The sequence below is a fragment of the Brachionichthys hirsutus genome, chromosome 6, assembly GCF_040956055.1.
Source record: "Brachionichthys hirsutus isolate HB-005 chromosome 6, CSIRO-AGI_Bhir_v1, whole genome shotgun sequence".
In the NCBI taxonomy this organism is placed as follows: domain Eukaryota; kingdom Metazoa; phylum Chordata; class Actinopteri; order Lophiiformes; family Brachionichthyidae; genus Brachionichthys; species Brachionichthys hirsutus.
In genome coordinates, this window is record NC_090902.1 from 870,112 (window position 1) to 929,800 (window position 59,689).

Sequence of the window (59,689 nt, forward strand, 5' to 3'; positions counted from 1 at the left end):
ATCAATAATGTACAGATTAATAATCAATAATGTACAGCAGTTGTTGTTCCGTTGATACTTGGAAGCACCGGAAACAGAATCAGCGATGAGAAGCTGGAACACGCGGTGTCGGGGTGTGGCCGCTAGGCGGCAGCAGAGGACGGCGGGTGCGCGTTCACCGCGTTATGACAAGAAATCAGAACCATCCGCGAGATGTGAGGCGATCGATCACCTGTGGGGGGCGCTGTGTCCCCCCAGGAGTCTTCATGGAGGCTTTGGCTCTGTTTTGTTACCGTTAGAATAATCCTACCTGGCTGAGGTTAGTGGATCCGGATCAATAATCACATCAATAATCACATTTATGTATTTATTTCTTCTTTCACCCCCAAAAGCTGCGAACAGGTTTAAACGAAGCTTTTACCTGACACAGGTAAGTTCAATGAAAAGACGTTGCTTTCATGTCCCGGGGCTCAAGCCACGCCCCTTATACAGGTGTTAGCATTTGGCTTCAGAGGCGTCACTGTGGCGCTCCGGAAGTCCAACCTTCCTTCTGATGAGGTAAACAGAGAATGTGTGCGTGTGTGCGTGCGTGTGTGTGTGTGTGTGTGTGTGTATGTGCGAGCCAGCCACGGGTCACAGCCTCTGCTGTCATGTCACAGAGTTCCCATGGTGCTTCACGGCCACCTGAAGCAGACAGGTGAGCGTGAACGGATCAACGAACAAGCTCAAGAGAAGCAGAAGGAGGACGAGAGACGAGCCAATCAGAGCGAGGGAGACGCGGCACCTCCTCAGGAGTAAAGACAGCGAAACGGAGGAGAAAGCAGGAGGTCGTACACTGTAAAAAAAACAGCAAAAACACACTGTAGAAAAATAAATAAAATAAAACACTGTAAAAAAAACCACTAGAAAAATAAATAAAATAAAACACTGTAAAAAAAACACACTGTGGAAAAATAAATAAAATAAAACACTGTAAAAAAACGCTGTAGAAAAATTAATAAAATAAAACAGTGTAAAAAAAACACACTGTAGAAAAATAAACAAAATAAAACACTGTAAAAAACCACGCTGCAGAAAAAAAAAAAAAAAAAAACCTAAAAAAAACACTAGAAAAATAAATAAAATAAAACACTGTAAAAAAACACGCTGTAGAATTTTTTTTTTTTTAAAACACTGTAAAAAAAAACACGCTGTAGAAAAATATATAAAATAAAACACTGTAAGAAGACACTAGAAAAATAAATAAAATAAAACACTGTAAATAAAACACTGTTAAAAAACACGCTGTAGAAAAATAAATAAAATAAAACACTGTAAAAAAAAACACTAGAAAAATAAATTAAAAAAACACTGTAAAAAAAACACTGTAAAAAAAAAACACTGTAGAAAAATAAATAAAATAAAACACTGTAAAAAAACACGCTGTAGAAAAATAAATAAAATAAAACACTGTAAAAAAAAACACTAGAAAAATAAATTAAAAAAACACTGTAAAAAAAACACTGTAAAAAAAAAACACTGTAGAAAAATAAATAAAATAAAACACTGTAAAAAAACACGCTGTAGAAAAATTAATAAAATAAAACACTGTAAAAAAAACACACTGTAGAAAAATAAACAAAATAAAACACTGTAAAAAAGCACGCTGTAGAAAAAAAAAAAATAAGAAAAACACTAAAAAAAACACTGTAGAAAAATAAATAAAATAAAACACTGTAAAAAAACACGCTGTAGAAAAATAAATTTAAAAAAACACTGTAAAAAAAAACACGCTGTAGAAAAATATATAAAATAAAACACTGTAAGAAGACACTAGAAAAATAAATAAAATAAAACACTGTAAAAAAAACACGCTGTAGAAAAATAAATAAAATTAAACACTGTAAAAAACCAACAACAAAAACACACTGTAAAAAACAGCAGCCCCCCCCTCCCTGCTGCGCTTTTAGCTTTTATCTCTGTAGCCATGTCTGGCTCCGCATTCTAAACCCTGCAGCGCCACCTGCTGCTCTGGAAGCACACGCTACAGCGTTCTGCAGTTGAAAACGTTCCCGGTTTCAGCGTAACGGTAAACGTCAGGAAGCACCGACAGCCAGTTCCACCTGGACGTCGCTCAGGTGTTGGGACTCTTGGCATTTGTTCCTAAACCTTTTTGTCCGCCGCTCCTGTAGTTTCCCTCGCTGAGCAGGAAGGAGGAGCGGCGCCAAGCCGAAGCCAGGTCCGACCTTCCTGCAGCTGCTCCTCGTCGCCAATTAACCTTCTGTGAAGAAGCAGAGGTCGCCTCCGCGGGCCGGACTACTGTATCCTCCTGTGTCGCCCACGCTCCACTCCCCCCCCCCCCCCACTTCTCCTTTTTACATTTTTGAAGTGCTTTTTTTCACGTGGAGAATAAAGAGGAGAGATTAGAAGGGAGGTAAAAAGACATTTGCGGCGGTTTCCTGTTAATGTTTTTGCCTCGTTGGGCTCTAATGAGCGGAGTCGCCCCTTCACTTTCAAGAGGGCTTAGCAGCAGCTAGCTGGCTCCGGGCTGCAGGGACAATAATCACATCTTAACTCGGGCTCGCACCCCGGACCCTCACAATAACTCACACCACTTAATTCCTCCTTTCAGCGCCGCGATAAAACGCCAGAGGCACAATTAATAGATGCTAATGGTCGCCTCCAATCAAAGCCGGGCTGGATCCAAACCCGCCAGCGAGGCCTATTAATTAACACGAGGAGTGGGCGGAGGAGGACACAGCGAGGCAGGATGGGGAGGAGAAAGGGCCGCTGCGGTTCACACGGGCCTCCGCGGGGCAGCCCATTGAGGGAGGAGGCAGGGGGGCTTTGTGGAGCTTCCCGGGCCGCAATTAGAGGCTCCTGAATGGGCTGGCATTTGTCCTCCAGGTCCAGAAGCTGCGCTGAGTCCGGGCCGCAGGATCCGACATCCAAATGGTGTCCGATGAGCCGCGGGACACGAGTCACAAAACGCGTCCCTGCAGGGATGTGTGATCCGGAACCGGGTCGCCACCAGCCGGGTCAGAACCGACGGCTCGGAGGCTGCAGCAGCACCTAAACATGCCGTCTGATGTCAGAACCAGGAGCATGCTAAGGCCTTTAGCCTTAGCATGCTAACGCCTTTAGCTTGCAGCCTGCTAACGCCTTTAGCCTGCAGCCTGCTAAAACGTGTTTTCAGATCCGTCGATCTCACGGCTTCAAGAAACTGAGATGAACCCGAAGAGATTAGGATTCATTCCAGGGTTTCTGAAACGGCATGAGGTTTTGGGACAAAACGTTTTTATTAAAAATGAGCGGATTTTATTGACAGTATATTTTGACGTCATAATCTGTATTTCTTTAAATTAATTACTTTTTTATCGAATACGTTTTAGAGGAGAAAAGTTGCAGCAATTAAGAAACACTTGAACGCATCAGAGGCCTTCAGGAAGCCGCGGTAAACGCGTGAATTCCGGCGTCAGAGAAACAATCTGAGGAGGAAAACTGGCTGGAAACCAGGATCGAGTTAAAAACGGAAGATTTACCTCCGGAGCGACAGCTGGAGACTCTCAACGCTCCCAAAACCTCATAAAGAGGAGGTTTCCTGTGACCTCTGACCCCTCAGGGTCAATTGTCTTGTTCTGTGTCAATTGACCTGTCATTCACACGCACACGCGCGCACACACACACACACACAGAATCAAAGCCGGTCCAGTTGGTTTCATTAATCATTAAATGTTTCAAATCTTTGTGTTTCGGACTTTTAGTCCAGATTTAAAGCAGAACCGGAGAAAGTACAAAGTGAAAGTACAACAGTGTAAAAATACATCTAAAGTCCTGCATTCTACTCATTATCGATGTAATTGATTATTTATTAATTATATTTTTAATGATTTCATGTCAAATGAGGAGGAGGAGAATACTTTCCCACCATCCTCCTCCTCCTCTTCGTCATCCCTTTGATCAACAAAATGGCTGTCGGAACGGTCGCCTTTGCGCATGCTCAGCGCACCTCTGCCGAGGAGGGCAGGGCAGGTATCTGCGCGCGCGCGCGCGGCGCGGCGCGTTGCCTGACAGACACTCCCGGCTCCGACTCCAGCATGAGGCGGCAGGACGCACCGGGATCCACCGACTGATCGGAGCGCTGCGTCCCCGCCGCTCGCTGCTCGACCCCGGCCGCCGCTGGAGGATGCGCGCTGCGCTTTGACCGGAGACTTTGAGCGGAGTTTGTCGTGCACGCGGCCACAGCGGAGCGGAGCGCGTGCAGAGACACCGCCCCGGCTCGGACGCAGGTGAGAGGACACATCACCCGCCTCCAGGTGCAGAAATCAGGAATTACGCACGGGGTTTACGCACAGGCGGACTTTTTGGGAGTTATGGCTCTCCGGGGGAAGCTGGACATCTGACCCCCCCCCCCCGAGTCCGAGGAACTGGACCAGCTGGACCCCGAATTGTTCCAACCTTCAGCATCTCCCTCCGCCGTCCTGCTCCGGGTGCTTTCACGATGTTCCAGCACGGCAGCAACAAGAAGTGCTTCACCATCGAGTCTCTGGTCGGGAAGGAGGCGCTGCGCCACCGCGGCGCCTCCGGGGACGAGCCCATCCGGCCCACGGCGCTCCGGTTCCCGGAGTCCCTGCACCCCGCCGCCGCCGCCGCCGGTGTCTTTGGCTCCTGCTTCCAGGGGGGCAGCGGGAGGACTTTGTACTCGGACTTGGTGCTCCAGGATCCCGGGACGCACGCGCAGAGCCCCGGCGGGCTGCCGCTGCACCCGCTCCAGATCCCGCCGCAGAGCTTCTTCAGCTCGCAGCACCGGGACGCGCTCAGCTTCTACCCGTGGGTGCTGCGGAGCCGGTACCTGGGCCACCGCTTCCAAGGTGAGGTGGGGGGGGGGGGTTCCTGTTTGTGTTAATAAAAGACACGCTTTTAATTTGAGTTGAAACAAAATCCGAGCAGAAATTAAAATCAGACAGAAGAAAATGATTAAATATAGATGTAAGGTTTAATTTTATTTAGTTTGTACATTAATGTTTATTCCTATTTTATCTGCTATAAGAGCTTCATTATTTCATTATTATTGTAGTTATATTATTATATTATATTATAATTATTGTATTATTTGTTGTTTGTTGTGATTATTATTATTATATAATATTTTGCAGATAATTATTTTGTTAATTTAGCAATGGAGTATTTAACGGTAGTTCGAGTGTCATTTGTTTCTGATTGATAATCGATTCTTAATTCATCTGATCACTTCACACAGTCTGAGGTGAAACAGAAGATTATTATTTTGTGATATTTCCGGTAACTGTTTGAGCAGTCTTTGTTTTATTCATATTTTTCGGATGTGATTTGCTTTATTTGGTCAAATAATAATTAGGTGTCTAACAGGAAAGTCGTCATTTCTTTGATGATTGAACCCGTTAAACGGAAGTTAACCCTTTATTGACCAACCTATTGATACACGTGGCCTTTCAGGATTTTGAGACTTTTACTTCAGAAGTTTGATTTTATTTATTTATTTCCCGAACAAGCTGATATATTTCAAGCCACGCCTTCATCTGCATCTTCCATGAAAACTATTCCGGATTTTGCAAAAGTTACATAAATTAGAGAATTTATATAAAAATGTTTTTAAAAACCAAATGAGGGTTTTTGGGGTTTTTTGTACAAATTTGTCTGGAGGTTTCATTAAGACTTTATTTTCCAAAAATAACCATTAATTCAAGGTGCGGGCTTTAATATTAATAATAATAATAATGCGTTGGTTTTATAGAGCGCTTTTCTGGACACTCAAAGACGCTTCACATGTTATTATACTTGGTGGTGGTGAAGCTACCGGTGCTATTGGAGCCACAGCTGCCCTGGGGCAGATACAGCTGCCCTGGGGCAGACTGACAGGAGCGGGACAGCCAATCGGCCCTCCTGACCACCGACATTCACACAGGCAATGTGGGTGAAGTGCCTTGCCCAAGGACACAACGACAGTAGCCGGGAATCGAACCGCCAACGTCTCGATCACCGTCGCCCCCTTTAAAGAGTTTTAAAGTAACTTCATGTTCTTTCTCGGCGATCTATAAATTATTTCCTCCGAATTTCACCGAGTCAAAACTTCGGAACATCCTATATAATAAATGGCGTCAGAATAAATGTTAAATTAGATTTTCTTTATATTGATTCCGTTTTTATTGTTTTGCTCGAGAGACGGGACACAAATGGGATTTTAACTCCGGGGTCTTCGTAATCAATTAGCAGACGATAAAAAAAATATAGACAATCAATTCTTCAATTTCTTTTCTTTGGCAATAAAATAAATTTAAACCAGTTTCTGAGGTAGAAAAAAAAACCGCGCAGGACAATCAATCATTTTTACTTTTATTTTCATCCTCAGCTCGCGGCGTTCAGTTTGATTTATTATCATGATGGTGATGATGATGATGAATATAGATAGAATGTTAGAGTACAAGTACAGTCACACAGTAGCATGTACTACAGTACAAATAAAGTCAAACATCCTGTCTAAGAGGAGCATTTCAAAAAAGCCCTTGCGGTCTTGTTTCCGTTGAAAGTCCTTCGTACATAAATCATCCACAATTAACAATACAAATTTAACAATACAAATAAAAATAATAAAAATAAAACATAAAAATAAAACCAATATTCGATAACTCAATTGATTTATTCGATCGATCTATGGTCAAATAAATATCGATGAAGCTCAACCTTCTCACAGAAAGTCTCGTTCAGGCATTAATGATTTAAACAAAGGAGAAATTCAGAAATTCCCATTTCCAAAGTTTCCCAAAATGGGAAGCGCCCCGGCAAAGCTCAGGAGAAATCTAAAGTATGACACAAGAAGCAGGCCGAAAGATGTTCTTAAAGTCAATACATAACTACAATAATGGACAAAAACTAAATTAATAAAATGAAAATAAAGTTCTAACTTCGGTTTTGAGTTCTGATTAAAATATCAAAAAAATCACATTAAAAAAATGAGAAACGAAAGTTTTTTACACGAAAATAAAAAGACAGAATTTTCAAATAGTGTCTTTAGATCAACCGGCGGAAGTGAACAGAGTGTGTTTATTTATGCGCGCTCCATCAGCTCTAATTGATCTTTACTGTGTGTCACGTGATCGCTGAACGTCTGGAGGGTCGATCAATGGTTCGCCCAGATTTTAAAGTCTGTCAGTTTGAATGAACTTTATTGACTTTATTGACGGACAGGTGTTGATTGTCTGAGTTCGGTTCGAATAATCGTTGCTAACAAACATCCTGAACCGGATCACCGTCGGTATAATTATTTTAAATCCTCGAAACAACAATAATTATTTACCTTGAAAGAAACCTCCAGATTTTAGTTATCTTCATATTTATTGTTTATATTTGTTTTATTTTAGGGAGTTCTATTTTTACTGGATAAAAGTAATACTTATTTTTCTAAAACTATAATAATCAATCAATCAATTCTAACTAAAGACTCCAATTAGTTGTAGTTAAAAAATGTTTTAATCTATTTCTCAATTACATAAATTCTTTAAAAACAAGATCTGTTATAAAACAATACAATCAAGTCGCATGTGATTATTTTATTTTATTTTATTAGGTTATAAACGTGTTCCGACAGCAGTTATTACAGTATTGATATCTGGTTAGTCAATCTGAGGCTGCGGCTCCAAACAGGACCAGGAGGGGGTCCTCACTGGGTCTCAGCGCGCACGCGCACGCGCACACACACACACGCACACACTTAGGTGGGTTGTTTTTGTAGCCTGACGCTGATTGGTTCCTGCGGAAGATTAAATCTTTTAAAAATGCGTCACACATATATTCTGTGTTTTTGCTCCATTTTGGCTTCATTTATTATTTATATATTCCTCATTCAGAATTCCAGGATCCATGAGTTTAATTTATTCTAATAATCTGCTGCTTCTTAATTTAATTTAACAAACAACAACAACAGTTCATCAGGAAGCTGGTCCGACAGGAAGCTGGTCCGACAGGAAGCTGGTCCGACAGGAAACCGGGACCGATCCGGAAATGTTCACCTGAAACTCCGTGGCTTTCCCTCAAATGAGTTTAGTTGTTTATTTATTTTGTTAAAAATATAAATCAGAGAAGTAAAAGTGTCAGACTCTTTATAAAAAAAAGAAGTGTTTCTCTTTATCTGGAAATATCCCAAAATAAATGTTTTTAAAACGTTACATTTATTTAATATTTATAAACATAATGTTTTATCGTCGATCAGGAACGAGGGAGGATAAAGGATCCATGATCTATTTTAGTGACTCGGTCGTTTCTGGTTCTGTCTTCTTGATTAATTGATTGATTGATGCTGATTATCAGTTTTTGAATTGACTTGGTCTTGAAATTCCTGAGGCCTTCTCACTACTTGGGACTACTTTCAGCGGTGGAGTGATCCACATTTGATGTGGTGATGTTTGTGTGTTCAGTGGAGATCAGGCCGGTGGAGGAAACATGAGCTACCTGTCGCCGCCTCCTCCTCCTCCTCCTCCTCCTCCCGCTGGCGCTGTCTGTTGCTCCTCCGGTCATTCAGACACATTTTTATTCATTAGAGCTGACAGCCTCGGCTCACCTCACGGTCTCCTGCTCCTGTGATGAAGGGAGTTGAACCTGAGGTCCTCTAGGGGGGCTCGGGGGTCCTGTAGGGGGGCTCGGGGTCCTGTAGGGGGGTTCGGGGGTCCTCTAGGGGGGCTCGGGGGTCCTGTAGAGGCGCCCAGGCAGCTGAAGGTCATCCTCGCAGCCACGATTCATCTATTTGCCCTTCTGGACTCACACGATTGATTTCAAACCTTTAAAGGCAGAATGCCGGCGATCACGACTCGCCCTGAAGCCGATCCAAAAAAACAGGAACAGTTTTCCTGTCCCGCCAAAAAAGAAAAGGAAAAACCTGCAGAGGCTAACCTGCACTGAGATCCCAGGGGAGGGGCTATAGCGGCGTCATTTGTGTTGATCGACCGCCAAGCAGGGGTCACAACCGATCAACCGATCAACCAATCAACCAATAAACCGATCAACCGATCAACCGATCAACCAATCAACCAATAAACCAATAAACCGATCAACCAATCAACCGATCAACCGATCAACCGATCAACCGATCAACCAATCAACCGATCATCGCCGATCATCGCGATCCTTCCAGCTTTAAGTCCTCCTCATTCTCCTCCTTGTCTTCTTTAACAAGGAGCCTCTGATCTCTGATTGGTTGCTAAAGGGGGCGTGTCTGCCAATCCCAGGTCTGGACTTGTTTTCAGTGCCAGGAGAACCTGAAGTGCCATCTGCCCAACCTTCCTCCTCCTCCTCCTCCTCCCTTTTAAGTTAACGTACTAACGCTGCATTTATTTAAGAAGGTAATTTCTGATCCAATGCAGGGTGGAAAAGTAACGCAGAACAAAGAAACGTCGAGGAACAAAGACGCGTCTCTTCGACCAATCGTCTTTGATCAGCTGTTCTTTGTCAGAGTGCGACTGGATCGTTAGCATTAGCAGCGTTAGCTGGAATCAAAGCGTTTGATCGGTCGGTTGATGTCTGTGATTTTGTTTGCATTCCTTCCTCTTCCTCTCCGTCAGCTGTCGTCACGGCGATTTGCCAGGAATGTTTTCATCCGCGCTCCTCGTGGCCTCTTCTCACCTGCTGCATATTTGGTTCCGCCTCTTCGGCGATGATCGATCAGAGCAGAACGTCGCTCGGTGTTTGTTTAAGACGCCGGAGGAAATGTCTCCACGTGAGCTCCAAACCCGGACGGGGCCTTTGCGTAGTTTACTCCCAGAACTAGCGGAGCGCTGGGCGTAAAGACGAGGAGACGACAGGGAGGATGGCAGCAATGGACCTGGCAACGTTCGCTCGTCACGTCGTCACGGGTCGATTAATGATGCTGATCGAGCCTGCAGCTCTGAGCCAATCAGAAAAGACGTGAACTCAGAACTGGGTTCCAAAAGTCGTTTTTCCTGATCGGAGTTGATGGATCCAGAGAAATACCGGAAGCATCATCAGGAAGCGCGTCCCTGGTCTGGTTCGGCCCGTGACCTCTGACCTCCGAAACGCCTCGCAGTTGTCACGGTAACGCTTCTTCTCATGTCAGGCGACATCCGGCAGAAATCAACCGTCGCATTTGCAAAGAGAGCCGCCGCCGACCTCCATCCGACGCGGCTCCGTTTGCATGCGAGCGTCAGAGGAGATGCTAACGGCGGCTAAAAGGCGTGAGCACGAGGCCGGCCTCCACACGCCATCATTGTGTCCCTTCCATTCTCTACGCCGCCGAGAGGCCGGCGGTTTTGCGTACGGCGTGTCGGCGGCGGCTCCTTTCAGCCGAGACGCAGCGGTCGGGTAAAAGTTACGCTGAGATTTGTTTTTATGTAAAATAGATCTGAAAGATGGACCAGAAACACGAAGCAGATGTTTCATGTGGGTTCGGAGCGACGGCGAGGAAACAAAGAGGAGCGCAACGTCCATCTTTACCGCCATTGTCCCGCACGGCAGCTCGTAAACAAATGACCTCGATCGGCAATAATCGGACACACACGCACACACGCACACACACACACACACACACACGGTGTTTGATTACGTTAACCAGAACCCACAACGAGGGATCTCTCGTCATCCTTTCTGTAACTTTCACTGATCAATATGTTGATCGGTTTTATTTGTGTTCAGGCGACGACAACAGTCCAGAGAACCTCCTGCTCCACAGTCCGTTCTCCAGGAAACCCAAAAGGATCCGGACGGCGTTCTCGCCATCACAGCTGCTCCGCCTGGAACGGGCCTTCGAGAAAAACCACTACGTCGTCGGAGCCGAGAGGAAGCAGCTGGCCAGCGGGTTGTGTCTGACGGAGACGCAGGTAGGCATGCTGGGAAATGGGGGGGAAACGGGGAACCGGGAGGGAAATGGGAAACGTGGGGGAAACGGGAGGGAAGCGGGGGGAAACGGGAGGGCAAACGGGGGGGAAACGGGAGGGCAAGAGAGGAAACGGGAGTATGAGGAGGGAAGGAGGATGGTGGATGGATGGATGGTTGGATGGTTGGATGAATGGATGGTTGAATGGATGGATGGTTGGATGAATGGATGGTTGAATGGATGGATGGTTGAATGGATGGATGCTGCTCTGTCCGTCGTTTCCTCCTCCGTGTTTTCCGTCATCCTTGGGCAGTTTGCGGCGTTCCCGATCAGGAATGAGGGCGTGAGTCGACCGTTAGTCAGACGAGACGCTCCTCCTCCTCCTCCTCCGGTGGTTGACGGCGTTTGTCATCCGGTCGCTACGGCGACGGGAGCCCCGATGCCAGGAAAACGACGTGAATCATCCTCAATTATCTTTTGAGCTAATTTCACAACAGAGGAAAGGAAACCAGTGAGAATCCGACCAATCAGCAGCCAGGAAAGATGGAGGCCGCGATAAACGGCCTCGGCCTCATCGCCGCGGCGTCACGGGAACACGCCGGCGGCAGCGAGACCCGAACGAAGCTCTGCAGACAGTTTATCCTCGATTCAAAGGACAAACCGGATCAAAGGACGAAGGAGCAGAAAGGAACGCTGCCGTTAAGTTAAGAGGCGGTCCTTAAGAGGCGGTCCTCAGAAACAAACTCGGTGCCTCCACGAGGCTCTCCGGACGCCCCGGGGGCAGATATTTGCCCCCTCTTCTCGCTCTAGCCTCTAAAGTAAAGGTTTTAGCGCCTGCTCCACTCCCGGTTCCCGGTGGCGTCGTGGATCACGGGAGTCACGCCGGCGAGCGCTGGTGAAACGCCGCCATGCAAAAATGTGAATAATGTTTGTGTGGCTTCGAGCGAATTTGGATAAACCCACATCTTTGCATCGACTGAAAACATTCGGTGCGCAGTTGGTCGGCTAGCACCTTTAGCTTGCAGGCTAACCTGGGACACGCCCTCTTTATTCAGACATTAACTAACAGCAGGTGAAGCGGCCCCTCCCTCGTCTAACCGGCGTTCCATCGACGCTGACAGACTGACAGTCGGCGTCGTAATTACACAACGGCCCGTCACGCTGCGAGAATCGGATATTTAAGCGTCACCCGAGGCCCTTTGGCGGCGGCGAGACGATCTGGATGCCGTGAAACGGATTTGAGACGCGTTCGCTCTGACAGGTTGTGCAACACGAGTCTCCTAGTCAACACATCTGAACGAGTCGGGACAGTTCTGGGTGTCACATTCCCGCCTCGGCGGCAGGAAGATCCTAAATCATCGGCGAAGCTTGAACAGCTTCATCGCCGCGCCGGCCCAAGTCGTGTTTCTGAGTGTTTAAAATGGGACCGTTCAAAAGAAAACTAGAAAATCTAAAGCGCAGACCTCCCCCAAGCTGCTCGTTCCCCTCCTAACTGGATCTACACCGTCCACACGGTGATCTGGATCAGCACCAGGAGGTTCTAGATTGTTCTCGGTATCTCGGTACCCTTTATGACTCCGGATCGCTCTCAAAATGTAATGAAGGTCCGTCCGGCGGTTTTTCTGTAATCCTGCTAACAAACAAACAAACAAACATCTTCAGAGATATTTCTGATATATCAGGAGCTTTTTCTTAAATATTTGCTTTAAAGTAAAGCATAAATTCGACAAAGATAACTAGCATAAATGCTAGTTATGCTAGTTATAAACGATGCGTTCGGGATCCTCCGCGCTCACCTGTCGCTCGCTCTCCGCGCAGGTGAAGGTCTGGTTCCAGAACCGCAGGACGAAGCACAAGCGTCAGAAGTTGGAGGAAGAGTCTCCTGAAGCGCAGCAGAAGAGGAAGGGCAGCCAGCACGTGAGCCGCTGGAGAGCGGCCACCCAGCCGGGAGACGACGTGGACGTGATCAGCGACGACTAGCCTGCGCCGCGCACGCGCACGCGCACGCACACGCACACGCACACACACAGAGGACAGGTGCATTCAGCAGCAACCAGGCCGGCTAACGTCGCTAACGGGAGCAGTGCTAAAAGTTATTTACATACTAATAAACACCGAAAGATAATCAGTCAGCACGAGTCTCTTAGGATTGGAATATTACGTTGTAAAGAATTTATGACAATTTTTGAGGAAATTTGAATTATTTGACCCCCCCCCCCCCCCCCCCCCCCCCCCCCCAGAATCCAATGTTGTTAGTTACTTCCAATGAAAGTGAACGTTTCTGGTGTTTTAGCAGACGACGCTCGGTGTTCACGTTCTGCCTCCGTTTGCTCTCAAATCTGCATTTTAAGTTTGATTACAGCTCAAATTTGTCATAAAGATGAGAAAATGTCTCATTAAAAGGCATCAGAATGTCATTCCTGATAACACACACAGACCGGTGGCAGCCTAACTTACCCGGACCGCTGGGTGTCCCTGAAGGCATCGGCGCTCGTGCAAACAGCAGGAGGTCAAAACTCTGAAGACGATGAGGAACAGCCCGATCAGCCACGGAGGCGGAGCTTAAGGACTGCAGGCAACAAACGAGCTCACAGCTGCTGACTGAACACGGATTTTGGTGCCAAACGAAATCGACGTCCTGAAAAAGAGACGCTTAAAGCGAGAAGCTGCTCGGCTGAAGGTTCCTGAGCGTCTGTCTGCAACAGACGGAGCCGCCATGGGCTCAGACGGAGCCTTCCAGGGCGGGCCCCGGCCCCCGGGCCCCGCCCACAGCGGCGAGGCCTGGTTCACACCCAGACTGCATCATTTAGAGACAGGTGTAACAACAGAGACTTCCACAGAGGTCAGTTCATCTGGCATCCACTCCTTATACGGGCGTGGCAGGATGTCCTGACCCCTGCGTGCCTCGTGACCCAAACTTAAAAAGTCGAATTAGACCCGGCGGAGATCCGGAACGACTGAACCCTCGCGCCGCCCACGAGCAACATGCGGCCGGATCCTCGTCTTCTGGACGGGATCTGTGGACGATGACGCCGGCCAATGAGACGCCCTGATCCGGCGGCTGACCGTAGAGCAGGTAGTTTTTTTTCTTTTTGTAAACAGATGTAGGTATTTATGTAAAAGTATTCTATGCATCTGCCGTGTACGTAAAGACCACGTGTGGACGGTCCCGTCTGTCCCTTCCCTGCATCCGTTCGTCTGTCCGTCTCTTCCTGGACACGTTTACCTCATCGTCTCCTTGCGTAGCACTTCTTAGTCAGATCTATTTTTTCATCCTCCCAGGATCGAATGCACTAACTGTAAAATTCTTTAAGAAAGGGGTGGAGCAAACTATTTGTACTTCCTGTGTTCAGATTTGGAGAGAAAAAAAATATGAATAAAAAATGTAATCTGATGCCTTAATCTTTATTTCAAAGTTTCTCTCGAAGCCCAGATTGAAACGCGTCACGTGTTAATTAATGATTAAGTCTTTGGAGGTTCTGATACCGGAGGGGAGGAACTCTAGGTCCTCGTCCCGCAGCGGGTCGGTCCCGGTCCTCCTCCCACAGATTCTAATTTATGACATTTGAACAGAACACACGTTTATTATCTGGGATCGGGATTTGCAGCGTCACCGTTTCACGGTTTAAAATATAAATGCTGATTTAATTGTGAAAATTTTCCAATAACTCAAATATCGAGTAAAAGTCCCAGAGAAAGGACGAAGCAACCAAAGCGTGTCCAATGAGAACGCTCAGCCACGCTACCACGGAGACGTTACCACGGTGACGTTACCACGGTGACGTTACCACGGTGACGTGGCCGGTGGCGCTGGAACCTCACCTTGTAGCTGAGACACATGAAGCGGCGCCGTGCAGCCGCCAGACTGCGATGGAGATATCAAGAGGCTGTAGCCGCCGCCCCCTGCAGTCGCTGATACCTGCCTGCATGTTGGTGGCGTTGCCATGGAAACGTTTCAATATTCACAATGAGAGGCTGAAAAGAGATAACAGATGGCAGGAGGCATGTAGATGCACGATGGACAGAAACAAATTATCACCTCGTTTTACCGCCTCAGAGTTAAAACGGTGAGTCCAGGTGAGTCCAGGTGAGTCCAGGTGAACCATGACGGCGATTGATGGTTGTCAATACACGTTAATAAAAAACGATAGATTTACAAATTATAGAATCATTGATTTCAGCTAGAACACAATGAGATGGTGTGTAAAGAGCTATTATTAATGCTGCGTCATGTTTCAGGTCCCGTAGATGTTATTAATGCTGCGTCATGTTTCAGGTCCCGTAGATGTTATTAATGCTGCGTCATGTTTCAGGTCCCGTAGATGTTATTAATGCTGCGTCAAGTTTCAGGTCCCGTAGATGTTATTAATGCTGCGTCATGTTTCAGGTCCCGTAGATGTTATTAATGCTGCGTCATGTTTCAGGTCCAGTAGATGTTGTTAATGCTGCGTCATGTTTCAGGTCCCGTAGATGTAATGCTGCGTCATGTTTCAGGTCCCGTAGATGTTATTAATGCTGCGTCATGTTTCAGGTCCCGTAGATGTTATTAATGCTGCGTCATGTTTCAGGTCCCGTAGATGTTATTAATGCTGCGTCATGTTTCAGGTCCCGTAGATGTTATTAATGCTGCGTCATGTTTCAGGTCCAGTAGATGTTATTAATGCTGCGTCATGTTTCAGGTTCAGTAGATGTTATTAATGCTGCGTCATGTATCAGGTCCCGTAGATGTTATTAATGCTGCGTCATGTTTCAGGTCCCGTAGATGTTATTAATGCTGCGTCATGTTTCAGGTCCCGTAGATGTTATTAATGCTGCGTCATGTTTCAGGTCCCGTAGATGTTATTAATGCTGCGTCATGTTTCAGGTCCCGTAGATGTTATTAATGCTGCGTCATGTTTCAGGTCCCGTAGATGTTATTAATGCTGCATCATGTTTCAGGTTCAGTAGATGTTATTAATGCTGCGTCATGTATCAGGTCCCGTAGATGTTATTAATGCTGCGTCATGTTTCAGGTCCAGTAGATGTTATTAATGCTGCGTCATGTTTCAGGTTCAGTAGATGTTATTAATGCTGCGTCATGTTTCAGGTCCCGTAGATGTTAATGCTGCGTCATGTTTCAGGTCCAGTAGATGTTATTAATGCTGCGTCATGTTTCAGGCCCCGTAGATGTTATTAATGCTGCGTCATGTTTCAGGTCCCGTAGATGTTATTAATGCTGCGTTATGTTTCAGGTCCAGTAGATGTTATTAATGCTGCGTCATGTTTCAGGTCCAGTAGATGTTATTAATGCTGCGTCATGTTTCAGGTCCCGTAGATGTTATTAATGCTGTTAATGTTATCATTTCTTTTGACCCTTTTCTGTTTTACGCTCCGTTTGTTGGACACCTGTTGACATGTCGTGTGCTACTATTAGCGTCAGTCATCCATCACCTGCGTGTTGAAACACAGAGGCTGAATAGCCTGATAATGTTAATGCAAGTATTTATCCAAATCAGACGAACCAACCCGGTCGCACTACCGAACCCTTAATCAACCTAATTACTGCAAATCTAGCCAATTAAAATCGGAGCTAACCCTGCTGCTGCGCTGCTCTCCAGCCGAGCATCAGGCTCGGTGTCAGAACCGATCAGAACCACCTGAAGGACGTATTCCTTGTGTGTCTGTGTGGAACTCAGTTTGTGTGTTTGTACACATGTGAGACAGTAACTGATCAAAGTGGCTCTGATGGAGGGAAAGTTTGACGTTGTCGGGACTTGATGGAGGGAAATTCCAGCCATCTTCAGAACCGCCGAATCACACAAGGCCTCGCTGCAGCAAAATGTAGTCTTTGTACGACAACAAAAAATCCCACAATCATATTCATGTTTTAGAATAGTGTTCTTTAAAGTAAGTGTTGAAAAACAAGCATTCAGAAATCTTTCCAAAAAAAAAAAGCAGACAAAAAAAAGCTGTTAAATTACTGTAAAAGTTAGCCCAATTTTCCCAGTTGACAAAATGGAAATTAATCTGCTTCACCTAAAAACAAAATGTTTAATATTTTATAAAGATGAGGAAAAATAAGCATGAAGACACGAGGAAGTAAAAAAAACTGACACGGAAATCTTACAAATGTTGAATCACTTCTTCCCAATCCGAGGGCCACCTACAAACTAACGTAACCTCCTTGCAACCAGCTCGTAGGGCGCTGCCATGGCAACGCTTTAACGTCAACTTCTCAGGAGCGGCCGCACAACATCGAAATACACAAAAGAACCCAGTGATTTATACCTGTCAATTATCCTTCAGCGCTTATGGGACCAACGTACAACGCGCCGCCTCCACAAGTGATGGGAAAATTCCGCTCGCCGCATTACGCCATAAACGGATTTAAAGACACTAAAACGTGAACAAACAAAAAGAGTGTTTCCACCCGCAATACCGGCATCTCTCGACCGCCCAACGAAGGTCGGGTCTTCAACCGGACGAACGCTTCGTTCAATTCCTGAATGTTACAACGAAAAACAACAACAACAACAACCAACGAGCCGTGACATGTGACCTAAAGTGGCATCGGGCTGGAAAAACTTCCCCAACGCGCCGAAGGCCTCTTGGCTCAAACATCCCACCTTGGTTTGCAGCTGCAGTAAAACCGCCAGGCTGTGATGTTGCCGTGGCAACATAGCCAGTGGATTTTGATTTACCGCCGCCATGACGGGCTAATGACGTGCTAATGACGGGTTTGGCTGCAGAGCCGTCAGTTGTTGCTGCTTTTATGGACTGGAAGAGCTGGTTCAGACAGAGCGAGCGCTGCTCCCACATTAGCTGGCATGATAGGGGCCGGTGGGATGACGCCCGGGGGCCACCTAGCCCCCCCCAGCGACGCCACCTGGACGGGCCGCCGCCATTGGCCGAGCGGAGCTCGGTGGAAATGATAGGCCGCCTCCAGCTTCCTTAATGAATCACTGAAAACGCTTTAATTAAGTAATGAAGACTGACGAATCAGAGCCGAGCGCGCCTACGGGAACAACGGTGAGACGGTGACACACAATCAGGGCGGAAACGTCGGCGTGTCCAGACGACACGCGGCGCTGTTACGGTTGTTCGTTCAGAAACGGCCTCGAGCTGCGGAACGTTAACACTCAGGTCTCTAAAGGACGTAAAGGTTTATAACGTTAGCCTGAATAATATATAATCATAGCTAGAAAAGCACTTAAACACTCTTTAGCATGCTAAACCCGGCGTGCTAGTCGAGCACAGACCTCCACCAAGCAGCTCGTTCCCCTCCGAACTGGGCCGACACAACAGATTCAGATCTAAATTTGTTAAATAAATAAATAAATAAACTATGATGTCATCACGTGTGTGAGAAGCTTCCCCACAGAGCGGCGTCGCCTCAGCACACGCCCCCCCCCCCCCCCGCGACGGAACATCACGCACACACACACACGGTAGCCTTTATCGATGTGGCCCAACCTGCAGCACAGGTGAGCAGCACAGGTGAGCAGCACACACAATAACACTAATTATGTGACTGTTTGGATTGCAAACACACACACATCACGGTCCCGAGGCAGAACGTGTGTTTGAAACTCACCTGTCGGCTGAAGACCGGATCTCAGGGATCTCAGGAACGCGACGGCTAGCGATGTCATCGCCTCGGTTCAGAGTTCGCCGATGCATTCGTGGCGCCGGTCGACCCAAACCCGACATGAAATTCTGATCCAATCAGAGCAAAATAAAAGCAGAATACTCCTCAGGGCGGAGCTACCTCCTGAATGATGATGCTACCACATGCTATCCTCTCGTCCCTTCATTTATAGCTAAACAATACGACATTTACACGTTAGCGAGATTTAACGCGGTAAGCTAGCCTGCATTCGTTAGCCCGTTTTATCGATGGGTGGATCCAGGCTAGGACCGAAACTCTGCGCTAAAAGAGGCTAAAATGCTCCCGTCTGATTCGCTGTTAATATTAAAATTACTTTATTGATGTTTTTAAGATTTGCTACTTATGCTAAGCTAACTGGGTTTTGACCTGCATGGCCACACGTTGCTCGGATCGGCCGCTCGGCGGCTCTTGGACTTTCACGTTTCACTCCGGAAACTTTCTGTTTCTTCCGAATCATTCCGGAAGAGATTCCTGGAATGATTCATTTTGCGCGTGTCTTTATTTCCCATCAGTCCCGGCGTGGCGTTTGATGCGGTCACGGCCAACCCCCCCCGGCGCTGACTGACTGACAGCTGATTGGCTGCTGCTTTGTCTTCTGTGTTTGCAGCAGCAACAGTTTTGCGTGTTTGATGGAAGATCAGATCTCGTTCGGAGAACGTGGCCGGTCGCCAGCAGCTTCTTCTTCTTCTATCTACACGGGAGGGGGTCAGGTCAGCCCCCCCCCCCCCCCCCCCCCCCCAAACGGAACCTCACTTCCTCCTCCTCAGGAGAACATGTGAAGAGAGTGAAAGCTGATTACAGGAAACGGCTCAACATGATGGGACAGCTTCCTGGCGAGCCCCGCGGCGATCCGAGGGAGATCGGACAGTCCCCCCCTCCTTCATTCACCGCCGACACAAGTCAGCACAGGTGATCCCACACAGGTACGCAGCCGCAGGCAGGGGCGGGGCCTTCAAGGAGGAGGCGGTGGTCGAGGTTTGGATTCCCAGAAAGTGTTGTGGGTTTATCTAAACAAATGGTTGCCATCATCCCTTCTCAGACTCAGCGCCATCGGTGGGCGGAGCTTCCACCGGGAACAACCCTTTTAGAAGTTGCTCACATTGTAAAGTCAGACTGGACGTCCTCTTCAACGACGGCGGTCGTTAGAAGTTACTGCAGAGACGCAGGAGGAGGAAAGAGAAGAAGAAGCCAGATGGCGAGCCAGTGGAGGGCCGGGGGCGGAGCCTCAGATCCGTGTCACACGTTTCACGACGCTCGGAGAAGACGTGGGAAGCGTTCGGGCCGCCTTCCGCCGCTCCAAGGGCGGAAGAGGGCGGGAAACAAAGGGCGGGCCAGGTGATGAGAGGCGACCTGTGATCCTGTCGATTTACTTTCTCACCGGGAATGTTCTCGGAAACACGTTAATTGCTCGCTGACAAGCTAAGCCCCGCCCAACTCGCCTCACGTCTGAGGAAAAACAGGTTCAATCACAAAACAAAGTGCTACAGTTTACCTCGCTAATTAAAGCCCCACCTCCCCGTAAACGGGCCCGTTTTTATGCAAATGAGCTCATTTCTGCTTCTTAGCGCACCTGTGCTCTGCCGCACCTCATTAAAAAGCCAAACCGTGCACATTTCCACATCCGCCGTCGACGGCTGCTCCCAAATATATCGAACAAGGTAGCGGCGTAATAATTAATGTTAGGAGCGGGAGCGGGAACGAGGCCTCCTTCCGATAAAGTTGTGCAGGGAAGGAGAGAAAAACAACAGCAGGCGGTGGTTGTTGTGGCGCCGCGAGGCCTCCAGCAGTTTTAACACTCCTCCTCGTCTCCTCCTCGTCTCCTCCTCGTCTCCTCCTCGTCTCCTCCTCGTCCCCTCCGGAGCGCTAATCAGGACGGAGTCTCGGCAACGCGCCAGGTTCGGGATTCTATTCTGAGTCGACCGCGGAAATGGTGTCACATCCCGCAAGGTGACTCTTCGGGGCTTACGCTCAGAGCGAACGTGCAAATAGCGGTCGGCTTCGTCGATGGCTGTCGGGTGATAATCAGATTCAAGACATCGGAAAAATGTAACCTCGCCGCAATTAGCAGGTTTGAGGAGGAGCCGCGCCGCAGCGCTCGCTTCGACCTGGAACGAGAGGAGGAGGAGGCCGCCGTCATGGCGACGGGAACGAGGGAACAGCAGCAGCACGGAGGAAACCGGAAGCAAACCTCGACCCGAACGGAGCGCTGCAGGCGGACGGTTTGTAGGAAGTAGAAATAATCCGCGTTGAAAGTTCTCCTGAAGTGGGAGTTCAGATTCCGGTTTCTCTACGCCGACTGATCAATCAGAAGGAAAACACCCACGAAGGCGCCGCTACTTCCTGGTTGATCAGGTTTTATTGACGTATCGATATCAGCGCATTCATCGCCCCGCCGGGTGATGACACGGCGATGACATCACTGTACTCAAAGGCGTGTCACCGGACGCAGCACCGCCTGCTCCCTCCTCACGTCTGGCGTCATCCCAACAAAACCTTATTTGGGAATTCTTCCTTTCGACTCCGCGCGGAGTTCTAATCTGCTAGATTAAATCGCATTCCGCTAAATCAACCTGATGATGTCAGGATGACACGGAGAAGCTCGTTTAATGACTCGTTTTACGACTCGCCCGGCGCTCAGTTTAATCCTCCTGCTGTCTATAAACCCTCCGCGTCGCCTCACAGGTGAACGGCAGGAGTCGGCGAGGAACGCCGGCCAAAATGGGATCGTGTTGAAATCTGGTTGTTGGCTTCGGAGCTCGGGGAGGACATTTGTTTAGATTAATAGAAAATGAATCTGCCAAAACGAGCCAACAAAAAAAAAAACACAGCAGCAGCTGCACCACGAAAAACATCTGGAAAGAACCTAAAATCTAATCTAATCTAATCTCATCTCATCTCATCTCATCTGTGGTCACCTTTCCTGTTCTTCAAACACCTCGACAGATTGCTGACAAGCGAACGTCTTCGATCACGTCGATTGATTGACGAATCACGTCATCTGGATTCACTTCCTTCCGTTTAGCCGAACGCTAAACGTTCCGGCGTCAGCCGGCGGATCAGACGGGAGCCTCCTGCTGAGTCCGGAGCGCCAGCGTTCCCGGCCTCGGGGAAGGCAGCGGTTAGCCGGCTCAGCTAATCTGCTTACAAAGGTAGCAGCAGGTTGAGAGGAGGCCTCCTCGTCCCTCTTTTCAAGCAGTGAAAGCGAGCCTCTTCCCGCGAGCCTCCTCATCCTCGCTGCTTGTTTAGCTGCAGCCATGCATGCTTAAGCCGAGGAGGAGGAGGAGGAGGAGGAGGGCGGCACATCCTGCAAATTAGCAGGCTGATTTCCCTCGCGGGGTTTGGACAGAGGGTTCCCGCGGCTCATTGCCAGAGACTAAACACTGCAAAGATGGCCGCCTCGGATTCAAAACGCTCCAGCCGCTGTTATCACAGACTGGGATTACCCAAATAGCCGCTGCACGGTCGGTTTGCCGCTGGACGCATTAGTTTAGGGCCGGATCGGAGGCGCTCCTGCTGCAGGAGAGTCACCTGTGGGCCTCTACCTGTACCTCTACCTATACCTGTACTTGTACCTGTACCTGAAAATAGACCAAAGCCCCCCCCCGACCAGCTGGAACCCAGGTTCATTTCGTGCTGCAGGATCAGAACAAACTCACGGCTAATGGAGGCATTATTCCCGTTTAGCAGCCGAGGATTGCTGGCTGAGAAAAGAAAGCCTCCTCCTCCTCCTCCTCCTCCTCCCTCCCCCCTCCATGTAAATGTGAGGAGCCGACTGGAACAAGGAGGCTAATAATGGCACACGTGTTTTACATAAGAGCAATGAGCCAGTAAACTGCTTTGCTTTCTGTTTCAAGCAGCTCATCCCATTTCAGGCTCAGCATCATGGATGAATCCTTCAGCCATATTTTCAGGGGTGATAGTCCAGCTGTTAGCAGCATGCTAAATCCGGCATGCTAAACCCAACATGCTAAATCCGGCATGCTAAACCCAACATGCTAAACCCAAAATGCTAAACCCGGCATGCTAAACCCAACATGCTAAACCCAAAATGCTAAACCCGACATGCTAAATCCGGCATGCTAAACCCAACATGCTAAACCCAAAATGCTAAACCCGGCATGTTAAACCCGACATGTTAAACCCGGCATGCTAAACCCGACATGCTAAACCCGGCATGCTAAACCCGGCATGCTAAACCCGGCATGCTAAATCCGGCATGCTAAACCCAACATGCTAAATCCGGCATGCTAAACCCAACATGCTAAATCCGGCATGCTAAACCCAACATGCTAAACCCAAAATGCTAAACCCGGCATGTTAAACCCGACATGTTAAACCCGGCATGCTAAACCCGACATGCTAAACCCGGCATGCTAAACCCGACATGCTAAACCCGGCATGCTAAACCCGGCATGCTAAACCCGGCATGCAGCGACGGTGTCTGTGCCGAGGAGCAACACGAAGAAAAGGAAAAGGTGTAGCCGACGCCATCTCCCAACGCAAGGCTGGCTTCCTGTTAGCCACATTGTGCTGCAGAACCAAAACGGCGAGCTAAAAGAGGCTAAAAGGCTCAGGGCCGCTGAGCACGTGTCGCATCACCCGCTTCAGTTTGGATCTTAAACGTGAGCATGCGAGGGCACGAACTTCCGCCTTCCTCCCGGGGATGCTTTCGTTTCGCCGTGGGCTCGTCCCGCCGGCGCTGGAAGCAGAGGGATCCGTTTTCTCTTCTCACAGTATAATAATAGTTCATATTTGGTGCGAACACAGAAGCGACTGGGCTGGAAGCACACGGAGCTCTTGCCAGCACCAGACAGTCGGTGTGAGTTGAAAGCGTTGGTTTAAAAGTTGTAATCGTAAGCATATGCACCGCAATCTGTTCTGTGATTTATTGGTGCGCTAATCACCGAGCACAGCAACCCCCCCGCCCGAACGGCGCGCTCGCACGAGTCTGGAAGGATTTCACAAGTAATACTTCAGAAGCTAATCTCACTCCATGACTCTAATTAACGCATCATTAAAAGCATAATTCAGATAATTATAATTTCTCACTTTTTAAATGAGAGATGGGGAAGGGTGTCTGAGGAGCCAATTTAGAGAGTGAAACAGATTCTGGGCTGAGCGGGTGGGAGGAGAGAGGAGCGCAGCGAGACGCCGGCGCAGCTCAAACTAAAAGACGTGTTCCGTCCTGGTCGGGCGCCAGCAGGTCGTGCCGTGTGGACGCATCGCCGGTACCGACAGGCTGATTGAACTCTGTCCGGGGTTGCCTCAGGTTGCTCACGGTACGCCGTGGGTTCAGCCGACAGCATCCGGGACGGTCCATGTCCCTCCATTAGCCGTGTCCTTCCAGGACGAACGTCCATGAAGCCATTTAGAAAGCAGAGACGTTTGAGAAGGATCAATAATCCAGTGATCGTTCCAAGGCTGCAAACGGGAATTTGAGATTATTGGGCCAGATGTGACTAAAAGTAGATTAGCCAGATTAGCATCAACGGATTTTACTTCTGCAGGTCTGGATCCGGATGAAGAGGAAAATCCTGTTTGTATTGAGAGATCGAACATTTTCAACAGTTTTCTGTAAAGAAACGACTCCTGACTCAATAGGGGGCGCCGTTAGCACGATTCAGGGCAGGATTGGACAAACGATGAAGAAGAACCAGAAGAAACTAAAATGTCTGGATAGATCCAATGGCCTAATGGATGCCAACGGCAAAATGAAGGACTGACGAGTCTGATCAGAAAACCGTAGCAGCATATAGCATCTGTTAGCATCTGTTAGCATTTCTACGTCTATCCTGAAACGAAGCCACAAAATTAGACAGAACCGAAATTAGACAAGCGCCGCTCGCCTCTGTAAATCAGGGAAGAACACGGAGGGACCTCACACTCGGGCTGAGGAAACGCGCTTCTGTGGCTCAATATTTATTTACGTGTCCGAATATTTAGATTGCTCCTCTTTAAGGCGAGTAAAAATAGTCCCATCACGGTTTACTGTGATTAACGAGGATAAACTGTACCAGACTGAATTATGACATCATCATGGATTAAACATGAAACCCTCTTGGGCGGCAGACGATCTTGACTGTGCTGCTAGAGGTCGATCAGAAGAGTCGGTAACATTTCTACCGCGTTTCATCGGAGAGGAATTAAAAGAAACGTCCAACATTTACACGAGAAGTAACAGATTCATTTATAGCTCGGATTGTTGCCTGGCAACATAAGGAAGACCCAGTTCAACATTTTGTTGGCAACAACGATAAACGAGAGTGACCTGAGGATGACCTCACCCTGATCCCAGCAATAAACAACAACAACAACAACAAATGCACCAGTAAAAACACGAACTCCATCCTCGGGCGAGCAGCAGGCGCTTTTCCCCGCGTGCTGTGAAGAAGACGAGCGACCGTCGGAGTCGCCTTAAATAATTATCTTTGTACGGAAACCCCCCCCAAAAAAATTATAACGTATGTGGAAAATCGAAATGACATTTATTAAAAAGGTAAAACTTGGTTTTCATGTGAATTTGTCTGAAGTCTGCTGAATCACGACTGAATCGTCTGGCAGGAATGATTCAGGCGGGATGAGCAACTCGCAGACTTTTGTTTTTGTTGCCATGGAAACAACTAAAGTAAAATTTGCAGAGTTTGCAGGCTGATTGACAAACTGATGAAATATTGATCTGTAAAATGTACCTTTAAACACTAAACAAATGTTGAATTCATCTCTACAAACTTTATTTAATTACAGTGGAATTTTAGTTTTTTAACTCTACGCCGTTTTAATTGGTTGGAATAAGCTGATTATTTTGATCAGTGAAAAAAATGATCCATTACATTATTTATATTCTGATAAACATTCAGACAAATACTTTTTTAGCAAATATCATGGGATTGGAGTTCAGATTCATGATTGATCCATTGCTATAGCTACATTAGCTCCTACTATGCTACTTACCCAGATCAATGCTCCACAAACACCCCAAAGGATTCTGGGTAGCCATCAGCTCAGGTGAGAAAAGTTGGATCATCTTTGGTGTGTTTTTCCAACTCCTTTATCTCTGCAGGTTTACTTCAGCTTCATACCGCAAATTACTTCCTGAATGTGACGTACTTCCTGTTGTAACAGGAAGTGAGGTGGCAGATCAAACATCAGTAATCATTTACAGCTTAATCTGGTTTGTTGAAGAATCAATCGTTGTATGAAAATCATAATAATTAGATTTTTAAACAGTGCAGGAAAGAAAATAGATTACAAAACAGTTTTAATTAATGTAACTGAATTTGTCTGAAAGTTTTATTGACTAGTTACCAGAATGTAATATTTTGTTTCAGTTTTTTATACATAAATATTGTTGTTGTTTTTCCAGTTTTTGATTGCAAGAACAACAAAACTACAAAACCCATATCCACTCATCTTCGTAGAGGCTTGGGGATTTGGTCGCTGGTTCGATTCCCAGTTTGTCTACATGCTGATGCATCTATACTGAAATGAAGCATCTTTTAATTTTGTGATTAAAATATTTTGTCAAATAGAATCATTTGAATTCATTGCAGGAAATCCAAAACCAGACGACGGCCCCCAGCCGTCACATGAAAGCCTTTCCTCACGCACGACGGAGACATTTCTGCCGTGGGCTCGTTCCTCCCGAGCCGCCGGTAGCCCGAGCCTTCCCGTTTGGCTGCCGGCGGCCTGCAGATGGCCGGCTTGTGGCCCAGTCCGAAAAATTCCACATAAAATGGCTGGACCAGCTCCCGCTTGCCAAACGCAATGACGAACGGTCCAGTCACTCCTCCCTGAAGGAACGCAGCACAAAGCCCGATCTGAGCCTGCGGCGACCTTCGACCCCTCCACCTGCTGCAGAAGACTCGTCTTCATCTGCCACCGGATCTGTCCTAAAAATAGACGCAGAGGAAAGAGGAACGACTCCCGACTCTGTCGGCGAGGAACGATTGGATGGCTGGCTGGTCTCGTCTTTTCAAAAGCGCGGTATCCGCCACCGATCCGGTGCCGGCGTCTCCTGTCCCTCCAGCGTTGCTTTGGATCCAGATCCTTTGTTCTTCAGTGGGCGTCTGAGGCCTGATCCCAAAAGACGAGGCTGGTGGGAGACCAGCTTCCTTCCAGATGATGCGGTGGGACGTGGGAATCGGACCAGGCCCGAGCGCGGCGTTGGTGGTGGGCGTTTGGCCCGGTTGGTCTAGATCAAAGCGTTTCATTCGTAGCGTTTCCAGAGAATAAAATCCACCTTTAAATTATGAATTATTTCTGTTCTTTTTTTTCTTACCTTTCTGATTCAACTACTGCAGCTACTAACGCTAAGCTACGGCTAAAGTGACGCCTGTCGCGTTTCGGGCTAGCCCTCGTCGGCAGGGTTTCCCGGGAAACGACGGCGCTGGGAAGCGTTTACGGCTCCTGACTCCACCCGTCTGTCACTGATTAACTGCAACCATCGATTTCCACAGATTTACTGTCAGAGAGAGGAAACCGTAAAACACACGAGACAGAGACGAGATCTTTATCTCGCCGTTAGTCGGATGATTCATGGTAGCGCTGCAGGGACTGCTCGCTCAGCCAGCGGTGTGAAACTCCTCCTACTTTTTGACAACCTGACACAAAAAAAAGTGATTATTTCAACCAAATACGGATCTTTTGTGAGGCGTTAGCTCATGATAGCGGAATAGTTTGGGGGGTCTGTCAGGTGTGGCGCCGTCATCAGGAACATTCCATCGGAATAAAACGGGAGGATTGGGATCATTATCGACGTCCGGCGTGGAGCCGACACCGCGAGGAACGTCAGAGCGGCTGCACGGCGAGCCACGAACACGCAGCAGCCTTCAGGCGCTGCGGCTAAGCGTCAGATGTGCTGAGTCATCAGTCCTGAATATTACATTTTTCTCTTTGGTATTCGTTTTTAGTATTTATTTGCAATTTGACTGAAAAAAATAAAATTAATATATATGTATAAAACCCATTGATGTTATTTATGACGTTAAATTAAATTACACGCATTTCTTGTATTTTCTCTGCATGGAAAGTAATAAAATATAACACAAAGACGTGCGACACTTCGGTGAATGTGTTTCCTTCTGTTATTACTCGAGAAACATTTGCCTCTTCATGCAGAGAATGAATCTTTATTATGATCGCACCCTCAAAATAAAAGATTTAAAAACTGAGAAAGGAGATCTAAAGATGGAAATAAAGAACTTAAAACACATCAGAACATTTATGAGGTTAAATGTCAAACATGAATAGAACCTATTATATTTGATTATATTGTTTATTCATTTGACTTCTTGTTGCGGAGGGGGGAGACTTTTAATGGGACACAGTTTCTGCCGGTTCGAGATGTAAATCAGTTCCTCCCTCTGCGGCCGGGGAGGCTTGCTTATGAGAGGCGTCGACGTTTGTTTGTTCGACATGTTTATTTATTAACTCTTTTAATCGCGTGTCTTATTTTGGCTCTCACGGCTTCCAGAAATGTTTAACGAGAGGAGATCAAATAAAAGGCGAGCAAAACATCCCATAATGTCCTGCAACTTAAAAGAGGCAGGAATCATCAGGTCACGGAGACGTCGAGACGCACGACTCTGACAGCGAACGCCAACGGTTGGCTTCAAACGCAACGACTCCGGCGTCCCGGCCCGATGGCGGGACAACCGCCCGTCTCTCTCTCTCTTGGACTCCTCCTTGGCTCTTTTGTTTTGGTGCCTGGAAATGGGGCCCCGGGAAAGCTCCTTTCCAAGCCAGACGAGGGAAGCGAGAGAGCACCACACGGAGAGGAAGAAGGAAAGAGAGAGGGAGAGAAGCGAAATGAGCGTTTAGCCGCTGGTGTGAATTGCCTGTCGCACCAGACAGATTTCCTGATCCCATAATGGCTCAGGCTCACATTTCTCGGTGCAAATTCTCACCGCCGCTTGTGTCGGCTGCTCCGGCGGCCTAATGAGGCAGCATTAGCCAGGGGAGACGCGGTAATTAGAGCCAACGTCAGCGGCGAGGACAGATGGCGTGCTAAGACAAGCCTCTCCACTTCACCTCAGCCGTGTCTGTCCTGACAGCAGAGACGGGAGACAAAATGTGTCAGGAGAGAGAGAAAAGACTTTAAAATGTGTGGCTGGAAGAGAGAAGGAGAACAAAACAGCAAACGCCGAAGATGAGACGAAGAAGATGGAGGTTTGTTTTTTGTTTTTCTGTGAGGGAGTGAAAATACATGAAAGCCAGGACAGGAAATGCCAAAAGTATTTGGACACGTGAGAGCGACGTATCGTAGCGGCAACACATACTGCATGCAAAAAAAAAAGATTTATGTATTTAAAAATATATATAGTATGTATATATAATGTCATAAATATATAATAGTGATCAGAATATATTTGTTAAACTGTAGATGATTCCCCGATGATTTAAACATGAATTCTGTGCTTGTTTTTTTTTTTAAAGGACACTGTTAAATATAAAATCACATCATCTGCATAGAAATGATTCCCTGTGAATAAATAAGGAATAAAGAAATCTGTAATTAACGTCTCGATGGAGGTTTGTCTTCTGTTCTGCAGATAAAACTGATTAATCTTTAATTTTAAAAGGCTGAATTCTGTTTTTTTTATTTATTATTCCTCACATCTACTGTGAAAACACAACTTTACTCAGTATTTTTTTATCCAATCAAATGCATTTTAAATCAAATATGTATTTTCAAGCCTCCCACCAGAACAGCATCCACCAATCAGGACTGAGACTGCCTGATGATGTCACACTCAGCTCTTTACGTCACTTAGCATCACATGTGATCTAACCGGGGTGACGACATGTCATTTTATCCTCTGCTGTTTAATATCCCAGGAAAAGAAGACGACTATTTCCTGCTTGTGTTCTTTTATTAAACTAACGTTTTCCTCCTTCCTTCCTCTGTGTATTTGTCTATAAATAAATAATAAATAAAAGAAACACGTTAAACTGGCAGCAATTGTTCGAATTAGATCATTTGTTTCCGCTTCTTATCATTTCCTGTGCATTTGTTGTCGTCTTCATATCTGGTAGCGGAGGTTAACTTAGCGTTAGCTCGTCCTCCGTCTGCAGGTGTTGTTCACACACATGTATAATTGGCCGGCAGTCGACCTGGCAGAGCGAAGAAGCTCGGTGATTAGGCTAGAGCTCGGCGTTACAGCTCTACCTGTCGACGCCCCCTCTGACACGCCGCTTTCAACCACGCATAATTATGAATATCACTATTTATCCAATGTGTTTCATGAGCATGTTGTTGGTGGTAATTTATTGTTCATGTAATCAAATATTGCCGTGCGTACTGCATTTACCCGGTGGCACATTTAGCGTTAATTAGGCTGCAGAAGAACAGTGTGGAAGGAAACAAAAAGGGAGAAATGTGGAAAGTTGTTGACAGCCAATCAACTTCTCACTTTCAGAGGGAGCTGGTGCAAATAGTCGGCTGAGAGGCGCTGGTGGCAAACGGCTGCGGATCGGCAGCCAAGCGGGGTCTGTTTGGCATCATTAGCAAGTTTTATTTGGAAGGAAGGATGTTAATAGGATTTGTCATCTCAACTTATGAACATATGAATCAGTGTTAACCGATGCAGGGAACGTCTGATCGGAGCACGCTCACCGGCGCAATGCTTAGAATGAAACGATGGCATCGCTCGGCGCGCGAGATTGAAGGACGCAGCGTCCTCAAAGTAGCATAGCACATTGTTTAAATGAATTCAGTATTTAATTCTGTCAAAATGATGCCGTTTTCAGATCAGGTGAGCGTAGCACGAAGGCCCAACAACCCGCCTTCCCATTAAGTTAATGACACTTCTATAATTAACCTGCTAACAAAGCTAAATCATAGCGCTAACGCCTTACTGGGCTCTGCTTCTTCTTCTTCCAAGTTTCATGAAAATATAGTTTAAATATAAAACACCCGGAATACCAACGTTTAAAAAAAGAAAACCTGAAGCCACTCCTTTCTCTGAATGTCATCGCATCATTTTTGTCCAATCGTTGGTCCAAGCTAACATGCTATATCCAACCACTAGCTAACTTACTTCAGCCTTCCTATTGGTCGATCAGCTGAGAAATAGAAATAGTTCAATTCCAAAAACTTCTACCGTCTCCATGGCTACTGCCACCCATCTCGCGGATAGCTTCAGGACATGTTAGCCTAGCTTAGCACAATCTGCTAACCATCTGCTAGCGGCTAGCCCATGTTTCCGCCCTGATGTCGATATTCACCGTGTTCACCAGCTCATCTTGAACACCGATTGGCTGCTGTGATTGGCTGCTGTGATTGGCTGCCACGCAGGTAAACGAGAGCGTTTATCACACTTCTTTAGATGAAATCACCTGAGCCTGAACCAGACAAGGAATGTGCTGCAAAGCTAAAACCAGGAGCTGAACGTGATCCCGGCGGGAACCGAACCAGCAACCTTGGCAGTGTGAACGCCTCGCTGTCCCATCAGGGCGGGGCCTCAGCTGCTGACAGCAGCAGTGCGACAAATGTCATCAGTCGACAGGAGTAAACCACGGGGAGTCGCACAAACACACGCAGGAAATGTGCAAAAAACACGCAACACGCAAACACGCATCTCGCACCCGGCCACCGACACCTCCAGACGCACACGCAGCTCAAATTTTACAAATACCGGAAACTTCGCAGCTCTGGGGGGGATTTCGTTCTCCCTTCTTTCATCCGCACACGGCAGCAGCCGGAGGTAGCGCCAGTCCTCGCATGATTTCCATTTCCCAGTGTGAATTCCTGTATTGTGTTAATTGAAGCCTTTCAAGTCGAGCGTTTATCGTGTGCTACAAAAAAAAAAAAAGCTCCCGGAATCATCGGCTGGGAGGCAAGAGTTGCGTTCCCTTACTTGATCAGAATCATTCATCGATCAATGGATACCAGACATAAGAACTCACGTAGGAACAACGATTCAGGAGTTTTTCATTAGCTAATAGCAGCTAATAGCAATTAGCTGCTATTAGCGGCTAACTTGAACATGACGGAACAAAACAAAAGGAAATATCCAAATAATTCCAGCTCACATGTTTTTGGTTTGTTTTATGACACAGTCGCCAATCCCAGTAATGACAGAAGCCAGCGCCACCTGCTGGTGTGGAGTGAAAACTTTGAACCTGTTAAAGGAATTGTGAGGAGGCTCAAGCTTCGATGTGTGCGGGGCTTTATTTGTGTAAGTGTGTTTAGAGGAGGTAATTCAGGGGTAAGTAAAGTCCATGTTGTTGGGGGGGGGCGTGGTCTGGGGGCGGCGTTCACGCATCAACACGTGAGCACAGAACTGCACGGCGACGACAATAACACGCTACCTTCATTAGACGCCCTCCCCCTCTCTCTCACCTCTCGCAGCAGCCTGCTGAACAGCTGAGGTGTCAAAGCTAAACAAGGCGAGGGTGAGGAGGGAGGGGTGAGGAAGAGGAGGGAGGGTGGTGCTGATGGGAATGGTGGGGAGTTGAGAGGAACCGGGCAGGGCTGCGTTGCCACCGATGTCACCGGGGAATGGACGCACAAATAAACGCACAAACTACTTCTTTATTACATTAGTGGGTTCCCAAACGTCACGGATCGTGACCAACCGGGTAAGAGAGACCACACCCCCCCGTTAGGTTAGAGCCTGCCCCCCTCCCCGATTGGAAAATGTACTCTAATATGGTGTCACACATATGACACACGGAAGACACGTGGACGACACACGGATGACACGCGGAAGACACACTGGTGACACACGGACGACACACGGAAGACACACTGGTGACACACGGACGACACACGGACGACACACGGAAGACACGTGGACGACACACGGAAGACACGCGGAAGACACACTGGTGACACACTGGTGACACACGGACGACACACGTCCTGGACAGGCTGCTGCAGCGACGCCACAAAAAGCGAGTCTTCCTACGCACCTTGAGCACCTCTGGATGCGGCTCTCAGGTGTGTCCACACTCAACTTGTGATTGGAGGATGAGACCTGGGCGTCCTCCGTTGCCACGCCCCTCCCGCTTCGAATGACGCAACGCGATGCTGGGATTTATTTTTGGTGCCGCGAGACGTTTTTGACGTGTCTCTAAATAAACTCCCTCTCCTCTGAAACACCTGCAGCGCCTCAGGGCCAATCCGTCATCGACTGCTCACACACACACACACACACACACATGCACACACACACACACGCACACACGCACACACACACACGCACACACACACACACACACACACCTCCTGTTTTTCCAAAAGTCAAAGCACCTCAGGAGGAGACGTTCCTCCACCAGCAGAAGTAGATCCTCCTGATGGACAGAGAACAGAACACCATGTTGGTGTACTGCGTGTATTGTGTACTGTGTGTACTGGATGTACCTGGTGTACTGGGTGTATTGTGAACTGGGTGTACTGCATGTATTGTGTATTGGGTTTACTGGGCGTACATGGTGTACTGCGTGTACTTGGTGAACTGCGTGTATTGGGTGTACTTGGTGTAAGTGGTGTACTGTGTACTGCATGCATTGTGTATTGGGTTTACTGGGTGTACATGGTGTACTGCGTGTACTGTGTACTTGGTGTCCTCCCAGCCTCCTGCCTGGTACCATGACAACAGGTCCGCCCTCAGGGCGCCGTGTCGACCCATCATTTGAAGGGAGACCATATGTCCTCGCTTCGCGTCCCGTGACTCTGGCAGGACCGGAGACGGGCCTCGCCGCGGAGGACTGCTTTTAAAGCCCGCCGCCATCTGTCCTCCTCGTCTCCGTGTTTTTCTTGGCACCCCGGGATGCAGCCTCGAGGCGTCGCTCCGTCCGCGACGCAAAAGTCTCCAAAGAAAAGGAAACTCGTCCAACCGCCGTCCCGCCGAGACCGGAGCGGGTCACGCGACAAGACTAGAGATTTAACGAAGCACTTTAAATAAACGTAAATGGAGAGTCTGTGTCATAAAACACGCTGTGATGATGTCATCATGATGTCATCACTTGACCCTGGAAGCTCCTCCCAGCTGTAGGAATTGTTTGTTCCTTAATGTCGAGGAAGTCAAGGAAACGTAAAACGGTGAGACGGAGAGGAAGGGCCTGCTGCTCCGGTCTGTCCACCGGGGACTCACCTGGCACAGGTAAGTCCCGCCGCGCTGATTAGGCTCCTAATTGGTCCACAGCAGGGAGTCAAATGCCGCCGCTGACTGTGACTCACAAAGAGTCACAGTCACAAAGACCATCAACCAAATAAAGGTTCCAGAGACATGAAGAAGGAACCTGGGGGGTCAGAGGTCAGAGGTCGCCACTTACAGGTTGGGATGTCTGTTTTATTTCACGCTGGATAATCAAGAAGAATCAAAGCGACTGTTTAATGGTTCTTAAAGATGAACTAAATAACATGCAACCCTCTGAAGACCCAGTCCAGGTCCAGGTTCATGTCCAGGTCCAGGTCCAGGTCCAGGTCCAGGTCCATGTCTGAACATTTACGGGTCACTGAATCTGAATGAATAATTCTCCAGAATTAAAATCTGAACTTGGTTCCGTTCTGTCACAGGATCAAGTTTTAATTTAAATTTAGGTGAACTGAACCTTTAAGCTTTTTTCCATTCACTTAGTTCTTATTTTCTTTGTTAGCATCAGTTTTTGATCACCAACAGCCCCCGCGACTCCCCCAGTGGGGGGGGGGGGGGGGGGGCATTCCCAGATTGAAGGACTTGGCAGAGTTCAGTCTGTGTCCGTCTATCGGAAGTGAGAGGACAGGTTGGTGAAAGCAGGACGCTCCACAATGAGGCTGAAGGAGGTGGGAGGAGCCACAGAGGGCTGGCAACTGTCGGGCCGCGCCTCCGCCGCCAAGTGGGCGTGGCACGAAACCCTGAACGGGACTCTCTGTGCCCCCCCTCCGTCGATGACCTCCCTCGTGTCCCGCATGAGGAATGTGCCTCACCTTCGGAGGAAGCGATCAACACCGGGCCGACAAGTGAGAGAGGCGTTTAGGGTGTAAGAGGTGGACGGGCCCGGCGGCGGGGGCCCGGCGGCGGGGGCCCGGCGGCGGGGGCCCCATTGTGCCGCCGCAACACGAAGGGGATCAGCAACTGGGAGGGGGGCAAATCCAAAAGGAACAAAGTGGGATTATCAGGTTCCCAGCAGCATGTGGCGGCTCCTCCCATAACGCCATTAGACGGCATTAAAGCGCTCCGCAGGAGATTAGTCCAGGACGAGGTCTAATTGAGGAACCGGGACCCGTCCCGGGTCCCCGGGTCCCCGGTGAGGTGATGTTGTCCCCGCCGCTGCTTCGAAAAGGACTCGGGACGCCAATAGCGGCGAGGAGATTCCTCCTCACAGGTTTGCTGGATTCCGAAGGAATGCCGAGTGGAACGGGCCGCGGCGCTTCCGGTTTAGCCGGTTTAGATCGTGATGCGTTCAGGGACCCCCCGGTACCCGGTGCTTTATTGAGATTGAATCTAAATCTACCTGTGTGCAGCTTCGCGATGACAAACACCTGCCCGACGTGTCGTCGACCGGCGGGAGACGCAACACGTCACGGCGGCGCCCGGTCGAAGCCGCCGCCCTCGGGAGCGCGCAGAGTCGCGGCCTGTAATTAAAGGCTGATTAAGAGGCCGGGGGCTCGAAGAATGGACGCCTAATAGTCTAAATACCCCAAAATGCCCCCGCTGCTGGGCACAGCGCGGAGGAATTCAGGAGCGGAGCCAATCAGCGGTCAGAAATAAAACAGTCACAGAGAGAGAGAGGGGGAGGGAGAGAGAGGGGGAGAGAGGGAGAGAGGGAGAGAGAGGGAGAGAGAGAGCTAGCTCGGTGCTAATCAGTGGTCAGAAATAAAACAGTCACAGAGAGAGAGAGAGAGAGGGAGAGAGAGAGCTAGCTCGGTGCTAATCAGTGGTCAGAAATAAAACAGTCACAGAGAGAGAGAGGGGGAGAGAGAGAGGGAGAGAGAAAGAGAGGGAGAGCGAGAGCTAGCTCGGTGCTAATCAGTGGTCAGAAATAAAACAGTCACAGAGAGAGAGAGGGAGAGAGAGAGAGAGGGGGGGAGAGAGAGAGGGAGAGAGAGAGAGCTAGCTCGGTGCTAATCAGTGGTCAGAAATAAAACAGTCACAGAGAGAGAGAGGGAGAGAGAGAGAGAGGGGGGGAGAGAGAGAGAGGGAGAGAGAGAGAGCTAGCTCTGTGCTAATCAGCGGTCGGAAATAAAACAGTCACCGTTTTCTGTGTTTGTTTATTAGCTTTTATTTTGAAGGCCAATATGTTGATAGTCTCTTCCGGTTACCTCACTTCCTGTGCCCGCTCTAATTGTACTTCCTGCGAGATGTTTCCTCCTTGATCGTACGAGCGGAAATAAGAGGACGAATAAACAACGCGTCGACATTTATTTCCTCCGCGGGCGATGAAGCAGAGAATGCTACGAGCTCATTATTACATTTATTATATTCATTTATAGCAGGATAATAAAGATGGAGCTTTATATTTATTGTGATGTCTTGATAAGATTAAACTGACGGGATACGTGACGTCATCACTCACAACCACAGATTCCAACCTGTTGAATGATTCCGTGGACTTTTAGTTCTTCAAAGGGCAGATGTGTAGGACCGGTTCTGGTCCCGGTTCTGGTTCCAGTTCTGGTCCCGGTTCCGGTTCTGGTCCCTGTTCTGGTTCCGGATTTGGTCCCTGTTCTGGTCCCGGTCTTGGTCCCTGTTCTGGTCCCTGTTCTGGTCCTGGTTCTGGTCCTGGTTTTGGTTCCGGTTTTGGTCCCGGTTCGGGTCCATGTTCTGGTCGCGGCTGCCTGTCTGCCTGTCCGCCGGTTGTCGGTTGTGGCGTTACATGAATCAGCAGATATTCTTTGTGAGTGGGCGTGGCCGCGGTGAAACACCTGCTGCTACCTGTCGGACCCTGATGACGTCACTGTGGTCGCTTAATGATGCGAGCCGAGCTGCAGCTCCAGATGGACAGCTACAAAAACAGGGGGGCTGTGGCTGCCACAGATGGACACGTCTTGTGCGTGTGTGCGTGCGTGCGTGCGCGCGTGTGTGAAGTCTTGGTATAATTATCGGTGTAATTGTTGTGTATTTTGTAAAGTACCAGATCATTTAATTCAGGATTAGTTCTTCTCACCTCAAACGGCCGAGGGCGGTGCTTTGGCTTCCACCACGCACGCACACACGCACACGCACACACACGCACGCACACACACGCACGCACACGCACACACCCTGTCTCTCCTGATCTGCGGTTTGTCCCCTCTGACACGTCTTGAGTTAAGTGGGGTATCAAGTCACTCTCCATCTGTGATGCAGCCGAGAGAGCGCGCACACACGCACGCGCGCGCGCACACACACACACACACACGCGTTTTAAACACGCACTGATTTACATGCAGGTGCATTTCTACCTTCCTCAAATCGATGTTGAAGAATAAAAAGTTTTAGATTTCATGTGTTGTTTACAAAAACACAAACATAAACACATTTAAATATTTAAAACTCGGACCCAGCCGGCAGCCAATCAGATCAATCAGATCCGGTTTCATCTTTTTTCACCAAAGAACTCAATAGATGGGAAGAAGAACATTAAAATGATCGGGCCTAATGACGGACGCCACGCCCTGCTGGGTCGGGTCCAGAACACACCAGGCGGGCTCGGTTCTGACACGCCGTTCAGGTTGCCGTCGGACGATCGAACCCCGATCCGTGATCGATTGAGACTAATCCATTCGGGTTTTGGACCCGCCGTGTCACCAACAGCACCGGCGATCTGATTGGATCGCGGCTCCTCCGACTTCCGAGTCGGATTGTTCGTCGCTGTCGGTCCGGAATGTTGATGGATGACATCGGCGTGCCAGATGAGCTTTAATGGATGTAATTTATGTCCCTCCTGGCCCCGCCCCCTCCTCCGGTCGACTCACCTTGCTAAGCCACCTGTCATTATCCCTGACAGGTATGAAGACACATGTTGGGCAACACACCTCCCGGACGGAGGTGCAGCGCCTCCTGTCATCCATCTGTCTGCACGTTTACTACCGTTCTAGTGTTTCCACCCGTCCCTTCTTCCTGGACCGGACCGGACCGGACCGGGCCGGGCGGTAAAAGAATCCGCTGTTCGACGCGCGGGTGCGTTGTCGTTGTTGTTGTTGCTTTTATGCAAGTAGCGACAATTGATGCGCATCATAAGTAGCAGCAATTAAATATGATCCGTCAGCACCGAGGCGGATCGCTTTCAGTCCGATCCAACGAGGACGGTGGGAACGCCTTTTATTGATGGAGCGGTGGAACTCTCAGACGGGGCAGGTGATCCGGAAGGGGGCGGGCAAAGTGAGAAGCAGTTACTGGATGGAATGAAGTTTCATTTAGTGCTGAATAAACTCTTGGTGTTCAGCAAAGGTCCAGAAGGTCCAGCAGGTCCAGAAAGTCCAGCAGGTCCAGAAAGTCCAGCAGGTCCAGAAGGTCCAGCAGGTCCAGCAGTGGACGGTTGCTCTTTATACCGGCCGATACAACCGGAAGAACGAGCTGAACTGATCGATTTGACAATAATTAATAAGTAGATCCAACCCGACGATCGCCCACGGAATTCTGGAGCGCCGCCTGATCCCACGAGGATCGATCGAAGTCAAACCCCTAACCCGGCCCACATTCCGGCCAATCGGGATTGAATCTGATCCAAGCCGGAGACGTAAAGCGAGTCCAGATGTTTGTAGCGCTAACTAGCAACCCGCGTCTCAGCGAACGCGCTAAAAGTAGCATCAGCACTTTGTTGCTATTCCTCTACCATCCAAACTGGACACCTAGCAAGCGTTTAGCACTTAGCATGCTGAACGCGAACCTCGCCCCCCCGATTGGCCCGCTCCGCTCCGGCGGCGTCCTGAGCCCCGTCCTGTCGGGACTCTTTGATCTGCACGGGTTTCCTGCTGGACGAGCTCGGAGTGTTTATTCCACACCTCAAGTGTTGACAGGTGTGATGGGGAGGGGGGGGGGGAGGGGGGTGGCGCTCAGGTGAGTGTGTGTGATGGTGATAGACACTCCCTTTGTCTCCAGGTGTGTGTGTTGGGGGTACGAGCCTTCCCCCGTGCCCCCGGGCTCTTCCTGTAGCAGCGTATTTGTTTCCACCCCCCAGGCCTGGGGACCCGACAGGCTTTAGCAGCTCCCCAGTGAAGACAATTAGCCGCTAAACGCCTCCGCGTTCGTGGCTGTTTGTTTACCCGAGGCTCACCTTGTCCGCGGCGCGTTTCCTTTCTGTCCTCGCCGTTTTGTGGAGCGTCCAGAGAGCTGGAGACGGAGTGGAATAAGAGGTTTGTAGTTTAGACACATCTTCAGCCACGCCTTTAGAAAGTTAAACAATCCAACAAACCATTTCTGTTTGATCTCTCGCTGCTGATTGGATGACGGCCCGAGCCAATTGGAACCGATTTCTCAGATTCTATCATCTGGCCTGCGAACAGGTAGAAGGATCAAATCTAATCCCCGTGTTTGTTTTATTGGTTTTTTTGCAGGACGTTTGATTCGGCTAGGCTGCGCTCGGCGGCTAAAGGTCGGGAATTAGCCTTGCCTGCTAGCTTTAAAACGGAAACGTCTCCAGGTCAGTGCGTGGAAACGATGACTCACCGCGTCGGTCTCGATTGGCTCCACCTTTAGGACGTAGACTTCTCGCCGATCCGTCTCAGGAGGACGTGATATTTTCACCGCCGTCTTCTGGGCTGGAAGAACCTATCAAGTTTTAGAAGAGCAGATCAATTAAGTTACCGATCTATGACCGATCTCATGTCACATGATGAAACTGGGTGGAAGGGTGGGGCTTAGGTAGATCCAGATAAAAGGGCGGAGCCAGGCGTTCCTGTATCGTTGCCAGGCGGGGCTTTCGTCTGCATCTTGATCAAATACGTCGCTGAAGCGTTTTTATGAGACGCCGGGACATCTTCGGACTTGTCAGATACATATTGAAATGTTGGGTCATTTACAGGGAGGGCCGGGCGACAGCCGGGGTCCTGTCGGGACTCATCGTCCATCAGCGACCCCCCCCCCCCCCCCCCGATGGCGCCCGAGGTGTGACTTTTTAATCTTTGGGTTCGACTCACTTCTGAGCAGGAGATGAAACCAGTGAGTGAAAACTTCACGTCAAGAGAGGAAAAATCAACGAAGGGGGGAAGAGGAGGAGAGAGAGAAAAGCCGATCGACTGGAGGAAGGATGGATTTAGAAGGAAAGTAGAAAGATGGATAAAAGAAAAAACAGGTTTTCTAAAATCTTCTGAAGAACAAACACTTTTTCTATTTTTGATTCAAATTTTGTTTAAAAACGGATTTTTCTTTTCACAAGACAATTTATTCCTGATATAGGTAAACGGGCTGGCGTGAGATACATTTTTTCTTGCTATATTATTAAAAATACAAATTCATCAGAAGCTGCTAAAGTTTGTGATTTTATACTAATTTCAAAACTATTTCCACAGCGCCACCTAAACTATTTTTTTAAAAAGCCGCTCAGGTTGGAAATTTTACTGAGAAATTTTAGATTTGAAATCTGCATCAGAAGAAGATCTTCAAATTAATCTCTCGTGTTGTGACTGAAATTCAAAGTCGGCCATTTTTATTTTTTTTCCGATTTATAGCCGTTTATTTAACAATCTCTTACAGATTTTTTCTTGTGATGATTTTATTACATTTTTGTATTTAATGGGTTTCTTTCAAGCTTTTCAACGCATTTTAATATTCCCGGCAACGGTGGTGCATATTACGGTAAAACCGGGCATAGGCAACGACGCATTAGGACTCTAGCTAAACCAGGAAACGGTAGCTAATCGTTGATCTGTGTCAGCGTGATACCGCCACCTGCTGGAAACTAAAAGTAAAACTTGTGCAACACTTAAAAACAGGAATAAAAAATTTAATTTCTTGCAGCTCCGATATAATTTTCTGAATCTAACATTCCGTTTGCGTTCTCTCTTTTTGAGGTTTGCACGTTGCGATTTCGAGTACGCTGTTGCCACCGACAACGCTGCCGTTTCTGAATTTATCTCGATTGTTGAAATGTCCCGTGAGATTGAGTCGCCTCTTAAACGCTCGTGATCACACAGCTGCTTGACAGATTTGTGAGTCAAAGCCAAAGACTCCATGCAGTCTGTAATTGTGGAAATCATTGTAAATCAAGGTGGAAATCCAAACGGGGACTCCCCCCGCCCCCCCCTCGAGGACCCCGGGAGTCTCTAGACCGCCATTTGAGAACTGTCCTCGCCCCACCTGTCAGTCAGCGGCTACCGGCATCTCCTAAACGGTAATTTATGTGTTGTGGAGGACAAATTGCTGCAGGAGGTGCACCATTAGCTAAACGGCATTTCGCAGCGACGTGTTTTCGCCTGCATCACAGCTATGCCAGAAATGCCATAACTCAGCGCCGGGCCGAGAGGCGGGCTTTATGGGAGGGAGGTAGTTTGATGACACACCGTCAGAGGTTAGAACCGGTTCTCACACACCACTAAAGTCTATATAAATCTGTGACACGAATGGGAAATTATCAATCGAAGCGATCGGGAACTTGCTGAATAACACCTCCATCTAAATGAGGAAGACGCCTGATGAAGAAGAAAAGACGTTGTAAGGTTTGTAGAGCTGCATCAGGTACGGGAACCAATAATTAGGGATCACTCCAAATAGAAATTTAAAAAAAAGCCCCCGACGTTCTATGAGGATCCCTCAGCTGAGGGTCGGAACCACAGGAAATAAAGACAACCAAAAACCAACCGTCTTGTATTTATTCTCTTATAACGGTTATTTAATGAGTTAGAACCACCGAGACCTTCTGGGGAACCTGGTTGTTTGTTTCCGTCAATAATGTTTTACTAAGGAGCTTAACTCGGCGTCCTTCCTCCTGATGGGACGGCCAGCTTTAACGCATGACAAACCGAAGCGCGCCCTCTACCGGTCGGAGACGGAATCTCTACTGCAGGTGAACGTGAGAGAAAGAACAAATCACGCCCTCAGAAGGACAAACAGATGAAGGCAACACTTCAGACGGTCTGGACGGCTTCGTTTCTCATTCGCAAAAATTATTGCGTAAAAATTAATACAACGTCCAAATTGAAGCATTTGTATTTTCTTAAACCCTCTAAGAAGAAAGAAAATTTGTAGAAGAAATAAGAAAGTCTATAAATCGTGTATTTAATCCGACAGGGCAGCATCAAAGACTCAAAGAAAGGAGGACCCGTCCCACCATGACAGAATGATTAGTGTGTGTGTGTGTGTGAGTGTGTGTGCGTGTGTGTGTGTGTGTGTGTGAGTGTGTGTGTGTGTGTGTGTGTGTGAGTGTGTGTGTGTGTGTGTGTGTGAGTGTGTGTGTGTGTGTGTGTGTGTGAGTGTGTGTGTGTGTGTGTGTGTGTGTGTGTGTGTGAGTGTGTGTGTGAGTGTGTGTGCGTGTGTGTGTGTGTGTGTGTGTGAGTGTGTGTGTGTGTGTGTGTGTGTGTGTGTGTGTGAGTGTGTGTGCGTGTGTGTGTGTGTGTGTGTGAGTGTGTGTGTGTGTGTGTGTGTGTGTGTGTGTGTGAGTGTGTGTGCGTGTGTGTGTGTGTGTCCTGTCAAATGCTGTCAGGTTTGGATCAGAAGCTTCCAGTAGCAGCAGCGAAGCAGCCAATCAGGGTGTGACAGACAAGTGCGAGTCCAACCATCTGTAGGTGGACTGATGCCCGCCCACACGCACACACACACACACGCACGCACACACGCACACGCACACACACACACACACACACACACACACTTCCCTATACAGAATATACGATTGTCTCTAACTGGGGATTCAGCAGAACAATGAATGGACCAGAACCGTCTACATACTTCTGGCAACATGGGGTGCATTCAAGGCCGGTTGTTGTGTGGGAGAATGGAGTTACGAAGGCCGACTGCTGCTCCTCATCCTCTCGTAGGGAGACCGCTGACCTTCACCAGGGTCTCTCTAGTAGTTTGTTTGTTTGCTAAACAGTTAAATTATAAAACAAAACAAAAACACACAATTATTTGTTGCCTTCAGGCATCATGGGAAAACTGAGCTTCCATTACGCACAAAAAAAGGTAATAAACAACATTTTACAATTAATCAAATGAAAATAATTAAATACAAGATCTTAAACCTTTCCTGTGAATCTTTTAAATTCTGTGGGATGAAAACAGAAAAAAAACATTCCTGACGACGCTTAGAATCTGCATTTATTCCAACATAAGTCGCCGGACGAGGCGTCTGCCGCCTCCCTCTGTTTTATTAACGTAGCGCTCATCTATTTCCTCATTTCAGGCTAATCGCTACATAATCTCACGCGCAGGGACTTGAACATTAGCATAAAGCTACGCCGCTGCTGGTCTATTTGTGGCTGCAAAAAGGTGCTTTCTTTTTTTTGTTGTCACTTCAGAGTAAAGGTGAAAATTGAACTCAGGTGGGGGCCCAGCTTTAGGGGAGGACCATCTTTGTCTCTATAGCTAACAATGGGCCGCCTTCACACGGCGGCCATTTTCCTCTGACGTCACAGTCAGGGTGGGAAACTTCTCTAAATGCACCTTCATTTCATTATATGAGTATTTCCCAATCTCTTCCTGGTTTAGCTCCCGTCTATATCCAAGAGCTCGTGATGCATTAGCACCGAGCCTGCGGAAAAGAGCAGGTGTTTCATTAGCTCACAGGACAACAAGCTAACTGGCGGCAAGCGCTTCCTGTCTCAAAGCGCTAATGGCTGCGCAAACCTGAGGCAACTGCACACCTTTATACAACGCACCTGCATCTACCTTTGTAGCACTAAAAGTCACACCAGCGACGCCCCAACATGCAGAGGGAAGTGACAGCGAGACGTGGCGTACGCCGTGGAAACGTACGGATGTCGCATCCTCAGAGGCGTGCAGGAAAACGCAATTTAAGTCCGTTATCTCGGCGCCGCGTGTGCTTAGTTTAGCGAGCTGTAAAATTATTCTGAGTACGACTCCGACATGGCAAATGTTGCGTAAACACTTAGAAAACACTTAAAAAATACTTAAACACTTAAAAAAATGTCTTAAAACCTGCCGTCAAGACATAGTTTGAGTGTATTTTTAATTTTCTACCAATACTTTTAATTCTAATGAGTAAATGAAAATGGCTTTTATTATAACCAGAGCTGAAATAATGTTAATTTTTAATCGGAATCAAGTTTAAAAACGTCCTGTGTTCCTTTATCCAGGATTTCGCCAACATGATGGGCAACATTTCTTTATAGTTAATTGATAATATAATTAAATGTAATAATTAAAGGCCATTTTGTGTAAGTTATTTTTATTTAGTTAAACCATAAACCCAACAGCTGGAATTAAATCCAACCAAAAAAAAGACAAAATAAGTTTTAATACACAAGAGATGCAAAAAATTAAAACTATACAATGTGGAAAAACTCTTATTACAATCTCCTGGTAAAATGCCGTCAAAGTGCTCGTGCATAATTAGAAAGAATCGTCAAAACACTGACAAACGTTTGTTTTTTTGGCAACACAAAGGCCGATGAATCCAACGTCTCGATAAAAAGAAAAAGACAACACGGCGATACTTTCACATCTTTAAAAAAGAAAATAAAGAATCCCCACTGATAGTCCGGGAGCTTCTTAAAGGCGGGGCGGATACAGTGATAACCGTTTTACAATTAGCTTCACACGCCAGAACCTTCCGACAGAACCGGGCCCGTCTTTAGAACAGTGCTGAACCTTGAAGAGAAACGGATTATAATCACATTACCAGTTTAATTTTATACAAACCTACTTTAAAATGCAGTTGAAGGACAAATACAGTATTGCTCCTGTGTGTTTAGCTTGCTGGTTATTCTGAGCGAGCTGCGAGAAACCCAGGCTGGATGTTAACAGCTAGCAAGCAAGTAATTAGCTAGCTTTCAGATGCAAGTTTCAAGTGGAGAAAAAGGTTTAAAAATATATATATATGGTAAAAAATATCCCCCTTGAATAATGTACCATGCTTCCAAGCCAATAATGAGTTAGCAACTAATCATTGGCGTAGCTAGGTTGCTAACCGCCAGTTATGTTGAGTAATCAAAGCTTCTTTTGCTTCCAAGTCGAATTTGAACTGTTGGTGCAACACAAACATTAGCTAGCTCGACAGGCTCCTGTAGCTAGCTAGATTTAAAGCATGTTAGCATAAGAATGAATACAAGTACTGGTTTGGCTTGCTCTGATGTTATTATATATTGCCAGCTAGCTTGCGAGCTAAAGCAGATGGCTAACACGCCTGATATAAGTAGTCAGGATGTCGGCGTGGCATCTTAGAGGATTTAGCAAAGAAAACAAAAAAAAACTCACTTTGCACAACTAGCGATGCAGCAGCCGCCATCCATCGGTTGTCATAACAACAATCTGTCAGCAGCTTGATGTGGTCGAACATTTAACTGGGATAGTCTGAGGTTTAAACAGGATGGACACGGGTCCACGTAGCCGGGCTAGCAGTCGCTAGCCACGGACCGTCGTGGGCTCTGGCGTCGGTGCGGGAGCCCGGATTGAAGTTTCGGACCAGTTACCAGGCGGTGAACCAGAACAACTTCATGTTACCTCGTGAGTATTATGGGCTGCTGTACAGAGCCGGGCTTCTATCTACAAGTAACGCTGGACCCGACCGGGATCGGTCATCTGGGGGCGATCTCCTGGACCAGAACCGGGAGGTGGACGGCCGAACACGAGTCCCCGTGTTTCAGTCGGAACATCAGCTCCTCTTTTTCCTGGGAAAGGTTCCGGTTCTTTAATACCTGCTTCTCCAGCGCCACCTTCAGGTCCTGCTGCTCCTTTGACAACTGCCTGGAAGACAAAATTAAGAGAACATTAAAAAAATAAATCCTGTTTGAGGATGGAACCTTTCCGACCAGGAGAGGGCGCTGTATTGGTGGGAGGTTTGAGCTGTTCAGTCCGCATCGGCCTGTTTTTAGATGGACTCGTGACGCCACCTGCTGTCGAGGAGGGATCACTTCAGGGAGACGCTAAAATCAACTTGATCATTTTTGTCCTTAGATTTTGTGTTTGTTCAGTTAAATGTTAAAACAAAATTAGGCCAATCGTATTCCGTTGTTCGATAATCTACGTGAAGTCATTAAACATTTATTTAATACGCCATTTTGATGAGATCCTATTATTTCTACTGACCAGCAGTGAAATAAAATCAATCAAAGTGTGTGAACGGGATCCTGATAGGATGTTACACTCAGGAATTAAATTATTATATTTCTTTGAGAGACATCGGAGACGAATTTCTGCTGCACAGAAAACCCGTCAATGCCGTTTTAAGATGATGTCCAGCAGGTGGCGCCACTTTCACGCCCAATGAGCCACTGCAGGTGAGGAGGAGGAGCACGCACTGAAGGAGAGCCTGGCAGTTGTCGATCCGCACGGTGAGATCCTCGTTCTGCTGCAGGACGTGGACGAGCTGGTCCTCCAGAGACAGGTTCTTCTCCGTCTGACAGGGACAGGAAGTCCAAGCATCAGTCCAGCGGTTCGGGTTCGTCTCCCGGACCCGCGTCTTCGGCGGACCTACCAGAGCGTCCATCTGCTGGAGCTTCCTGTTCTGCTCCTGCACGCGCTCCTTCTTCATCTCGATGACAAACAGCAGAGACTCCTGCTCGGACTCCCAGAATGCACCGGGGCTGCCATGCGCCTGGCGATAAAATGACATTTCCTGCGCGTGTCGATGCTAACGCGTAGCTTCGGCGCGCTTGTACACACCTGGATGTTCCTGTGCAGGCTCTTCCTCAGCGCGGATTCCTCCGCCCTCCTCTTCAGATCGTTGTAAACCTGCAGGTCTGCGGTCAGCTCTTCCACTTGAGCCTTCGTCCACAAGGAAAATCAGGGAGATCGATCCGGATGCTGCGTCGGGACTTCCTGCGTCCGAGCCGTTCTTACCTTCAGCGCGTTCTCCGCGGCCTGGCGCTCCTCTGCCAGGCCGGATTTCTCTCGTCCGTGTTTTTCCTGCAGCTCTGCAGACACAAAACCAACATTCCAAGGAAACCAATAAAAGACCCGTCAACCTCGGGTCGTGGCCGTCTGTGACATCACAGGTTGGTTAGTGATGCCCCGCCCACCACCGCCCGAGGACATGAGACCCCTCCCCCCTTTGGCTACCTTCCACGAGTCTCTCGTGTTCCTCGGTCGCAGCTTTACTCTTCTGCTCGTTCCGGACGTTCAGATCGGCCGTCGTCTCAGATTTCACCTGGAAAGCGTTAATATTAATGAGACGGCGTCGGACACGGAGAAGACAGCCGTCGTCACGTCTAACCGCGATCTGAGAACATGGTTCAAAGGTCACATGACCCGGAGCGGCCCGACAGCCGCCGGACGCCTCGGCCAAATCAAGAGTCTATGAATAACTCAAAGGGCCGTGCAGTACGGCAGCCTGCTGAGGACAAAGGGGGCGGGGCCACTGCGCAACAGAGGCGGGAAGATCAGCGAACACCCGAGTCGAACCGTGATGTTTCAGCGCCGCCACGCGATCCTCACCTTGTCCAGGATGCTCAGGACGAGGGAACACGCCTCTTCGTCGCTGTGGCGTTTCAGTAGCTCCGCCCTCTCCGGGCTCCCATTGGCGGAGAGGACTTCCTTTAAAGTCCCCAGCTGCCACTCCAGCTGCTCCAGCTGCTTCTGGAGGTGGAGGTCCCGCTCGCCCGACGCCCGTTTACCTGCCGACCCGGAAACAGGCGTTTGTTTGGACCGACCAGAAGAAAAACGTAGGAACAGGACGAACGAGCGGTGCATTTCAGCGTTCCTCCACTAGGGGGGGGGGATGTCAAAGAATTAGCGATTAGAGGCAGCGTGGGATCATGGGACCAGACGGTAAACCAGGTGGTAAACCAGGCGGTAAAGACGCATCTGGTTTTTACTTCCGGAGAAACAGGAAGTTTCCAGCCGCAGCAGCGTCGGCTGTAAAAACCCTCCAATGAGGAGCTGGAAGCGTTTAGGAGGCGGAGACCAAAGCGAAGAGGAGGACGGGCGGGAGGAAGATGAAGAAACATCAAGGTCAAATAAACCAACATGTGGGGGGGGAATTCACCTGCACATCGATTCTCGTGACGTGGAAACAGGAAGTGAGGAGGCGGAGCCGGAAACCCAACGGAGCCACTCACCTTCATCCTGGAGGCTGCTGCTCTGCTTCTTCTCCCTCTTCTTGCCTTTGCTTTTCTTCTGATAACGACAGGAGGAGGAAGAGGAGGAGGAAGAGGAAGAATCAACAAACAGCACATCTGGCAGGTTTCAGAGAAGCGTGAATAAAAACCGCGTTCCGTGGAGAACGTTTGGTTCCGGACAACGGAACCCGATCAGGAACAAGGAAAGAAAAGACTTTGGAGGGAGGAGGAGGAGGAGGAGCCAATAAACACACGGGGGGGGGGGGGGGGGCAATAACATGTTGGCCCGTGTTCCATGACATCATCGACTCCTCTCGGACTCCTCTTTCACCTCCTTCCCTCCTCCTGGGAGAATCAGATCTTCTTGTTCCAGAATCAGCTGACAAAGTTCTTGTGACCTTTGACCTGACCTCCGTTTCTACCGTCACAAAGACGATAAACATGCTTCAGAGACTCCGGGTCTCCTCCCACCTGGATCAGGACTCCCCCCAGAGGAGGATCCGGGTCTCCTCCCACCTGGATCAGGACTCCCCCCAGAGGAGGATCCGGGTCTCCTCCCACCTGGATCAGGACTCCCCCCAGAGGAGGATCCGGGTTTCCTCCCACCTGGATCAGGACTCCCCCCAGAGGAGGATCCGGGTCTCCTCCCACCTGGATCAGGACTCCCCCCAGAGGAGGATCCGGGTCTCCTCCCACCTGGATCAGGACTCCCCCCAGAGGAGGATCCGGGTCTCCTCCCACCTGGATCAGGACTCCCCCCAGAGGAGGATCCGGGTCTCCTCCCACCTGGATCAGGACTCCCCCCAGAGGAGGATCCGGGTCTCCTCCCACCTGGATCAGGACTCCCCCCAGAGGACGATCCGGGTCTCCTCCCACCTGGATCAGGACTCCCCCCAGAGGAGGATCCGGGTCTCCTCCCACCTGGATCAGGACTCCCCCCAGAGGAGGATCCGGGTCTCCTCCCACCTGGATCAGGACTCCCCCCAGAGGACGATCCGGGTCTCCTCCCACCTGGATCAGGACTCCCCCCAGAGGAGGATCCGGGTCTCCTCCCACCTGGATCAGGACTCCCCCCAGAGGAGGATCCGGGTTTCCTCCCACCTGGATCAGGACTCCCCCCAGAGGAGGATCCGGGTCTCCTCCCACCTGGATCAGGACTCCCCCCAGAGGAGGATCCGGGTCTCCTCCCACCTGGATCAGGACTCCCCCCAGAGGAGGATCCGGGTCTCCTCCCACCTGGATCAGCAGCTCAGACTCTGAGCCTTTAAAGCTCTTCTGTTCTGGGCCAATCAAAGATTTACTCGGTTCTTCTTACGTAACCGGGTCTGGACCCGCTCCGGTGAGAACAGTGCACAAACTTCCCCGCCTGCTTCCCATCGCACATTTCCCAGAATGCATTTTAATCCGTTTTCCTTTTCCGCAGTTCGATCATTTTGTATTCTTGAACAACGAATCGTCGCTTTGGAGAAAGGCGTGGCTAATCTCTCCCCCCCCCCCCCCTCCCGGGCCCCGTTAGCATCGGTCTGTCGAAGATGACATCATCATTAGATCGTGATGTCACGCCAACTCCCTGAGACCCGTTAGCATTAGCCTCCTTTAGCATGCATGACACCGTGACCCGAGACTGTTAGCATGAACTCGTCCTATCTTTAGCCTGTCGTTAACTTTAGCTAACAAGCGCCGGTAGGGTCCGGTTCTGGATGGACCCAGGTCCCGGGTTCAGGTCCCGGTCCGGCATGCGTTTACAGGAAGCGTTGCCTTTATCTTCCTGTTGTGGGCGGAGCCATCACGGCTTGCACAGTTCATACAGACGCTGATTCGGTGCTGGTAATCCTTCCACTGCTAGCTCGGAGGTGGAACAGAACAGAACCAGGCCCTTCAGGGGGCCCGTTTGGACCTTACAGTCCCCTGAGGGGCCTGGTTCCGTTCCAGAGATTACACGGACCCCACCGACACCGTTTAATGGCTGGGCCTCGAATTCAGGCACATTCCAGAACTTTATGACCCAAAGTAATAAAACAAGGTACAACAGACATTTCTAATAAATATATATAAATAAAGTAATCTCAAATCAATAGGAGGTGATTTTAAAACGAGTCTGGGGTTTGTGATAAAAGGAGAATTAGATGTCAGCGGAGTTTAAAGACTCGGATCCGGATTCTACCGACACCGTGGGAAAACGTCCCGATTGAGAACAGACGTTCACGAAGCGGCGTTCAGGCTCGCGTTTAAATTCAGGCGCCAAAGTTACGCCAAAGAAACGCGGGTTGAGAGTAAAGGCTGGACCGAGCGGTACTCGGTCCATTTCCGCCCGGAGCTCGTTCCCGGCACGTTCCGGGTCCGGGTCCGGGCGGCGGCGGCTAGCGACCACCCGCCGCCTGCTAATGAGCCCCCACCGCCCGAAACAACGTGCCCGCGCCCGCGCCCGCGCCCGCGCCCCTCACCTTGCTCTGCGTGCAGCCCATTCCTCCGCTCCTCCGCTCCTCCGCTCCTCCCGGTTTAACGACGCCCTCCGCTCCTCCGCTCCTTTTCTCCGTCTTCTTCACTCTGTTGACAAGTTTTCAAACGCTGGCTGAAAACGTCCGTGAACGCACCGCTCCGGCCGCCGAAGCCTGGAGGCGTGGCTTATGCAGTGCTGCGTTCAGGGACACGTCGATGGCAACGTTACTACGAAAATTACTGAATCCGTTTCAAACGAACGAATCAAAGTTGAGATTAAAACTAAGTTTATAATTTATACGGATAAGTGAGAATTTTATGGATTTTTTTTACCAGGATATACAAGAAATACTTTCTTGATTGTGAATATAGAAATCTACAGGAACATTTAATCAGTAACAATTTTTTTAAATTCCTGTATGATTAAAAAAGAAACAAAAATAAAATTACGACATAATAATTACAAAATAAATTAGACAATAATGAAAACAAAGATATTTCATTTATTGTAAACTAAACACGTTAGATTCAGATTATTTACACAAACTGAAATTATGCTGCATTTCTGACTACATGCATGACGTGACGTCATACAGTTGAAGTTTAACTACGAAGTTCTTTCCCGTTTTCCTCCTCCTGCTTCCATTTTATGGATGTTTATATGAGCAAACTCAAAGCAATGAAACGCACACACACACGCACACACACACACACACACACGCACACACACACACACACACACACGCACACACACACACGATTAATAGGCAGGATGTGTGCAACCTCCCAGTCAGCATTTAGGGTGATTAACTTTGTCTTACTGGAAGAGCGACGTCAACATTTAGTGCAGTTTAAAGCTGCTCAACATCCCGACGGCGTCGCCGCCTTAAAGGGCCAGTCCGCCTCACGGGAAGCCAGACAGGAGTCCGTTGGTTTAGGATGGATCGCTGCAACACACAGACGGTCGTTGTGAGCCCACTCACAGTCAGGCAGGACGGAGGAGAGGTTGGACATTTTTGTCCTCCTCCTCCTCCTCTTCATCCTCCTCCTCCTCCGCGGTGCGTTTGAGAGCATCTGCCGCCGAGGCTTCTTCCACAGGTGTGTTATTTCAGGCTTTCGCTTTGAGCTGCCCCCGCTGGAGACGAAGGGAGTCGCCGGACAAAAATGTGTGAATATAATAAATCCAGTGAGCCGAAGCATGTTGACAGAAGCGCTGTGTTTCTGCCGGCTGTTTTCCTTGTCGCCATGGCGACGCCCTGTGCCCTCCTCAGCAACACGCACCTCCCTTGTGATCCAGTGAGCGTGCGTGTGATGTTCCGTCCGTGACGCACAACCCGGCTTTGTGGGGTGCGCTTGATTTTATCTCATTTACAATCAGGAACCAGGTCAATCAGTGATCGAACGCCTCCACCCGATCCCAATATGGCATGACCCCGCCCACCCTGCCTCCCAGCATCATCAGGTGGTCGACCCGAGCGTGACGTCACGCAGCTGCTGTTGGATGGAAATGATTCCGACGTAGGAAACAGCTGCTGGTCGGTCAGACGACACGCTAAAAATACACACACACACACACGAGCTGAACCGTGCGTGTGTGTGCGTGTGGGAACATACCTGAGGCTGTGTGTGTGTGTGTGTGCGTGCGTGTGAACATACCTGAGGCTGCCTGTTAGCCCACTAATGACAAACGTCAAACTGCAGCCGATGAAGGTTAGAGAGGTCTTCATCACCTGGCGCTTAAATTCAACACAATCTAAGCCTTCTGGCTCCTCCAATCAGAAACGTCCTTTCCTCCCAAACGACCTTTGACCCCCAGTTCGAACCTTTCATGTACATCTTTGACAGGACAAAGGATCCGAATCCAGAACCGTAAATTCTAAAGTTTGCGTGTTCTCCCGCCTACCCTGTTGAAGCGCGCCCCCTGGTGTGAAACCTCTGTATTACAGGACGCAGTTTTCAGGCACGTCATGTTTTGGTGTTCAGATAAGGAGGTGACGTATTCGCAGGTGTTTCTTCCGTTAGCAAGATAACTCGGAAGGTTCTGGGCGGATCCGGATCATTTTCAGGACATTTTTGGAATGTTATCAGGAACAGACGGTTACATTTTGGTGACGATCCAGAAGAGATCCTGGATTTCAGATCCCTTTGAAGCTGTTAACATCGTAGTCAATGGAGCTTCAAAAATTGTTCCTCAATCTCGGTTGATTATTGGCCGACGTTTATGGAATTTGACAGTCCTGTGGGGGGGGGGCTCTACCTGACCACCGAATTTCATCCGGATCGTTTCAAAAACCAGTTAGAAATACACATCAACTATGATTCATTTTCATGGTTGGTGTATAAAGATACCAAGAACAATCTAGAACCTTCTGGTGTAGATCCAGCTAGGAGGGGAACGAGCAGCTTGGGGGAGGTCTGCGCTCTGCGAGCGATTTTATAGTTTTAAGTGACTCAGCAAATTTACAGAAACATTCCACGTATTTTCCACATCGCTTGTGCTGAATGTTTGGAATTAAAACTCACGAGAAAGTTCTGCACACAATCAGAAATGTCTGATGTGGTCGGATCCAAAGCGAAAGAAACACAAACACAAAGTTGTTGCTAAAGAACTATATTTACATAATACTCTTGTTTTACAGAGAACCATATCAAAAGTATAAAATACTTACAAAAAATCCGTTGCAATATATAAAAATAACATCTATCTTCTCCAGATCATGGGGAAAGGCATACATACAAAAAAATATATTTATAGACATTTACAAGTTCAGCCCAGAAAGCAGGGAGGCCGAGCCGCGCCGGAAGCTCAGAGGCTCGTCGGGACGACGGTACAGCAGACAGAACGCCCGCCTGGAAGAGTCGGGGTCAAAGGTCAGAAAGGGGCCGCGGAAGCCAAGGAGCTCGCAACGTGGGAAACTAAACCAAATTCACCGCCTGCAGAGAGATCGGACCGGATCAAGAATCTGTACTTTGGCCACGCCCACCGCGGTCCCACTGGTTCAACCGTCACCCTCAGACCAGGCGCGGCCAAAAGTACAATGGTTTGGAGAGGCGTTCCTAGCTAGTAATGCTACGTGGCGCTACGAACCGCCCCGTTGCTACGGAGAACAAAACAAACGCTTAAACCAATCCAACCACCACAAGTGTAGCGTTCATCTTAAGCCCCGCCCCTTCCTGCAGTCTGATCCCAGGAAGGCCCGCCCTCTGCCTCCCATGAGTGAACGCACCAATCACCAACCTCGGCAAGCCTCCTGAGGAAGACGAGCGTCATCGTCTTCACTCGGGGCTTAATGCGACTCAAAGATATTTTTAACTGAAACCGACCGGCGATCGGAGAGCGGTACGAGCATCTATTGATCTGAACGACAGGAGTAACAACAGGATGAAGCGGGGACAGCAGGGGGCGCTGCAGTGGTTTCAGTAGTCGTCGCGTTCAGCCCTCGCAGGGTTAACACCGGAAAAATATCGAGATTATTTCTCTGTAAAAACTTTAATTTGTTTCGGTTCAGAAGAAGCTAAATAAAATTAAACCTTTTTAAAAATGGCGAATGTGGAAATGAGAACGTCTCAAACGGCGACTCCACGGAAAGCCGGGGCTCCATCGAGGAAGCGCCGGGATTGGTCGTTTCATATTTTTCCTTTCGCTAGCGAGCCTGAACCGACGGAACCGCCGAGGTCCGGTTCTCGTCTCGGCGAGGAATGAAATCTACAGCAGATTCAATCTGAACGTTTAAATCTTCAGTCGTTTGAGGGCGGGGCGCGCCGCCGTCGTCCCGGGACGCGCCCCTCCGGACGTCCCGATGCGGGGATATCGTCCCGCTCTGCCGGGCCTGATACTCGGGCTCAACGGGCTTCAGGGCCCAGCCGGTCCGGACTGGTTCCGACCTGTGGGGGGCATGTTCTACCGGGTCCGTCCCGTCCCGTCCGAGCAGCGCGTCGTCCGCCTCCATCGGGCTAGGGGGGCGGGAGGACGGCGTTCGCCATCCTCCCGCCGTCGTCTGCGTGGCCCGTGCTCCCACCGGGACCTCCGGAACCGTTTCTACATCAGACCGGCGGCGTTCCGGCGCTCCGGGAGCAGATGGGCGTGTCCGGCTAATGGTGGCTGGCGAGCAGCTCGTCCAGGTCCGCCATCCACTCCTGGGTGCTTTGACCCTTCAGCAGCGAGTCCACGAGCTCGCTCTCGCCGGCGAAGCTCCCCGACGCCACGTTGTAGCCGAACGACACCTGCTGCTGCTGATTGGCTGTCCTGCTCACCTGGTAACCTTGGTTACACTGCAGCCCCTGGCGGCCGTTGCCCTGCGGCTGCCCGAACGCCGCCAGCTCAGGCGGGACGCCCTGGTTCTGCCCGGCCTGCTGAGTCTGCTGCTGGCCGAGGCTTTGAGGAGTGGGCGGCGCCCTCTGCTGTGCGGCCGCCATGTTTGCCTGCATCCTCTGCTGCCCGGGGTTCAGGCCTCCCATGGGACGCCCGCCGGGGTTCCCACCGAAGGGCGCCGCCCCGGGAGCCATTTTGGGGATGCGAGACTGCTGCTGCATGTGAAAGGAGTTGGGGGGGTTGTTAAACGCGTTGGGGGGCAGGCCGGCGCTGCTCGAGGGCGGCTGGGCGGCCAGCTGCTGCTGCCAGGCGCCGCTCTGGGGGCCCTGGGGGCCCTGCATGGAGCCGGCCAGGTTCTGCATGGAGCCCGGCATGCGGGCGCGGCGGCGGCGGCGACCAGCTGCTGCTGCTGCTTCAACATGGCGCCGTTGGGCGGCGTCTTCAGGTGCTGCTGCTGAGCCAGAAGGTTCTGCCTGTAGGAGGCGCTCATGGAAACCAGAGGCTGGCGCTGCTGGGGCGGGGGCTGGTGGGCGGGGTGAAGGTTCATGTTGTTGTAGAGCACCTGCTGCACGTCCACGGCGGCTCCGCCCCCCCCTCCTCCGCACGCCGACAGACCGATATCAGCCTGAGCGGCCGCTGGGGGCGGAGCTATGCCGCCGGCCGGCCCCCCAGCCTGACCCATGTTTATGCCCATCATGCCTTGGTTCTGAGGGAACATATGCTGGGATCCAGGGGCGGAGCCTCCCATGGAGCCAACGCTCCCCATTGGTTGAGAAGAACCTGAGAGGGAACACAGGAACGCTTATTGAGGGTTCCAGGACACGCCCCTTCCCTCTGACCCGCCCCTGTCCTCGTCGGGACCTCCCTGTGGACCCACCGGTGAACTGGCTGACCGGCTGCTGGGGGAACGGGCTCTGATTGGCCGGTTGTCCCGGCTGGTCCTGGTACTGCGGCGGCGGTCTGGTCAGGTGTCGCTGCAGCTGCTGGTCCTGCTGCCGCTGCTTCTCCTGCACGGAAACGGCTTTCACGCTGGAGCACGGGGACCGAGCGGTTCCCACGGCGCCCCCTCCTGGACGTACCTGCTCAGCCATCAGCTGCTGTCTCTGGATGTACTGCTGCTTCTGCTGCTCCAGGATCTGCTGCTGGTGCTGCTGCTGCTTCAGCGCCGCCGCTACCGCCGCCTGGCTGCTCAGGTACGCTGCGTTACCGTGGTTACCCGCCATGGCGCTCGCCCCGGGCTGGGTCGGCATGCCGTTGTTTACAGGCGCAGGTGCCATGTTGGTGGGGCCGGGCCCATGCGGGGGGGCCGGGTAGTTGTTCTGGTCCTGAGGAGCACAAATTCAACATGCAGTGATGAGCAAGTCCACCAGGGGGGGGTGTTCAGGTTCAAGTGTGGTCAATAAAGCCTCTTAAGACAACTTGCTGATTTGAACACGCCTCGAACTGGAAGTCAAAAGAAAAAATAAATCCCAAAAAACGTTCCTTCCAGCATCGCCGGTTTACGATGGCGAGTATTGATCCCTTTAGGGGGGGGGGGGGGGTGTCGTTCACGGCTACTCGAACTCGAACAGTAAACTTGATGTTTCCACTCGGCTGCCCGATGATGATGAAGAGCAGCAGGAGCAGAGCCCCCGCCTGCCCGGAGGAAGACTCCAAGCAGGAGCAGAGCCCCCCCCCCCTGCCCGGAGGAAGACTCCAAGCAGGAGCAGCTATATTTAAATACAGAGGGAGAATATGAAAGGCTGCTTTGTCATCGCCCCCCGTGTGAGCCTTAGCAACCAGCTGCGTCGCTAACACACACACACACAGTCAGGCGGTGTTGGAGCGGGGGGGGGGGGGGGGGGCAGGCCGGAGCAGCTGAACACAAAGCCTTCCCTTCACCTGTTAAAACGCTGCTCTGTAGCTGCACCTGCTGGAGTAGAACCAGCAGCTCCAGGTCGCTGAGGGGGGGCTGCTTGCCCCCCCCCCCCCCCCGAGGACAAACTTCAGCATCAAACGGTTCCTCCACAGCTTCACTCAGTCGGTGGACTCCTGACCCGACCTTGGCTTTAGGGGCGGGTCTTCAGAGCGACTCGGGGTCATGCTATCATTTAAGCCTCTGACTTCCTGTTGCATAATGATGAATGACGCCTTCATCAATAGCTTAAAGATTATTAACCAACTGGTGTAAATTAAACTTCAGTAAAAAGCATCTTAAAGACAAACTCTTGTTTATTCAGGTCTGGGAAATGAAGGCCGTTGCATGCGCGCGTGCGTGTGTGTGTGTGTGAATAATGTGTGCGTGTGTGTGCGCGTGTGTGTGTGTGTGTGTGCGTGCGCACGTTACATTCCTGGTTATGAAAGCAGAACAGAAATAACTCAGCTCGGTTTGTTATTGTCGATGCTAGCATGGACGCTTCTTTCTTTTATACATTTATCCCGTACGGATGAATAAAGTGCATCGTATCGAGTTCTGCTGACTCTAGTGCGGCTGCTCATGTCTGTGTAAAGGATCAGCCAATCACTGCAGGCTCCGCCTTCTGTGCTTTGATTGACAGAGCAAAGACATTATGAAATAGACTTTGTAAAAAAAAGTATTTATGTTAGAGAAATATGACATTGTTAAAATAATCATTATGAAATATTGAATTTAAATTGAATAAAGTTTATTTCAAACATAAATAAGATAAAAGGATATTCAGAAAAAAATCAATACAAATCAAATATTTAACTATAATAAAATAATAATTAGATAAAGAATAATAGAGATATTTCCAAATGATATGACCTGATATTCCGTTTTTAATTGCTATATTATTTATTTGTCGTTTATCAAAACGGTACGCTGTTTATTTAATTTTGAACCTTTTGGGCTTCCGTAGTGACTTTTCAGTGTCTGCTGTGTTACAGGCAACGTTTGGAAAAAGCGTTTATTCAATGACAAGTTTAAAACCTATCTTGTGTAAACGTGGACACCTTTGGCCTTAGATTTAGTGGGTGTGGCTTCCACGCTGGGCGTGTCTTACCTGCGCGTGGGGGATGTGCTGCCGGAAGTTCATGCTGTTCTTCTGCTTGATCTGCTGCTGCTGTCGGAGCAGCGTCAGCAGGACCGCCTTGTTTTGGCTCTGGGCGTTGGGGGGGCGTGGCGGCCCGGGCCCCGCCTCAAAGTGAGACAAAGGCTTGGTGTTGTTGTAGTTCAGCATGGCGGCCGAGGCCTGAGCCCCCGGCGCCGGTGGGTGGCTGAGGGGCGGTCCTGATGGGGGGTGTCCCAGCATGTTGTGGTGCCCAGCGGGCCCGGGCAAGTAGCTGCCGCCCCCCGCCTTGGGAGAGACTTTGTTGGGTTGGCCGGGCATCAGCAGCTGCTTCTGGGCATTGGGGTTGAAGTCCTGGGGGTACATGGAGGGGCTAGTGCCCCCTAGTGGGCTTTGAGAGGTGGTCATCTGTGGCCAGGGCGGCGGGTGGGCGCGGGGACCCTGGCTGTGGAACTTGGCCCCCGGCTGTGGCTGCTTGTGCTGCATCTGGCCGTGGAGGTGCTGGGCCCTCTGTTGCTGGGCAGCCAGCTGCTGGAGCTGCTGGGCGGGGGACAGGTCTTTGGGCACTGGGGGGCCAGGCGGGAGAAGGTGGTTGGGCGGAGGCTGAAGCTGCCTGGGAGGAGCAGCTGGCTGAGAAGGAGGAAGAGCTGGTGAAGACGCAGAGGAGGAGGCGACGGGCGAGCTGGTGGGGTGAGGAGGGGGCCCGGAGGAGGCGGACCTGACGTGGGGGGAGCCGGTCCGGGAGTCCTGCTCGAACGCCACCGAGGCCGGGGAGAACTCGGACTTCACGCTGACCAGGTCTGGAGGGAGAAGACTCTGAGAGGCCTGGCCCCCTCCCGCCGCCCCGGCAGCCCCCGGGGGGGCCCCCAGCTCGAGGGGGTCCTTCCGGTCCTCGAAGCCGTCGTTCAGAATGTCCTGGATGTCCTCGTAGGCCACGGAGCAGTTCAGCTCCTCCATGAGCTCCGTCCACTCCTGCTCGTTCAGGTTGAGGTCGGGGAACAGGATGTTGTTTCCCCCCCCCGAGGGGGGCATGATGGGTAGGATGTCGTCGGGCTCCTGCTTCATCTCCTTCCTGTGGAAGTCGGAGGCCAGCTCCCGGCCGCCGTCCGTCGCCTCGCCCGCCGGCCCGTGCGTCCCGTTGGCGCGGAGAGAGTCGGCGATTCCGAGTTTGGAGTCCGGCGGGGGGCCGTTGTCCAGACAGGCCTTCTTGCTGGGGGGGAAACTGTCGCTGAAACCGTTGACCTGGTCTCGAGCCAGCGGGGAACCGGCACCCTCCAGCTTCCTCTTCACCGTCTCCTGCAGCTGAAGGAGAGAGAGCGTCAGGAGCCACGTTTGGCTTATTCTACGCTTTAGTGTTCATTTCTCTCGGTTCGCCGTCGCGTCCATCGTAGCAGCGTTCAGACTGTTATAACATGTTTATAACAGCGGGTATTACGGGTTTGTGTTTTTCTGTTCACTTGTGTTTGTATAAGTTTTGTTGAATATATTTTGTTGTTCGTTATGTAACAATTTGTGAATAATTTCTAAATGTATTATTCAATGAAACCGAAACAGAGACTCGACTCAGAGTTATCCGGACCAGAACCGGAACCGAGGGCCCGTTCCCACCCCCGGACGCTCCTACCGCTGTTTCATCAGCACAATGTTCTACATTTGTTTTCAAATTAATTGTAAAACTGCCAGTTTCCTGCATATTTTAACGGCCCCCTCTTTTAATGCCCCCCCCCCCCCCCCCCCCCCCGAGTGAGAATGCAGCTCCCAAATGGCTCCGTGATCCCGCTGGATTCCAGAGATCATCCATGTAGCTCTGGGATACACCATCACCACGGCGACGGTCTGAACAATGGCCGGTTTAAAACACAAAGACTCAGGACGCATTGATTATTAGAACAGCTGCACCTCTTTGATCATCCCACTTGAATATTTAGGTACTAATCCAGTGTCTTAATTTAGGATTCATTTAATCAGATCATTTGGGAAACCGAGTAAAGAAGGCAGCTGTCGCCTATTTCCATGCCTGCAGCGGCGACACCACGGCGGCAGGGGGCGCTGCAGCAAAATGGACACAGTTGTTTTTAGCAGCGTCAGCTCCATGCATCCAGAACCTCTACGGCCTCAGCGGTGGCGTCCGGTCCGCACCTAGCCCCGCCCCCACCCACCAGAACATCCAGAACCTCTACGGCCTCAGCGGTGGCGTCCGGTCCGCACCTAGCCCCGCCCCCACCGACCGGAACATCCAGAACCTCTACGGCCTCAGCGGTGGCGTCCGGTCCGCACGCAAGATTTGAGTTGATGGAAACTTCATTTGATCGTTCTGATAAACCAAGACATTTGAGAATCTCACTGAACGGGGGGGGGGGGGGGGGCAGAGACAGCGCAGTCC

At 49.6% G+C, this 59,689-nt stretch overlaps 3 protein-coding genes across 3 annotated transcripts in view; 1 reads left to right on the forward strand and 2 right to left on the reverse strand.

Moving 5' to 3' along the window:
• The first annotated feature begins 4,459 nt into the window (after positions 1-4,459).
• Positions 4,460-12,796, forward strand: emx3 (empty spiracles homeobox 3). Its single transcript, XM_068740473.1, has 3 exons — positions 4,460-4,829; positions 10,636-10,820; positions 12,635-12,796. The coding sequence occupies exons 1-3, from the start codon at positions 4,460-4,462 to the stop codon at positions 12,794-12,796; spliced, it is 717 nt and encodes a 238-aa protein (XP_068596574.1).
• Positions 12,797-44,812: 32,016 nt separating this feature from the next.
• Positions 44,813-50,026, reverse strand: ccdc69 (coiled-coil domain containing 69). Its single transcript, XM_068740813.1, has 9 exons — positions 49,989-50,026; positions 47,545-47,602; positions 46,922-47,100; positions 46,547-46,634; positions 46,328-46,401; positions 46,151-46,252; positions 45,963-46,082; positions 45,787-45,884; positions 44,813-45,232 (listed from the first exon to the last, which is right to left on the reverse strand). The coding sequence occupies exons 1-9, from the start codon at positions 50,007-50,009 to the stop codon at positions 45,064-45,066; spliced, it is 909 nt and encodes a 302-aa protein (XP_068596914.1). The 5' UTR covers positions 50,010-50,026; the 3' UTR covers positions 44,813-45,063.
• Positions 50,027-54,075: 4,049 nt separating this feature from the next.
• The window catches only part of maml1 (mastermind-like transcriptional coactivator 1), a 6,740-nt gene continuing 1,126 nt past the window's right edge, over positions 54,076-59,689 (reverse strand). The window contains exons 2-6 of the mRNA XM_068740638.1: positions 57,301-58,608; positions 55,375-55,620; positions 55,173-55,302; positions 54,693-55,075; positions 54,076-54,651 (exon numbers count right to left, since the gene is read on the reverse strand). Coding sequence (XP_068596739.1) covers positions 54,076-54,651; positions 54,693-55,075; positions 55,173-55,302; positions 55,375-55,620; positions 57,301-58,608 — 2,643 coding nt within the window. The remainder of the gene's footprint in view (positions 54,652-54,692; positions 55,076-55,172; positions 55,303-55,374; positions 55,621-57,300; positions 58,609-59,689) is intronic.

Excerpts from the sequence above, each read along its gene's own strand:
- emx3 (XM_068740473.1), top strand. The coding sequence starts at position 4,460 with ATGTTCCAGCACGGCAGCAACAAGAAGTGCTTCACCATCGAGTCTCTG. Across the intron at positions 4,830-10,635 it reads CCTGGGCCACCGCTTCCAAG|GCGACGACAACAGTCCAGAG; the intron begins GTGAGGTGGGGG and ends ATTTGTGTTCAG. Across the intron at positions 10,821-12,634 it reads TGTGTCTGACGGAGACGCAG|GTGAAGGTCTGGTTCCAGAA; the intron begins GTAGGCATGCTG and ends CTCTCCGCGCAG.
- ccdc69 (XM_068740813.1), bottom strand. The coding sequence starts at position 50,009 with ATGGGCTGCACGCAGAGCAAG. Across the intron at positions 46,083-46,150 it reads GCCTGCACAGGAACATCCAG|GCGCATGGCAGCCCCGGTGC; the intron begins GTGTGTACAAGC and ends TTTTATCGCCAG. Across the intron at positions 45,233-45,786 it reads AACTGCCAGGCTCTCCTTCA|GCAGTTGTCAAAGGAGCAGC; the intron begins GTGCGTGCTCCT and ends TTTGTCTTCCAG.